General features: G+C 42.2%; 7 protein-coding genes across 9 annotated transcripts in view; 5 read left to right on the top strand and 2 right to left on the bottom strand.

The window, feature by feature from the left end:
• LOC117885570 (olfactory receptor 12-like) overlaps nt 1-6,750 on the bottom strand; it is an 8,214-nt gene extending 1,464 nt beyond the window's left edge. Inside the window, exon 1 of the mRNA XM_034786836.1 lies at nt 6,735-6,750. Coding sequence (XP_034642727.1) covers nt 6,735-6,750 — 16 coding nt within the window. The remainder of the gene's footprint in view (nt 1-6,734) is intronic.
• Nucleotides 6,751-18,889: 12,139 nt separating this feature from the next.
• Nucleotides 18,890-19,822, top strand: LOC117885569 (olfactory receptor 12-like). Its single transcript, XM_034786835.1, has one exon. It carries the CDS (start codon nt 18,950-18,952, stop codon nt 19,820-19,822), a length of 873 nt encoding a protein of 290 aa, XP_034642726.1. The 5' UTR covers nt 18,890-18,949.
• A 5,807-nt stretch (nt 19,823-25,629) lies between these two features.
• On the bottom strand, nt 25,630-27,055 carry LOC117885568 (olfactory receptor 6B1-like). The gene is made up of 2 exons (XM_034786834.1): nt 26,140-27,055; nt 25,630-25,694 (listed from the first exon to the last, which is right to left on the bottom strand). Exons 1-2 carry the CDS (start codon nt 27,053-27,055, stop codon nt 25,630-25,632), a joined length of 981 nt encoding a protein of 326 aa, XP_034642725.1.
• A 13,823-nt stretch (nt 27,056-40,878) lies between these two features.
• LOC117885567 (olfactory receptor 11A1-like) lies at nt 40,879-47,019 on the top strand. Its single transcript, XM_034786833.1, has 3 exons — nt 40,879-40,989; nt 42,492-43,460; nt 46,882-47,019. Exons 1-3 carry the CDS (start codon nt 40,879-40,881, stop codon nt 47,017-47,019), a joined length of 1,218 nt encoding a protein of 405 aa, XP_034642724.1.
• Nucleotides 47,020-52,772: 5,753 nt separating this feature from the next.
• LOC117885566 (olfactory receptor 6N1-like) lies at nt 52,773-53,771 on the top strand. The gene has a single exon (XM_034786832.1). It carries the CDS (start codon nt 52,773-52,775, stop codon nt 53,769-53,771), a length of 999 nt encoding a protein of 332 aa, XP_034642723.1.
• Nucleotides 53,772-60,836: 7,065 nt separating this feature from the next.
• Nucleotides 60,837-62,924, top strand: LOC117885892 (olfactory receptor 10A7-like). 3 transcript variants are annotated; one of them, XM_034787421.1, is made up of 2 exons: nt 60,837-60,847; nt 60,897-61,839. In XM_034787421.1, exons 1-2 carry the CDS (start codon nt 60,837-60,839, stop codon nt 61,837-61,839), a joined length of 954 nt encoding a protein of 317 aa, XP_034643312.1. The 3 variants fall into 3 exon arrangements, with proteins under 3 accessions (XP_034643312.1, XP_034643313.1, XP_034643311.1); XM_034787422.1 differs by lacking the exon at nt 60,837-60,847 and adding an exon at nt 62,909-62,924 and having other exon boundaries at nt 60,868-61,793; XM_034787420.1 differs by lacking the exon at nt 60,837-60,847 and having other exon boundaries at nt 60,868-61,839.
• Nucleotides 62,925-70,562: 7,638 nt separating this feature from the next.
• LOC117885565 (olfactory receptor 10A7-like) overlaps nt 70,563-71,486 on the top strand; it is a 996-nt gene continuing 72 nt past the window's right edge. The window contains exon 1 of the mRNA XM_034786831.1: nt 70,563-71,486. This exon is cut by the window's right edge and continues 72 nt beyond it. Within this exon, the coding sequence (XP_034642722.1) occupies nt 70,563-71,486 (924 nt within the window).

Genomic DNA, 71,486 nt, shown 5'->3' with positions numbered 1-71,486 from the left:
AAGAGAGCAAGATGAGCATCTAATATGACCTCCTGCCCAGTAACTTCTATCTGAACTAGAGCATATCTCTGCCCAGGCCACAGGAATTACTCAAAAGGATGTGTCAATGGATGTATCAGATTGCTTCTCATCAACTCCAACACATGCACCCCATCCAAATACCAGCATTAACAATTAACCTGTAAATGCAGTCATCAGATCAGTCCTGCTGGGTGATTTCTTTGAATGTCATTGAGTTTCTAGCAAGCAGTCTGGTTGTCCTTCTAAAAGATCTGCTCTAGCTTAAACAGATGTGGGAGTCACTGGGTGGGGTTCTCTGCTGTGTGCTACCCAGGAGTTCAGATTAAATTATCGTAAAAGTCTCTTCTGGCCTTAAAATCTATGAATTGATGGAACAAAACAATTTTTTCCTGTAAAATAGGTGCAATTTAAAAGCTGCAATACTGGAATTTCAAGGCTGCCATACTGGTTTAATGATTCCTCTAGACTAGGGTTCAAAAAAGAGCCTAAATGCAACATTAGATTGGCTCCTGTTATTTGTACTGGCCCCCTGCATGGGGTGAATTTCACCTGTATAGAATTACAAATCTTAAATTGCTCACTAAGAGCTACTTTAAAAGAATGTTATGAAGATTGCATTGATGTAGGATTTTGCAGCAGATCCTGCCTCTGCAAAATCCTACCTCAATGCCTCAAAGTGATGCAGCAGTGACCCTGGATTCTCTGACAGCGAGGATAGTGGAGAGTATTCTTCAGTAGGTTCAACCATGCTATTAAGGTGTCAGACTACCAACCCAGGGCGAGGAGAGCTGTCCTCCTACTTGAGGTTGGGTGCTAGCTAAGTTGAGGAGGTAAACGCGCCACTGACAACATAGCCAGTGGGTGGATGAAGAAGTGGCTAAAACAATATGAATAAATGGGCCCCAGCTCCTTGTTCACTCCTTGATCTGTTATACAACAGTGGTGGGGAGTTCAGTCGATGAGAGGCTGTTAAGAATCTCAGGGTCCAGAAAAAGGACTGCCCTCTCAGCATGCACCTATAACTGCAGGACACTGATAAGAGACAATTTGATCAACCATCTAATGGAGGAGAAGGCAAGGACAGTCTACAACATCTTTGGTCTCTGCAAAACATGATGAAGAAAGGAGTGGAGAGACGAAAGTACCATCATGTTGGGAAAAGGAGAAAGCGCGAGAACTGTTGGAGGAATTGGCTTCATCATTAACAAGGAATGGTCTTCAAAAATCATCTCATGCAAGTTCAAGTCATCACACATCAGGGTGCTACACCTCCAGCTGAACAAGAAATGCACCCTCAAGATTATTCAGATCTATGCTCCCACAAGCACAAGTGAAGATGATGATATGGAAGAATTCTATCAGGAGCTTGAGGAAACCCTTGCTCAAAAATCCACATATACGATCGCAATGGGAGATTTGAATGTCAAAGTTGGAAGAGGGAAAGAAGGTGAAAAGTTCATTGGAAGGTATGGCATCGGTGAACAGAATCCACAAGGAGAGCGACTGGAAACTCTGGTGGAGATGAAAGAAATGTTCATTGGTAACACCTGGTTTAAGAAGAAGGCCAAGAGGAGGTGGACATGGATCATGCCCAATGCAAAGAACAAAAATTAGATTGACTATATTCTAATTAATAAGTGGAGCATTGTACAACACATCTCAGTAGTACCGTCATTAAACACCAGTAGTGACCATTGCTTGCTCAGAGTAAGGCTCAACTTCAATGAAAAGGTGGAAAAGAAAGCGCTACAGATGGCATATCAGAGACAGCGGCCAAAAATATTTGACAAGGCAATCTTGAAAGTGAACATTTCCAAGGAAGACTGGAGTCTTATAGATAACTGCAATGATCAATTGAGGTAATGAGTAATATTAGCCAAGAAAGAAAGACTGAAAAGAGCAAAGGGAAGAATCTCAGAGGAAATGCAGTACTTGCTAAAGAGGCAAAATGATGGTGCAAGCTTGAGTACTCCCTCCTTTGCAAGTTGATAAGAAGAAGACTAAAGGAGGACTTCAAGAAGTACCAAAATGAAAGGCTCTTAAAGACAGCTGAAGATCACAGACGCCTCAAAAAATGCAAAAGGGAATTGACACTGTATGGGTCAACAATAATGGCACTGAAGAACAGGGACGGAAAACCAGTAATTGACAGAACAGGAATGGAAGCGGTCTGCAAAGATTTCTACACCGAATTGTTTGCGTCTCAGATAAATGTCCGAGTACCAACACTTCAACAGACCAATGAGCATGTACCTCCCAGTCCTTGTCAGTGAAGTTCAACATGCAGTTCACCAAACGAAGGAAGGAAAATCCCCAGGTAAAGATAGACTGACAATCAAAATGATAAGAGCTGGAGGCCAAGACCTCTGGGAAACCCTTGCTCAGAGGTTTAGCCATTACTTGGAAATGCAGAAGATGCCATCTAGCTGGAAGGAGTCCAACACCATTCTGCTTTACAAGAAGGGTGATCGTGAAGATCTAAAGAACTATTGTCCAGTATGCCTGCTCTCTCATGTCTACAATCTGCTCACCAAAATAATAAACCGACTCTCGCAGAGTCTGGACGAGCAGCAGCCGAGACAGCAGGCAGGCTTTTGAAAGAATTTCAGAACAATGGACCATATTTTGACTATAAACTAACTATTGGAATGCTCAAGGGAATGCCAATTATCTTTACGTATTTCCTTCATTGACTATGAAAAAGCATTCGACAGCATAGAGATCGATGCAGTGTTGAAAGCAATTGCAGAGCAGGGCATCGACACAAACTATATCAAACTATTAAGGGAAGCAAATTCTGACTGCATTACAGATATAACTTTATTTGATACCCCGCTTTGCATCTAAGTTAAGAAAAGTGTGAAACAAGGAGCCATGGTTTCAGCGAAACTCTTCACAGCCTGCCTCGAAATGGTAATGAGGCAATGTAGCAATGTACCCTGCTCCTGGGACAAAAGGAGTGAAAGCAGCTGAGGAAGGCTGGCTGAGTAGTTGGCCATAGGTGTGGCTAGGTAAATCAGGACATAGCTGGCCCTGATAAGAGGGCTGTGAGTAGGGAGCCGAGTGAGTCTCACTCCAGCCCTGGAGTGAGAAGGACCTAGCTGCCTGGGAAAGACAGGGTACCTTCGACAGAGCAGTGCTGGGGAAGGGACAGGCTGAGCTGGGGAGCTTGGGCCTGGCTACCTCACAGGCTGAGGCCTGGCAGAAAGGCCTAAGGAGGTACTGGGGCTCCAGGGAAAGGCAGCAGGTCCAAATCCCTAGCCAATGATGAGTGGCCATTGCAGACTGCAGTTTGCCCCTGAGTAAAGGGGCTAGATGAAGACTGGCAGTAGACACTGAGAGAAGGTGGGTATAGAGAAGGGTTGGGGTTCCCCTGAGGAGGTGAGACCCAGAGTGTGGGGGCACTGCTGTGTGGTAGCACCCCAAGGTAAGGGACACCGGGGTCTGGGAGAGACACGGGACCAGAGGTGCTGGAGACAATAGGGTTGGTAACCAAGGGAAAGAAACTGGCCAGCAGGAGGCACTCCAAAGCTGGAAAGGGCTAATTCCCAGACTGACCAGCAGGAGGCGGCGCAGCGGTGAGTGCGCGCCATTACAAGCAGATGAATTGAAAGGGTGGAATTAACATCAACGGAGAGCAGTTAAACCATCTCAGATTCATGGACGATATTGGGTGGATCGCAGAAAATACTATCAAACTACAGGAAATGCTGCAAGAACTCAACAAAAAAAGCAGCCAAGTCGGACTGAAAATTAACCGCTCCAAAATGAAATTTATGTGGTCAGATACCTTGCCAAAAGTCCAAATAACAAACAAGGGAGAACAAATAGAAGAAGTTGAGCAATATGTCTATTTGGGCCAAGAAATTAGCAGGCACCATGATCAGGAAGGTGAACTCTCCCGAGAAAGAAAGCAGGTTGTTGCGCTTTCAATTCTATCAAGGATGTCCTCCAAGGAAAAATCAACAAGGCAACATGTGCCAGCCTTTTCAACTCAACAGTACTGCCAGCAATGTTGTACAGCAGCCAAATATGGGTGCTGACGAAGATAGAGGAGGGGCAACTGTCTGTCATACAGAGAGCGATGGAAAGAAGAATTCTGGGAATTTCCATCCGTGACTGAGTCCCCAGTGAAGTGATCAGACAGCAAAGTGTAGTGCAGGTCATCGTTGTTGAGATCAGGCATAATAAAATGTGATGGCCTGGGCATATAACAAGGCTCACTTACAATCGATGGACTGCAGCTGTCACTGAGTGGTAGCCATAGGAACTGAAACGACCACTCAGCCAACCTCCAAAGAGATGGGAAGATTTTATCATGAAAAGACATGGCCGCACATGGAGAAGGAAGGCCAGGATACAAGAAGAATGGAAGATGTGTTGTGATCAGCGCAATATATATAAGGGCTGAAAGACCGATTGATCAAGGTGATGAAGATTGCAAGTCAAGCACTCAGAAGTTAGAAAATGCTAGAGTTAAAGTTGCCCATGGAACCTTAATTCAGCCTTCTTGTATGTATCCATTATTAGACACTTTTAATTACACAATCACCTACTATTTTTTCCACCAGACCCCCGCCTCATTCAGTGCAGAGGTGGAATGGTGCTCTGGGGAATGAATCATGGCTGTGTACTGAAGGAAGCTCTAGTTTGCAGGATCCCTGCCTCATTTATTGCAGAAGGTGGAAGGTGTTTAGCAATTGAGGCAGGGAACTACAGCAAGAGAAAGGATGGTCTAAGGCAGTTGCGGCAGTTGAATGTTGCCCTGGCGAACTACATTCAACCCCAGCATGTCATTTAAAACAGACTTTTCACAGATGGTCACTAACTGTGTGTTCCACATGTTCTGGGGGCCTTACCTGAGACCCTGGGATCTAATCTGCAGAAGTGCAGAGCAATCACAGCTGCAACTGAAGTCAATGGGTCCTGGGCTCAGCACTTTGAAAAATCAGGTTCTAGGCATCTCAAATTGGGCAGCCAACATTTTGACTGAATCTCCCTGTGCCTCAGTTCCACATCTGTAAAATAGAGAATATAATACCTGTTAAAATAAACGGGCTGCCACACATATCCTAACTGTGAGCTCTGCTGTTAAAAACAAGCAAGCGTTCATAAGCTATCACAATAACCTCTAGCAACATATGTGGATAGGAAAAGGTGCAAAAAAGAGACTGAAAGACTGAATTAGCCCAAACGAAAAGACCTGCTGACATAATTCATGGACTGTGTTGAAATCATGCCTGGTAAACAAGAATATTGTGAGACTGAAAATCAAGGAGCCAGAATTGGTGTGCCGGTAATTAGGACTAACTGGTGGACAAAAGAAGGAGGGGATGGGCTGTTTCACTCATCACTCCCTTTTGGGGCCCTTAAAGAAAGAGACTTTGGGGAGAACTATTGGCTATTGGCGTGAGCTTCACCATAATGACTGCCACCCCCACCATCTCCTGGAACTTGGGCCTGCATCATCCTGACTCTGAGTAATGTCCTGATGAGACCGCGCAAGAGAGAGGGACCCAATGACGTCACCACTTCTACCACAGCTGGCTGAATCCCAACCATCACCTAGAGTTTGTCTCTCTCTCTTCTCCCCTCGCCCCTGTGTATCCTTTTCCTTCCCCACCTTATTTTTTCCCCATCTCTCTTATTTTGCCTTCTATTTAATAAGAGTCTGGCTTAGCTGCCCAAGACTACATGTTCTCCAACACTGCTGTAAGCCTGTGACTGGAAAGGCAACTAAAAGTGATCTCCTAAACAGCCTGATGCTGGCACGAGCTTGTCAGGTCTCAGAGTGGCTGATAAGACCATGTGCTGTGCCTGTTTTTTTCCAGCAGTGAGGTTGCAAGTGAGAGTCAACACCAGAGACAGAAACTGCATTTTCTATCTTTGCTGCTCTTTCCCCTCCCCTGTTGTGTGTGCTTGTCTTGTTTTGTCTTGTAGGAGATGGGATCAGACTTTAACAACAACAGCTCCAGCCCACCTCAAGTAACTTCTTTTCCTTTCCCCCCTAAAGGATAGTTATTAGCATATAAAGACTGTCATACAGGGTTTTTTTCCTTTTAAAGACTCTCCAACTAAAGGGAAGGGAACAAGGGATGTTGTTCAAAGGAAAACCTTACTTAATACCCTAAATTTCAAATGCTTTAACTGTTTTTCCTTTCCCCCACCCACATCTTTAATCCAGGGTTAAAAGGATTTTAATGGCAGGTTTGCCATGGCACTAAGCAGATCGAGGTTTCTATGTACCAAACCCCAAACCTTGTTTAAAGGTGTTTAATATTGGACAGTGGCTGTGTTATGTTAACACATGTGGCTCCTATATTCCATCTAAGTTAACACAACCTCCCCTCTGGTCTCAGGTGCTCTGAAAACAAATTCATGAATGTTTGTGAAGCACTCAGACAGTACAGGGATAGATACCAGAGAAAAGCCCATGAAGAAATTAATAAATTATTTCTTCAGAGCGAGGTTTGACTAGTGTGCAGTAAATGAGGACGGGGCCCCACACTGAACAATATGCATAAAACAAAATATCAAATAGCTGGTCATTAAGGTACTAAAACAAGGTTGTTAGCATCTATGTAGACCAGTACTACAGGGGCATGGGATGCTTTCCCAGGGAGTTTCAAAGGTATTTGCTGATTGCAGAGGAACAACGAGACCCAGGAATCTTGGGTTCCAGGTGCTGGAGGGGAGAGTTCTCTACAGGCTACAGACTTTTATACTCATACCCCCGAAGCCTGAGCTTCCTGCCCCATCCCCTCCAGCCTGTCCTTGTGACGTGTTTCTCTCGTCTGCCCCCACAGCTCCTTGTCCCAGTCCCAGCCTCCTCACCTTACCAGTCTCAGTCTCCTCCCTTCTGACTTCTCATCCCAGTCTCCATGCCCAGCAATCCTAGTCTGACACTTCCAGATTCCCTGTCCTAGTCCCAGTCTCACCTACCATTCCCTGTCCCAGTCTCCTTGCCCAGCCCAGCCCAGTCCCCCTCCCCCCGCTTTTTACCTGATCCATTTCTCGCTCCCACCCTGGCTTCCACCCCCCCCCACCACCATGACATTCCCCTTCCCTGCTGGTTCCTAGTCCAATCTACCTTCCCAGGCTCCTCATCCAATATCCATGTCCCCCTCTTTCTCCTGCCCACTTTGCACAGCTAGTGTCAATTCTGCCTCTTCACCCAGGGTCCTCATCAGATTTGTCTCCCATCCTCCCTCACCTCCTTCACCCCATCCCACTGGTTATCAGTCCCAGTCTTCTTGCTCCATAAGTCCCAGTATCCCCTGCAGCTCCTCATCTGATCTCAGTCTCCCCCTTGACAACTGACACCCAGGCCCAACCCCACTTCCTTCTCTGGCACCCAGTCCTAGTCTCCTTGCCAACAAGTCACAGTCTGCCCCCAGCTCCCAGTCCCAATCTTCTTGCCCAGCCTCCACTTCACCCTAGTACCCAGTTTCCCTCTCCCCACTCCACCTCCATCTTCCAGGCTCTGCCTTTCCCCCAGGGTCCTTCTCCCAATCTACTCCCTCTGCCCCCACCCATGCCTGCCTCTTCTCTCCACTGCATTTGAATCAGGCAGCATCTTCCTCTATGCTGCCTTCAAGGTCATTAAGAGCACAGGAGAGACAGACCTCTTCTCTCAGTTCAGGTGCCCGGACCCTGGACCTGGTGCAGCCCACAGCAGCCCAGAGCTACCATTGCAGGGAAAAGTCCCACTCAGTCCTGCACTGGAGCATGCTCAGTGTGGAAGGAACCTTCAGGGAATTTAGCTTCTAACACTAAGTCTCTATGTGGATGTGTGAACTGCTGATTATCAAAGTTATAACTTGGACATATTTGGGCAGATTTTTACGGGCTGGCAAAAGACACATCTCTGACACAAAGGCCACCTCCTCTGTCAAATTTCAAGTCCCAGCTCCAAAGCTAGAGGTGCTAGAGCTTCTCAAAGATAAGGCCACAATATTTTTAATGCAGACAAAACCATGTATGTTTCCCTTGTCTGTACCATTTTAGCAGAAATTTTCTAAAAAGAAATCAGCCTGAGGCAGACACCTGGCCTGGAATATTTCCGCCCAAATAATTTGCATTTTGTCACGTTATAAAGGAACCAAACACAGGTCTTACAATGGGAAGTGTTGGGCAACCCTCATAGTACATAGCACTATCAAGCTCACCTATCATAACAGTTTTGCATTGCCAAGGTAACATTTGCATGGGATTCTGGTCCATAACCAGGGCTGCTCCACATTACAACAACTCACATAAATCATAATCATAACAACTTGTTACGAGTTAAAAGCTACATGTGGGATTTTTTTTCCTAATGAGAATCAGTGGGAGTTGGGTATCTAAATCCCTTAGCCCTCTTTGAAAATCCCAGTCTACATTAGATTAGGAGGGGTCATAACATTCTTTCAGATCTGGGTTATAATGGGCACTCTTACACTTACCTGACTCAGAGTAGGCCAACTGACTTCAGACAGAATCATCATGTAGTAAGGCTGGGATTTTTAACGGACTGAATCCCCATAACCCAATGAACTTGGTTGGGAGTCTAAAGGCTAAATTTTAAAAGGTACTTAGATATCTAAACTTACAGATAGCTACCTAATGGAATTTTCCAAAGCACCTAAGGCCAGATTTTTAGGCACCTAAATAAGCTCTAATAAAAATAAACACAAACAAAATACAGGTTTAGTGACATTTCATGTTGTGTCAGGACACACTTGACCCACCAAAATCATAAAGCATAGGAGTTAGAAGTTGAGGGGGAAAGTCCCCTGCATTCCTTGCCAACTTTTCATTGCCTATAATGCTGTCAATAACACAACCAAACTCTCCATAAGGCTTTCATTGCCATCTGCAACACATACCTGGAAGCAAACCATACGATATTCAACTTGCACGCCAGTGCAGAAACCTTAATAGCAACCTCATACACTTTTGTATCAACAGATCTGCACATCTGACTGTCACACAGCCCAAGCACTTGGGGAGTTAATCTGCTTTAAACATGGCTGAGGGCGTTGGGTGGTCAAAATTTCCCTCCAAACTCAAGGGCCGGGACTATGATCAGTTAGAGCTCCATCACTAGCCTGAAAAGTCACATTTACCTCTAACCTTCTCACCGACTGTAGTAGAGAGCACAGGATCTGGTGCAAGACCTGAGGACTCAACCACAGTCAGCAAAGCCAGGCCATCCTAGGAATAAAAATCAAGCCCTGTCATAAAGCAGATGCTTGCTTATAACTTTACTGTCTGGTATATGAAATTAGAAAAGGTATGGCTAGCATTGCTAAAACACAGGCACTCATCAGAAATACTAGATACTGGGTATCCATGTAAACACATGCCAGAAGGCTAGCACAGATCCACCCGAACATAAAGTTCTCAAGTAACAGCACAAACACAATCCTTAAAACACACTGATCCCAAGTGAAATAAGGATGGGATAACAGAATAACAAATGGAGAAGTTTTGTTCAAACAAACAGGTACAGGGTGTAGGGTTGGTAACCAACTACATCAGAAGTGTTAATATGTAAGTTGTTTGTATCAATGTATACAAGAGAAATCATAGGACACCCACTGCTGACTGAATTGGTACCATTGCTGCCGGCATAGATGTCTTAGTGTACCTGTAGCAACAGAGTCAGGGCACTAGGAATGTGCTTCATCGACAATAAACCTTCGCCACTGAATTGTGTCCGTGGTCTTTACGGGTAGTACTGTCGAGGCTGGCTGAACCAACTATCTGAGCAGGGCTGGGCCAGCATAAGGAGAGAACACACGTACATGCCAATTGACACCGCCGACCTCTGAACAATGAGCCCTGGCTTCATAGATGAGTATTTCTGCTTGCTTCTAGAACCTATGGGACTTCCTCCCTAGTTGCCGCATTAGGTTCAGAACTTCAGGTGGGAAAACAACCCCCTGTTGGCAAGATGTTTTCTAGTATTTTGTTTTGGGATTACAATAATCCCAAAGATTGAAATACTGGGATCTCATGCACTGATTATGTTTTTCATTTTCCATAAAGACATTGAGTACTTTCCTCAAATGAACACACCTAATGAAACCATGCATATTCCCTGTTCTGCAACTCTTATTCTCCCTGAGTAGTGCGTACTGATCATAGAATCATATAATCATAGAAGATTAGGGAGGGAAGAGACCTCAGGAGGTCATCTAGTCCAACCCCCGGCTCAAAGCAGGACCAACACCAACTAAATCATCCCAGCCAGGGCTTGAAAACCTCTAAGGATGGAGATTCCATCACCTCCCTATGTAACCCATTCCAGTGCTTCCCCACCCTCCTAGTGAAATAGTTGTGATGGGCTGGATCACAGAAACCCCCTTGGGAACTGCCAACTGATGTGTCAAGACTACTTCTGCCCCTGCTTTCCCTCTGCCAGCTTGGGACTCCAGCACCTTGTCTTGTTGAGCCAGACACGCCAGTCTGCTCCAACACAAACCCAGAGTTTGAACCACGTGCCCAAAGCTGCAGACTTAACTGAAAACAGCTTACAGAAGTGTTCCTGTCTTTAACACTCAGATGGCCAACTCCCAATGGGGTCCAAACCCCAAATAAATCTATTTTACCCTGTATAAAGCTTATATGGGTAAACTCATAAATTGTTCTCCCTCTATAACACAATAGAGAGATATGCACAGCTTCCCCCCCCCCGTATTAATGCATACTCTGGGTTAATTAATAAGTAAAAAGTGATGCTTACATCCCTTCTCCTACGGACAGTCCCAGACCCTCCAGACTTGTCCTTGAGGGCTCATAGCAGGCGCTGCTCCAGCATGAGGAATTCCTGGGCACCCACAAGGCCTAGGTCCGTAAGTGAGACTGTTCATCTAAAGCAATTCTCATAGCCGTTTTTTATCATCATCTCTTTCTAAGGAGGGCGTATACATCCACAAACAGGATCTGGCAAGAAACACTTTCTATTTCCACACTTAACACTTTCAGGCCCTCCTTATCTCTTTACTTGTTTATCCAGTCAAGTGGTTTCGAGCCGGTCAAAGCCAGTTCACTACAAGCTCACCCCGAACCATTCTGTAACAACAGGCCAAGGTAACTTACGGTCAGCCCCAACAACATGCCCTGAATAAATCTAACACATTGTAATACTTAATTCATGGGAATCTATTACATTAGTATAAATATCTTTCTATCCAATACTGCTACATCTGCACTATCGGTCATATTTCTAAAAGTATGTTGTTGCCTAGTAGGATTTTCATAAGCAATTACATGCCTTATTCCCATTGTTTTCAATGGATGTTAGGTGTCTAGGTGTTTTTGAAAACTTCACTAGGTGGATAAATACCTTTAAAAATGTGTCCCTAAGGGATTGTGCCACTTTAAATATATTGAATTCCAAAATTATATAAATGGATGCATCCATGCATCCACAAATATATACATTATATTCATGATTGCATCATAAGAAGGGGTCATAGTCATCCTATGATCAATCAATAAACCTAGGTCTTTCCCCTACTCTTTTGCTTCCAACTGATATGTCTGCAGTTTATAGGAAAATTTCTTCTTGTTCTTTCATCCCCATTTCTATTACTCTGGTTTTCAAGGTCATCCAATCTTTTTGTATGATATTCCGGTCTTCCTCTGTACTGGCAATACCTCCCAACTTTGTGTCATACATAAATTTTATTAGCACACTTCCACTTTTTGTGCCAAGGTCATAATGAATGTTGTAAATAAGATTGGCCCCATAACTGATCCCTGAGGAATTCCACTAGTAACCTCCCTCCAGCCTGACAGCTCACCTTTCAGTATGACCCGTTGTAGTCTCCCTTTTAACCAGTTTCTTACCCACCTTTCAATTCTCGTATTAATCACCATCTTTCCCCCACTAGACATGTCCTCCCAATTTAACAACTGCTCTTTGAGTACAGTCTTTCAACCAGCTGTGCACCCACTTTAACCCTAGCCACCCCTGTATTCACATCCTACACAATACTGCAATAATATTTGTACCTTGTGAGGTATCATTCAAAAACTGATAACACTGGTCAATAATAATTGATTAATAATGTGTTCCAGTATCTTTCCAGGTACCAAAGTTATCTGTAATTCATCACATCTTCTTTGCTTTCCTTTTCAAAGATGGGTACCATGTTTGCCTTTCCCCAGTCCAATAAACAAATCATATATGTTAATTCTCAGACTGATGGAGTATGGAATAATTGAGGCTAAAATCCCAATCTGCCACCTTTTTATAAATCAGTGGGATCACACGTGGCTGGAGAGATTCTGTAATTGTCCAATTTAGCTGAGTAGATGGGCTTTGTATTACAACTACAAGGAAAATTTGGTTAAATTGGCTGCCAGACTAGAAAAGATGCCTTCCAAAAGAACAGCTCCAATTGTATTAGGACTTAGTTTAACTTGGATTACAAGGGCCTAATCTGTTTACAGTGAAGTCAAAGGCAGCTTTGGCATCAAAATCAATATATCTAGGATGAGATTTTCAATAGAACTTTAGTGAATTAAGGACCCAAATATTACAAAAAGTCAATGAAAGTTGGGTGGATCATTTTAAAAATTACTGACAAAATACTTTTCTATCTCTTGACATGGTATCATTTGAACACTAGCAATATATTAATGAATTTCTCTTCCCAACACCCTCTGAGCTCAGGAAATAATATTATCTTCAATTTTAGGAAGGGGAGCTGAGAGGCAGAAATATCAAAGCTGAGAGTTTTCACGAGAGCTTAAGGCATAGGCCTCATATTTTTATTTATATTTAAGATCAATTTAGGGTAGTTAGGAATTCAGGATTAACAGTATTGTTTCAGAATGGTGCGTTCTTGACTTGGAATCTATGAATCTAGGAGGCTACTGGGATTTTTGAAAGCATCTAGGAGATTTTGGTGCTTAGTGCTTTTGATAATTGCACTAGGCACAGAAATACCTTTAAAAATCTGGCCTGAGGTGATGAAATCCTATGGAAATTAACTGGCAGATGAGTGCTCAATTCTCTTTGGCTGCTTTGGAAGTCCCAGCCCAAGTGACTGGGCCAAGGCCGCACTGGGTGTCTGGAAAATGAGCATTGATCTGCTAACTCTCAGACCCAGGGTCTTTTCCCCTTATCCATCCTCCCTCTTTTCATCGAGCCTTTCATTGCATCGTCTTCATTTGATTCTCCTTATCTCATCCCTTTCCACAAGGATTTAATAGCCATGGCACCAGTGAGAGAGGGGAATGACACAGCAGTCATGGAATTCATCCTGCTGGGGTTTGGAAATGGTCCGGGGTGACAGATGGTCCCCTTTTTGGTGTTTCTGGTGATTTACATGGTAACCATGCTGGTAAACACAATCCTGGTCCACATCATCAGAGCCAAAGCCTCCACACCCCCATGTACTTCTTCCTAAAGAATCTGTCCCTCATAGATGTCTGTAACTCCTCCACCATTGCCCCCAAAGCGATGGTAAGCTTCCTATCAAAAAGCAAAGCCATTTGCTTCAATGGATGCTCCACCCAATTCTTGTTTTTCAGTCTCTTCATCACCACCGAAGGGTTCCTCCTGTCAGCGATGGCATACTATCGATACACTGCCATCTGCAACGCACTCCTGTATCCCATCACCATGTCCAAGTGGTAGACTCAATGAGCTCAATCTATTTAGCTTAATATAAAGATTAGGTTAAGGGGTGACTTGATTGCAGTCTATAAGAACCCACATGTGGAACAAATATTTAATAATGGGTTCTTCAATCTAGCAGAGAATGGTATAACATGTTTCAATGGCTGGAAGTTCAAGTTAGGCAAATTCAGAAAGGCAATAAGGCATAATTTTTTTAATTGTTGACTGTAATTAACTGTTGGAACAACTTAACCAGGATCATGGTGGATTCTCTACTACTGATAATTTTAAATCAAGGTTGGATGTTTTTTTTGTAAAATATCTGCCTTAGGAATTATTTTGGGGAAGTTCCCTGGCCTATGCTACACAGGAGGTCAGAGTAAATGATTGTCACAATGGTCCCTTCTGGCCTTGGAATCTAAGACATAATGGGCCTGATTCTGATCTTGTGGCTTGATGCAAAGCCCACTGAAGTCAATGGGATGCTTTCTATTGTTTCCAAAGGGCATCGGATCAGGCTGTCTCTTCCACTGGTGTAAATGCAGAGTAAATCCAGAGAGAGAGAATTTTCTCTGCTAAGTACACTCTTTCTATGACTTAATCATTTGGATTTGTTGTTTTCCCTCCGGTCTGATTATACACACAAGAGTCTTGTGCCTCCTCTGGAGATATTAACAGAAGTCAAACACATCAGCAGTGCTTCATGTCAACGGTTGACCAGTATTACATCATCGTTCGTCACTGTGGCCCTACCTCTCAAATGCTGGGTGGAACCACTTCTTAGCAACATGCCTCAGGTGGCTCGTGACCGGGATTCATCACCGAATTTGGTCTGCTGATTGGATCATTAGCTTCCCTGGCTTGGGCTGTGTACTGATGGGGAGTGCGACGTGAATGCTGATCCATGCCCCCCGGTGGAACCACTAGAAGATGTGCTCTCAATCAGAGGAGACAGAGCAAACCTTGCTTTGTGCTCCTGCTGAGTTAGTTTGGCCAAGATCTCAAGTTTATGTCTGCGGTAGATGGAGCCATGGAGCCTACAATACAACAAAATCCTCTCTGCTGAGTGTTCAGTGTGGTGCCTTCAAACAGTGCTTATGAGATTTGCTTTAACAATGCGATTAACAAGCACCAGTTCCCCAGATACTGGACAGTCTGGTGACTTTACCTGGACTCCAAACTATAACATAAGGTATTTAAAGGTATATTTTCTTACTGATTTCCTGCTTACTCTTTCTAATTCTGTCTGTATGCTCTCAAATATAATAGATTCTAGGTCAACACTCCCAGAGTTCCTTAGCACAAAGTCTGAATTATACCTTATTTTAGGCTAGCATCAAAAAACCTTTTTCTCCATTTCTTCATTTAAATATTACCAGGCTTAGTACTGAAGTCAATTGAAGAACTCACCACAGTAAGCACTATGCCTGAAGGAAAGTGCTTGAAGAATAGAGGGGACAATGGCTAAATGTTTAGCAAACAACTAGTTCCTCCCTTCCACACCTCAAAATAACTTAGAATATAAGAATGGCCATACTGGGTCAGACCAAAGATCCATCTACTCCAGTATCCCATCTTCTGACAATGGCCAGTGCCAGGTGCCCCAGAGGGAATGAACAGAATAGGTAATCATCAAGTGATCCTGTCGCCCATTCCCAGCTTCTGGCAAACAGAGGTTCGGGACAGCATTCCTGCCCATCCTGGCTAATAGCCTTTGATGGACCTATGCTCCATGAACTTATCTAGTTATTTTCAGGGCCGCCCAGAGGGGAGGGCAAGTGGGGCAATTTTCCCCAGGTCCCGGGCCCCGCAGGGGCCCCCACGAGAATAGGACAGGGCCTATTTTTACTCACCCAGAGGCATTCCGGGTCTTCGGCGGCACTTCAGCAGTGGGTCCTTCAGTGCCACCAAACACACCTGGAGCGAGTGAAGGACCCACTGCTGAAGACCTGGAGCACCGCTGGGTGAGTCAAAATTAAAAAGGTCCCCGAAATTCCTTTGCCCCGAGCCCCCTGAATCCTCTGGGTGGCCCTGGTTATTTTTGAACCCTGTTATAGCCTTGGCTTTCACAACATTCTCTGGCAAAGAGTTCCACAGACTGACTATGTGTTGTGTTAAAAAATACTTCCTTTTATTTGTTTTAAACCTTCTGCCTATTAATTTCATTTGGTGATCCCTAATTCTTGTGTATGAGAAGGAGTAAATAACTCTTCCTTATTTATTTTCTCCAACTTCCCTAACTTGCTCTGGAAAGAAAGAAAGAAAGAAAGAAAGAAAGAAAGAAAGAAAGAAAGAAAGAAAGAAAGAAAGAAAGAAAGAACCTACCCCTGGAAACTCATAAAGAACATGAGGACAATTATTGTTAGGAATAAGCTTATTGATTTCAGTGAGACTGCTGTCAGAAAATCATAGAAATGTAGGGGAGGAAGGGACCTTGAGACGTCATCTAGTCCAGCCCCCCATGCTGATGCAGGATTAAGTATGCCTAGACCATCCCTGAGACTTGTTTCTGGCAAGTTATTCACAGGCATAAGTGTTTGTTTGTGGTATCAAGATCTTAATAGGCACATTTCAACCAGCAATCTAATCCACAGATAGATAGATACTTTTAAAAAAGTTTCAGGTGTGGCATATCCCCGTACCATCTGTTGGGGATTTGTGATTTGTTTTAAAATGCTTTCTGCCCCCTGCTGCAGAGTCAAGCAGTAACACAGATGGCAAGGAAAACTGACTGGAGAAGGGTGGATACACGGATTTCTGCTGTGTAAAATATGCAGTCATCTCTCTGAATAACACTGAATAATATTTGCTCTCTATCTTCTTTTACTAAAAGTGATCTTAGGTGAGAATTGTGAGAATAGCAGACAAAAGAAATTTCAGAGAGAAATTTGATGTTTCAGATGTTGCAGTCCATGGAAGAACAATATCTTAAAAAAACTGTATGAAATCTTCCACACGGAAAATCTATCTACCTATTTCCATCCACATCCATCTATCTATTTATGTCTATCTGTTTCCATACACACCCATAATCTATCTATCTATCTATCTATCTATCTATCTATCCATCAACCCTGAGGCCTGAAGCATTAGGAAGATGGGAGCTTGTGGCCGAAATGGGGGAAGAGCAGTCCAAAGCAGGTTAAGATATAAGGATGTGCAAGAACTCCATTGCTAAGGGAGTTCTCTGCCACAATCTATGGTAGGGCAAAGGGAATTGACTGAATGGCTACACTCTGCATTTTCATTTCCATTTTAGTTGCATGACAGTTTGGAACATTTTAGTTAAAGTGCAGTTATGGTTTGGGGCTGCGAGGGTGTAAATTGCAATTGACCTTATTAGGTGATGCACGGACAAGCCATGGACATTGAATGTACCTCACAAAGGTTCCCGTCAGTACAGTGGGGATAAGGGGCTTGGGCAGAGAAACAAGAGGGAGGAAAAGGGGGAAAAGGTGGCTGCTTGCTGCTGGGAGAGGCTCTTAGGGGTCAGGCCTCTCTCAAGAGCCCTACGTACCACTAATCTCTCCCCACGAGCTGAGCTGAGACAGCCGGACGGTGCAGAACAGCGGCAGTCGCAGGAGGTTGGTGGCGACCTGTGAAACAGAGCAACTGCTTGTCCAAGGCAATGGATGGCTCAGAGGCCATGGACAGCAGTGATGCTACACCCCCAGCACCTTTGAGGGGACACAGGGCAGCAGAGCTAAGCAGCTTGGACTGAAGCCATGGAGAAAACAGCATCCAGCTCAAGGGACACTAGTGCAGACCTCCCTTCACAGTAAGGAAAACTGAAATCACTCCAGGTGGGTTAGAGCAGCCCATGGAGCACTGGCCAGCTAGAATCCTTGGACTTCTCCAACCCAGGGCAACTAATGGTGATGGGCCAGCTGGGAATTGGCCAGAACTCATCAGCCACTTGCACCGGTTGGACTGAGGTTACTTGTAAGATACCCTGGGGGAATCTCACATAATAGAACTTCTCAGTGTATTAATAGCTGGTTTTCTCAAATTCATTCATGTCTTCCTCCCATCTACACCTCCCAAATAAAGTTCCCTTGGTTGTATATCCTGGACTCAGTGTTTGCCAGTGGGGAAGAATTGCCCACCAAGGGTTCCCATGGTGGTGTATGTATTTTCCCAGGTTTCTGGGTGAAAGCTGGAGCCAGTGCATGTGAAGTCTTTAAGAAAACCCATAGAAAAATTGAACCTGGTCCTTTTGGCTCCTGACACCATCTGGCAGAGGGGGTCACATGGCAAATGGTTTAATTGGTTTTGCTTGGCAGGTTTAAGACAAAATATGGAACATTTCAAAATCAAAAAATGTATATTTTAAAAAACATGTGTTGTGGGTTGTTTAAGCTGTTATTTTCCAACCAGCTCTGCCCCACATGCAAAGATTAGAAAATTGGAAATACTTCGTAAAGGGTCCAGCCACATCTTGAGAGAATTATCTGGACATCTGTAGTTTGTTGACCTAGATTCCAGTGACCAGAGCCCAACTGCCCTCTCTCTGATGGAGGAGACTCACATCTAGGGTGATGAACCATGAATACGTGTACTTGCAAGGTTATTTATAGAACAGCTGAATATTAACAATCTATTGTTATCAAGGAGGCTACACTGGGAGGAAGGTACTACCCAATGTGAGTAAGACTCAGACACTTGACACATAATCCAGCTAAAAGTTGAAGTAACTTGGAGTTAAAAGCAAACAAGTCCTTACATCCTTACTCAGACTTTGCTCTGTCAGTACTCAAGCAAAACTCCCACTGAGTGTCCCAGAGGAAGGATATTGTGTACAGATGTTAAAGCTGTCAACTAGAACCACTGCAGTCTCTCAGGAGCAGAAATGCTGATTACATAAAACATATATATATTGATTTGTAGATGGAAAGGAATAGAATCATCTGTGTAAAAGAGCCTATTTTACTACCCTTTTATAAACGAATGGCATTGCTCATGGGGGATTTTGCCCATGTCTTCCTCAGCCAAGAAGACTTTTTAATTGATTAATTTGGGATTCAAAGTAAAATCTTAAAAAAAAAATAAAGAAAAAGAAAAACCCCGAGGCCAAATTTTTAAAGGTATTTAGGCACCTAGTGTGATTTTCCAAAGCATCTAGGTGACTAACCCCCATTGATTTCAAGAGATCTTAGGAGAAACTTCAACATATCTTTTATATTTGACTCTTTTTTAACTTTTATCTTGTTCTATTTTCTAAAGGAAATGTCAGCGACTGAGCCAGTAAGAGAGGGGAACCACACAGCAGAGACAGAATTCATCCTGTTGGGGTTTGGAAGAGGTCTGTGGATGGAGATGTTCCCCTTTGTGATGTTCCTGGTGATTTACATAATAACCATGCTGGGAAACACCATCCTGGTCCTCATCATTGGAACTGATTCTCAGCTTCACACCCCCATGTACTTCTTCCTCATGAACTTGTCGCTCTTAGATCTCAGCAACTCCTCCTCCATTGCCCCCAGAGCCATGGTGAGCTTCCTATCAGGGAGCAAAGCCATTTCCTACAATGGATGTGCCACCCAATTCTTCTTTGTCACTTTCTTCCTCACCACTGAAGGGTTCATCCTGGCAGCAATGGCATACGATCGATACGCCGCCATCCGCAACCCGCTCCGGTATCCCATCACCATGTCCAAGTGGGTTTGTATTTGGCTGGTGGTGGGATCCTATATCTGCGGCTGTGTGAACTCCATGGTGCAAACTGGCTTCACCTTTACGCTACACTTTTGTGGGTCTAATGAGATGGATCATTTCTTCTGTGACGGCCCTCCCCTAATTAGTCTGTCCTGCAGTGACACGTTTGTCAATAACATTGTGATGTTTACCTTATGTGGCCTCATTATAGTGAGCACTGCACTGATTACGCTGGTCTCCTATGTTTATATCATCTCCACCGTCCTCAGGATTCATTCTGCTGAGGGCAGACACAGAGCCTTCTCCACCTGCACTTCCCACCTGGTGGTTGTGACTTTATTTTATGTGTCCACTGCTTTGATGTATGCCCAGCCCACTAGGCTAGCTTTTCTGTATCCAAGGAAAGTAGTGTCCGTCTTTTATACCCTTTTTGCTCCCATGTTGAATCCTTTCATCTACAGCCTCAGGAACAAGGATGTGAAAGATGCTTTGAGAAGGACTATAAGCAAGAAATGTTTGAAAAAATGAGCATTGTCTTTGAACATACAGATGAAACCAATTGGGTCAAAGTATAGTGCAATACAACAACACATTTTGAGCAAATGTTTATTTTTTATTGGGATTAGTTTGGGGGCAAGTATAAAAAAATCTTTGGGATCCACAGTATCTATCTATCTATCTATCTATCTATCTATCTATCTATCTATCTATCTATCTATCTATCCTTTTTTCTGTGTGTCTATCTATTGCTCTTTCTGCTTCCCTCTCCACTTACCTGACTAGTTGACCTGTGGAACTCATTGCTACTGGATATTATTTAGATATATGTCATTTGGATATATTTTCAGAATTTTAAAATGGCTTTGATATGTATAGGGCTTCATGCTTTGGGATATTAGTCAGCTACTGCCTGTCTGAGTTAGGAATAAATTTTCTCCATGATTTATCATTCAATTCACCCATCTTTGAAACAGCTGATACTGGCCACCATTGGCGACAGGATTCTTCTGCATAGCAATTCCTTTGTTTCTATAATGTTCCAGAACACTGAACATACAACATATTTAAGACAATAAAGTATCTCTCTATATATTTGCATGTTTACATATACTAACAATAGGAATGACCTCCATCCAAATTGTTAGGTGATGTAAATTTGCTTAGCTAATCTGATCTCTGTGTAGCTACACCAGCTCAAGGCCTGGCCCTTGAGTTATCACTGATGCCTAGATGGGGTAGCTGTTTGGTGATGATGATCAATGTGTGAACTGGCAAGGAAACTGACAGAGCCCATGTTAACCTGGGTCACCTATATATAGTACTCCTATGTCATGTCTGAAACACAGCTCAATAAAGCAAGTGGTTTTGATTGAAATCTCACCCATATTTGTGTAAACCAGGAGCATTCACTGATCCAGGTGTAAATCCACTAGTAGCCACATGCAAATCCTCTCAGTCACTCTGATGTAAATTAGGAGTCACTCCACTGAAGTAAATGCATTTACACTGTCCTAAAGTGTGTGTAAATTGATGGATAATCAGGCCCATTTGCTCTACATTCTACGATGCAATAAACTTAGTAAAATAAACAACTAATAACATTTCCCTTTTTGATTTGGTTGTGAAATGAAAACCACACTTTGAGCCCAGTGCTGCAGCACTCTTTGAGGATAACATCACCTTGACTTCAGGAGAGATTTTGGTGCATTATGTCTTGCCAGATCGAATTTACTATGCAGATTTACCATGGAAATCCCAGGTTATTGATCTGCAATTCTAATTTATTGAATTTAGAATGTATCATCTGAAAAATAAATCTAAATATAGAGATGAATTGTCTGTTTTCAGTAAGTGAATTCCTACCTTTACTGCTGCTTGGCAGGGTTGGCTGATGGGTGGGATTCACATCCTACCAGGAGTTAATCTCCAGGGGCCATTGCACTATGACCTCTATTAGTCTCTCCATTAATGAACTAGTAGAATGTGCATTGGCTTCGCTTGACATCCCCATCCATGTCTTGCTTCCTGCCTCCTGCCTCCTGCCTCCTGCCTCCTTCTAGGTCTACTCTATTGCAGTGGCAGAGGGGATGTGGAGCTGGGACTCTGGGGATGAGGAAGGAGATTGGGAAGTCAGGAGTTTCTGTGTTGGTAGCCCCAGGGAGACGTAGTTTGAGAAGAGCAACCAGCTGCATGTGGAACAGGGTCTGGACATCTGCAGAGGAACTGGATCAATAGGTCTGAGAATGTGGAGGACTTGTCCCTGTTATACCAGACACAGTGCCAGCAGGAATTTTCAAAGGAGCCAATGGGATTTAAGTGCCCATTTCCCATTTAAATGGGCACCTAGCCCCCTTGGGTAACTTAGAAAATCCCAGTCCTAGCCTCTGCCATTTAAGTTAGTGGAAACCATCTTTGGTTGTGAGTAAAGCTGGTTAGGACTTTTCAATGCAAATATTTATTCAACAGGAAATGTTATTTCTGCAAAATCTAATTTTTATATCAGAAAATTTAGATTTTGCTGATTTTTTTCCTTCTGATTTTCTCTTGGGAAAATCAGATCAAGCTATTTTGGTTTGTCAAGTCAAACCGAAACTTTTCATTTCAAGACAGCTAAACATTCACCCGTGTCCATCTATGCTGCCATGGTGCATCCTGGGAATTGTAGTCCAGGTGCCTCATGCCTATTTTCTCCCCTACAGGCTGTTTTTTCCTGGCTACAAAACATATCATCCATTGCTGTCTGGCTGAACCAACATGGTTCCTCTCCTGCCACACACAGGAATGTGTTGGTGGGTGTTAGTATATAGGCCTGTTTGTTAGCCTGAGATAGAATTTTGGGTTTGACTTTTAATAGACTCATAGACTCATAGACTTTAAGGTCAGAAGGGACCATTATGATCATCTGGTCTGACCCCCTGCATGCTGCAGGCCACAAGACCCTTCCCTGGACTCTGCCATTGAAGTCCCCAATCCTGTGTTTTAGTGATTTCAATCGGCAGAGACCCTCCTGCTAGTGATCCCTGCCCCATGCTGCGGAGGAAGGCGAAAAACCTCCAGAGGCTCAGCCAATCTACCCTGGAGGAAAATTCCTTCCCGACCCCAAATATGGCGATCAGTAAGACCCCGAGCATGTAGGCAAGAGTCTCTAGCCTGACCCTTGTTGGCTATTATACTATTTACGTACCATTGCTTGGTTTTCCTTGGCTACTATGTTTTACCATTAAACCATTCCCTCCATAAACTTATCTAACTTAATCTTAAAACCAGACAGGTCCGTTGCTCCCACCATTTCCCTCGGAAGGCCGTTCCAATATTTCACCCCTCTGACGGTCAGAAACCTTCGTCTAATTTCAAGCCTGAACTTCCCCACGGCCAGTTTATATCCATTCGTTCTCGTGTCCACATTAGTACTAAGCTGGAATAATTCCTCTCCCTCCCTTGTATTTATCCCTCTGATATATTTAAAGATAGCAATCATATCCCCCCTAAGCCTTCGCTTTGTCAGACTAAACAACCCAAGCTCCTCTAGTCTCTTTTCATACGACAGGTTTTCCATTCCTCTGATCATCCTAGTCGCCCTTCTCTGCACCCGTTCCAGTTTGAGTTCATCTTTTTTAAACATGGGAGACCAGAACTGCACACAGTACTCCAAGTGAGGTCTCACCAGCGCCTTATTCAACGGAAGCAGGACCTCCTTATCCCTACTAGATATACCTCGCCTAATACATCCCAAGACCGCATTGGCTTTTTTCACCGCCACGTCACATTGTCGACTCATAGTCATCCTGCGGTCTACAAGGACCCCGAGGTCCTTCTCCTCTTCCATTACTTCTAACCAACGCGTCCCCATCTTGTAACTAAAATTGTTATTAGTCATCCCCAAGTGCATCACCTTACACTTTTCACTATTAAATTTCATCCTATTTTACTCTTATATCCTTACTAATATGTGTGAAGAAAAAACAAAGACACTGTGTGTTGCTTCTGCTCAGCCAGATGGGTTTCTTACTATAATGAGAAGAGATAAGAGATAGAGTTTATAGTGTTAAGGGGTATGGTGGGAGTATAATATACAAGCATACACTGTAAGGTTGCCCGGCTCCTTTCTCAAGCCAGGGTCAATCAACCAGTTAGGAGGGCAAGCGGGATGGGGGGAGTCATAAGAAACATTAAAATCCAAAGAAAAGCCTGGTCTTGGCCAGTACACAACCTCATTCCTTGCCCCTCCCATGGGGTACAAAAGAGGTGGTACCAAGACCACAAATTCATGACCCTCCAAAATGGAACTTGACCATAAATTGTAAGGGGTGGGACTGTGGGCGTGCACTGCAGGAATATTTGGGCCTGCTAAGAAGGAGGAGGTGGAAATAGGGAACAGGGACACTGGTAAAGGCTCTGCAGCATCAGAGCTATGGATATGCTTGCTTGAAACTAACCAAATAAACATCCCATTGCCTGCACTTCGGACCTCTGGTCTTCTGCTTTCTGTCTGCATGACAAGAAGTAAGGGAGGGGGTGAAGGGAAATCCCTCTAACAGTGGGGCTCTCAAACCAGTGTGACTTGGAGATAACATCCCATTGAGAGATACAGGGCAGTTCTCCCTCTCCGAACTATTCACTCAGGTTCTCTGTAGATGCAGAAAGACGGCACCGTGTCTGGTATACCAGGGACACAGTCCCCATTCTCAGACCTATTTTTCCAGTTTCTCTGCAGAGGCTGCAGCACTGGTTACAATGAGGTTATTTTTCTAAGCATTTCCAGCACAAGGGGCTAGGAAATAAAAACAAAAAACAAACAAACATAAAGCTGATATTCTGATGTAATCACATGACTCCAGGAGTTTGGACCCTTGGCATAGGCCTACGGTGCCTATGTGTTTATCCAGTCCTGAATAAAATGCACACAGTCATAGATTCTTAGATCTCAAAGTCATTGTGATCAGCTAGTTTGACCGCCTTTTTAACACAGGCCTTAGAATTTCCCCAAAATAATGGACACTCAAGGACAAAGAGAATTAAGATTAAAAAAAATGTTTTCCCAGAAGTCTGAATTTCATCACATTTCTATACTCAAATGTACAATCCTCTTTTTTTTTTCCCCACAGAGACCAAACTCCTCAACATCTTACAGCTTAGTAGCACAATTAATGCTACCAATCTGTGCTGGATTCAAGAAAATAACCATAAAGATGCAAAGCTCTTCATACCAATCCTCTGAGCTTGGGGTTCCCCAAAGTTTTCATGGGGGGGGGGGGGAACCAGTTTCTAAGAAAGAGATCTTTAGTCATGAGTACCTCTGCTGTAATCACTCGGTCTGGTTCACAAACCTTCTTTAAGGGTCCAGGGTGACACAAAAATAGTTATAAAAAAAGGATTAAAATAAACTTATCCACACATCTAATCACACAGAAATTTACATATGGGGAACATAAAAATAGCCTTATAGACTCCACAGGCAGAAGGGATCATCATGATCACTTAGTCTGACCTTGTATACATTATGGGCCACAGACCCTCACCCATCCACTCTTGTAGCAGGCCGAGAGCATCTGGCTGAGCTACAGAAGTCCTCAAATCTTGATTTAAAGACTTCAAGTTACAGAGGATTCACCACTTACATTAGTCCAAACCAGACCTATGCCCAGTGCTACAAAGGTAAGTGAAAATCCCCCATGGTCTCTGCCAATCTGACCCAGGGGAAATTCTTTCCCATCCCCAAATATGGCAATCAGTTAGACCATGAGCATGTGGGTAAGAATCACCAGCCAAAGGGGCTGTGTAGTAGCTGGGAAGGAGTAAGACAAAATGTAGCTGCACATGGTGCATAGAAGAGATTGTGTGTGTGTGTATTGAGATTTGCTGGAGAAAAAGTCTTCTGTAGTAGGAATAGTGTTGATTAGCGGGAGTGCTAGGTGGACCACAGGATCAAAGAACCACTTTCCTTAACAATAAAGTCTAACTGTGTCAGTGGTCTATTTACCTATACTACTTCCATGATATTTTTTTCCATGTACTCCATCTTTACAACATCTATGAACCCTAACTGTTCAGCCATTAGACCTGGTCAAAATTATTCATGCTAGCCATTTTCGTATCAGACAATGTGGTATTCTTACAACTGAAATTTTCAATGTAAAATATCAATGGCTGGCTTTTTTAAATTGCCTTCTGGAATGAAATCCATGCTGACCGGAAAGGTACACAGCTCCTAACTCAATTTTTATTCAGCTGTTATTCAAGACGGCTATAGTGGAATTTGCATAAGTACAAAATAACGAATGTCCCCAAGACTTGGCCCACAGAAAATGGAAATGATCTTTTAGCTTCCTTAGGGCTCATGAAGAATCATTGCCCTTGTGGGTCATTCCAGTGCTCTCTCCTGCCTTGTACCAGGAGAGTGCTCTCCTACCCATTCTCTTGGGGGAACTGACTGAACAGTCTGTGTCCCAATTTCCCAACCTCTCCAGATGATAGACACCAGAGACTGATGGGAATTGGAACACCAGGTTTAACACCTTTTGATTTCTGGGATCTTCCAATCCTTATTGAAATTTCCCCCCTCAGCCATGTCTTTTCCCTGGTCTTGCTAGTGTTCCCTGTGGGTAGAGAACAGAGTTTGGATATAGAGAACAGAAAGGAGATTATTTATTGATGCTCCTGAAGAGAGACATCTGGTTCTCTCAGTCTTTTCAGCTCTCAGCTTGTATCAATAAAAAGGGTCTCTAAACATTCTGGCCTTACATGCCATAAGCAGCATGCTGCTCATGGTCCACCAGCATGAAACTTTATGACCCTTTGGAGGGCTGTGTCTGTCACAGAGGCCTGGTGGACAGCACTCACACCACAGAAAGCTTTCCTTAGTGCCCCCTTCACTTCTTGGTTCCTCAGGCAGTAGATGAAGGGGTTAAGCATGGGGGTGACAATAGTGTACACGACCGACACCACCTTGTTCAAGTCAAAAGGGTGGATCTTCTTGGGCCGGGCGTACATGAAGAGGGAGGTTGAGAAGAAGATGATGACCACAGTGAGGTGGGAGGCGCAGGTGGAGAAGGCTTTCTTCCTCCCCTGGACAGTGGGGAGGTGCAGGATGGTGGCAATGATGCACAGGTAGGAGACAATGGTCACAGAGAGCGGGACCATCAGGATGATCAAGGCTAGCACAAAGTCCACCGTCTCCGCTAGTGACATGTCGGTGCAGGCCAGGTTCAGCACCGGGGAGATGTCGCAGAAGAAATGGTTGATGATCCCCGGGCTGCAAAATGTCAGTTGCGAGATGAAGGACACCTTGACCATGGAGATGGAGAAGCCACTTACCCAGGAGACAGCTGCCAGCTGCAGGCAGAACCGGTGGGTCATGATGGCTGGGTAACGCAGTGGGTTGCAGATGGCCACATAGCGGTCATAGGCCATGGAAGCCAGCAGGACACACTCAGTGCATAAGAGGGAGCTGAAGAAGTAGAGTTGGGTCATGCATCCCACAAAGGAGATGCTCTTGTTATCCACCAGGAAATTCACCAGCAGTTTGGGGATGGTGACTGAGATGTACCAGGCTTCCAGGAAGGAGAGGTGACTGAGGAAGAAATACATGGGCTTATGGAGGTGATGGTTTGTCTGGATCAAGGCAATGATGACCATATTCTCCAGGAGGGTCAGCACATAGGCCACCAGGAATATCACAAAGAGCATTATCTGTAGCTCCAAGATTGTCGGGAATCCCAGCAGAATGAACTCCTGGACACTGGTGTTGTTCTCCTGCTCCATGGGGCCCTTGACAGTCTGCAGAGTCAGAAATAGACAGAAATAAGTGGTTGAAGTCACAGATGCCTGTTTTCTTGAGATCTTTCACTTCAGCACTTTACTTTGATATTCCTCATTATTAGACCCATACTCTAGTTTTTGAACGCCTCACCATTGTGGGAACTATGGCCCAGATTCTCAGACGGTGACTGCCGGTGCTACACCAATTTGCCCCAATAGAAGATCTCACTCAATATTACTCTAACAACTCAACCATCCTTAACTCAAAGCTATATAGGGGGAGATTTTAAAATGCACTTAAGGGATTTAGGAGGGCAAGTCCTATTGAAAATCAGTTCAACTTCTATCGAAGATTCTTGTATGGCCACCTTCACTGTAGTATGTGAGCACTTGCACGTAGTTACCCTCACAACACCCACATGAGGTTGGGCCGATCTATTATGCCCATTTTACAGATGGAGAATGGACAGATGACCAGATTTTCAAAGTTAGTTGAGATGCCTACAGATGCAGATAGGCTTCTAGCGGAATTTACAAAAGAACCTAAGTTATTTAGGCACAGACAGTTGGTGGCAGAGCAGGAATGGATCCCAGGGTTTCTCAAGTCCACAACTAGCCCCATAACTACTGGACCATCCCTCCTCTCATATGTGCTTTGGCACATTTGAAAATCTTTCCCATTGTCTTTAAGAGGGCACAAAGTCCCTGCAGGGAATTGCAGAATGCACAATGGAAGAGGAGATCTCTTGTTTACCAGTGGAAAGGGTTTGTGCACCCTGGAGCTATTTGCACACATTCCTGCATTTTCAATTACCTGCTACCAGTCAGAACAAAGGCCTGGACATTGTTATAGGAAAGTCCAGTGAAGACCTGTGTTCAATCTGCAGCAGTGGGTCAGAAAAAGGATCAGATATGTTAGGATGCATCAGGATATCAGTAGGAATCTGCCTACTTAAAGGCAATGAAGAAAAAAAATCAGATCTCAATTACAATGTGGCAGATCAAGAATAATGCTAACAACTTTCACCACAGAGGGAAAAGGAATGGATACACTTTATGTGTAAGGTAATAAGAGGTCTGTTACTGGATTAAGAATCAAGCTTCCTGGGGTCTATTCTTAGTCCTGCCACTGAGTATTGATCAATTCACCTCACTGTTCAGTTCCTCAGTTTCCCCATCTGTCATGTAGTGATAATAAACCTACCTTCATAAAGAGCTTTATAGAATGGAATAATTAATAACAGGATGGGTCATATTTGATGTTAATTCATGTCACAAATGATACTATCTCTCTAATAAGATTCCAGATATGTCACCTGTCTGTGTGTCATTCTGAAGCCTAGAGTGTCTATTGAGTCAGTGTAAAGTGGTGGAAAGAACCCCAAGCATGGAGGAAGGCTCTTTTTGTTCAGAATATCACCAGGTTCAAACATCACTTGGACTTGTGGTTCCCTGCCATCCTATTTTTAAGTTCTCAGCCATTCTGATGTTACAAATTACACCTCTGCAGTGTACAGCTACAGTAAGGCAGGAATACATTCCATGACAAGCGTCCTAGACCGTTGTGATATCATAGGTAAGTCAACCAATTATCACCCTTACTTTACAGCTAATTTGTGAGCAATAATTTCATTGGTTGTATGAGAGAGACTACACAATGGTGGATTACTTGATCTAATTGCCACACTCATTGCACAGCATGGCTTTCAGGGACCAGTATTAAAAAAATATTACTATTATATCAAGAAGAAGAAGATAGTTCACTTTTTGATGTTCACTTTATAGCCTGCTACTATCATATTCAATCTGGGGTCCAGAAAGGTCAATAGAAAGTCATCATCACAAGTGGAAGAAGGAAGGAGGGAAGGACAGAGAGAGACATTGGATTTTTAGCTTTGAGTGCTACTAGTGTTGCATTCAATTCATGGCCAAAACAAAGTTGGTCATATTTACGTCCCAGTTTTGCAAAGACTGAAGCAAGCACTTAACTTTAAACACATGAGTAGCTCCATTACTTTCCACAGAACAACTCATGTGCATAAAATTCACCATGCTATCTTTGCAGGATGAGTATTTGCATGTAAATTTTGAAACTTAGTAGAGGAAAACTCAAATTACAAAAAGGTGAAGCAAAATAATAATAATGGTCAACACTTGATGTTAATTTCAAATCATATCTATCTATTATTATTTAGTGTTACTAGCCATTAATTTCCAATTGTACTAATGTCACATTAATTTAATCTCACAGAAAGTGCAATAGGTTAAAATATAATAATATTTAGATGTGACATGTGATTCATAATGTCACAAACTAGGTGGGGAGGTGTTTAAAAGAAACTAAGGGATTTGGGAGCAGAAGTGTCACTAAAAGTGAATGAGATTTGTGTCCCTAAATATCTTAGATGCTTTTGAATATCTCCCTCGGAACTCATAGAATCATAGAATATGATGGTTGGAAGGGACCTTTGGAGGTCATCTAGTCCAACCCCCTGCTCAAAGCAGGACCAATTCCCAACTAAATCATCCCAGCCATGGCTTTGTCAAGCCGGACCTTAAAAACCTCTAAGGAAGGAGATTCCACCACCTCCCTAGGTAACCCATTCCAGTGCTTCCCCACCCTTCTAATGAAAAAGTTTTTCCTTATATCCAACCTAAACCTCCCCCACTGCAACTTGACACCATTACTCCTTGTTCTGTCATCAGGTACCACTGAGAACAGTCTAGATCCATCCTCTTTGGAACCCCCTTTCAGGTAGTTGAAAGCAGCTATCAAATCCCCCCTGACATAAAATAGAGGGCTATATTCTCATCTTCCTTACACGAACAGAAACAAGAAATAAATATGAGATTTGCAAAGGAACTTAAGTGAAATACATAGACAAAATCCCATTGGTTTCCAATAGGAATTGGGCGTCCTTCTTTAACCTTAAATCCATTGAAATCAGAGGAATCACTTCAGATTTACATAAGAATATCAGAATGACCATACTGGGTCATACCAAAGGTCCATCTAGCCCAGTATCCTGTCTTCTGACAGTGGCCAATGCCAGGTGCCCAGAGGGAATGAACAGAGCAGGTAATCATCAAGTGATCCATCCCCTGTCGCCCATTCCCAGCTTCTGGCAAACAGAGGCTAGGGACCACATCCCTGCCCATCCTGGCTAATAACCATTGATGGACCTATCCTCCATACATTTATCTAGTTCTTTTTTGAACCTTGTTATAGTCTTGGCCTTCACAACATCCTCTGGAAAAAAGTTCCACTGGTTGACTGTGTGTTGTGTGAAGAAATACTTCCTTTTATTTGTTTTAAACCTGCTGCCTATTAATTTCATTCTTGTGTTCTGAGAAGGAGAAAATAACACTTCCTTATTTACTTTCCCTATACCATTCATGATTTTATAGATGTCAATCATATCTCCCCTTAGTCATCTCTTTTCCAAGCTGAAAAGTTCCAATCTTATTAATCTCTCCTCATACGGAAGCCGTTCTATACCCCAATCATTTTTATACTAGTGCAACTGAGATCAGGAAAACGCTCAGCAAATCAAACATATTTAACCTGGGGTTTTCAAAACACTTACGTGAATTAAGTGCCCAGCTCCCGTTGACTTGAAAAGAGAGTACATATATATCCTTTAAGCTGTCTTTGAAAACCCTGGCCTTAAAGACCAAGTTTGTATAGAAGATGAGTCTTTATTTGCATGAATATAACATAAGTGAAGAAATAGTATAGCTAAATAAAGGAAGATAATAATAAATCATGATGCCATTCCTATTCTAGTGACAGCACAGACAATACATTTATGTTGCAGTAATCTGTAGGAAAGAGGTTTTGGGCTGATTTTCTACTAGAAAGTAAGTCCCTCTCTGTATTGTATGATGTGAATTGGGGTTATTTTTATATATATGTGGTTTTATATATTATATCATATTATATGCTAAAGGGTTTATCATAGTCACATTTGTAACAAGAAAGGAAGGAAGGAAGAAAGTTCACCAACAGAAAAATGAATTACTGAAATTTACTTGAAAATAAATATTTTACAGTGTATAGATCTTTAGAGCTCTGACAATCTACTAAATAACATGAATCTGTAACTCTGATGTTCCCAAGAACATATTAAAGTGAGGAAAAGAATACAAATTCACTCACTCATTTGTGAATGTAACCTATAAGCAACCGAGCCAAATCCAGATTTTTTTTTATTCCCTTCTTTTAAGGAAAAATTCTCTTTGAAGTTGATGAGAGTTTTGCCTGAGTAAGATTAAGTAAAATCTAAACAAGAATTTTCAAAAGGTTTTGGCATTCCAATCTATATATCCCCATACACATTTATCTGCCAGTATATATATATATATATATCCATCTCTCTTTGGCTCTATTACGTGTATACTCACTCACTATGTCTCTCTATGTGTATATATACTTGTTTCTCCATTACTCTCGCTACATATATACTCATCTATCTAATATCTCAATTTCTCTGCATATATACTCATCTATCTGATTTCTCCATTCCCTGTATACTCATTTATCTAGTGTCTCTATCTGCATATATACTCATCTATCTAGTCTCTCTGGTATGACCCAGTGTCTCCCCACCTTTACATTAGTGATTTTTGAGGGCATAGAGAACGCAAAACTAAAACTAATCCCTAAGAAAGTTCCCAAACAGAGCGAGAGCAGTGGAAAGTTCCGTTCCCGTCACCTGAGCAGCAGAGATCAGCAGCTGAGGGCTGTTCCTATCTTCCAGTTCATAGAAAAAGCCTTCCCTCTTCATTCTCTTAGTGAGACACAGCCGGACAGATTCTGAACTGCTGCAAGTAGGGACAACTGCAGTGATGCTGATGGGTTTGGACAGTTTCCACCAGGCGGGAAGAAGACGCTCAGAAAACTCTCCTCTACATCCCCTGGTATCTAATCAGAGAAACATCCCCCAGAGCCTCCCATCACTGGTTACACGCCTATGTGTGACTTATTGAAAGGCCTTTGGCTGGGATTTTCCAAGGCAGTGTGGATGGAGCACTGTGCTGAAACTCAGGCAACCTGGGTTCAATTCCCATCTCTACCACTGCCCTGCTCAATGGCTTTAGCCAAGCCACTCCCCACCCATACCTCATTTTCCCCCAACTGTAAAATTGGGATAATGATGCTGGCTCCTTTGTAAAGCATTTTGAGCCCTAGTGGCTGGGACACTAACTTGGGTAAGTCCCTGCTCCAACTCATGCAGTGCAAGGACTTGAACCTGGGTTTCCTACATTCCAGATGAGTGTCCCTCATCACTGTGCTTTTAGCTATTTGGGCCTGGGGAAAAACACATTCCCCATTTTGTAATTTTTTCCAAAAAAGTTTGAATAACCTTATTTTCATATTGATGTGGAGAAAAAACAAATTTAGAAACCTCAACATTTGTCATGATATGGAATTCATTTTCCAGCCAGCCCTAGCCATTAGGTCTCCATGTAGGAGCAGGGATCAGCCCCTGGAGTCAACCTGGAGAACCAGTGCCATAGCTTGCACCCATAGCCAACTCAGCTATCAGCCATGGCCCTTCACAAGCCCCCCCCGCCCCCCACCTTTATGGGTTGTCTAGCCTGCCTCATAGCTATTCTCTCTTGTAACTGGCCTGGCACACTGCTGTACTGCTGTATAAAATAGTACCTGTCACAATGTGAATCAGCATAGCTCTCCTGAAGTCAGTGTAATCACACTGCTCTAAAAGGTGGGATAGCTCACTGGTTTGAGCATTGGCCTGCTAAACCCAGGGTTGTGAGTTCAATCCTTGAGGGGGCCACTTGGGGATCTGGGGCAAAATCAGTACTTGGTCCTGCTAGGGAAGGCAGGGGGCTGGACTCGATGACCTTTCAAGGTCCCTTCCAGTTCTAGCAGATGGGATATCTCCATTAATTATTATTAAAACCAAGGTAAATGAGAGATGTATCATAACTGTAATTTTCAGCTGAGTTTACTTTTATTTTAAGAACATAAGAACGGCTGTACTGGGTCAGACCAAAGGTCCATCTAGCCCAGTATCCTGTCTACTGACAGTGGCCAATGCCAGGTACCCAAGAGGGAGTGAACCTAACAGGTAATGATCAAGTGATCTCTCTCCTTCCCTCCATCTCCATCCTCTGACAAACAGAGGCTAGAGACACCATTCCTTACCCATCCTGGCTAATAGCCATTAACAGACTCAACCTCCATGAATTGATCCAGTTCTCTTTTAAACGCTGTTATAGTCCTAGCCTTCACAACCACCTCAGGTAAGGAGTTCCACAAGTTGACTGTGTGCTGTGTGAAGAAGAACTTCCTCTTATTTGTTTTAAACCTGCTGCCTATTAATTTTATTTGGTGATCCCTAGTTCTTGTATTATGGGAATAAGTAAATAACTTTTCCTTATTTACTTTCTCCACATCACTCATACTTTTATATACCTCTATCATATCCCTCCTAAGTCTCCTCTTTTCCAAGCTGAAAAGTCCTAGCCTCTTTAATCTCTCCTCATATGGGACCTGTTCCAAATCCCTAATCATTTTAGTTGCCCTTCTCTGAGCATTTTCTAATGCCAGATTTTAGATTGAGGGAAAATAAAAATGAAGGAAGGAAGAACAAAGCTGTCCATGAGAGAAAGGACAGTGTGTTTCTCTCACTCTCTATCATATGCTTGCATTGACTGCTTCACAGAATATTCACTGTTGAATGGGAGGCTCCTTAAAAATTTGAAGGTGAAACTATAGACTTAACAGTGAGCAGTTTCATAGCCATACACACTTGAAGGCAACATGTTCTAGTAGATAAGGACTTGGGTACACTCCTGACTCTGCCACTGGCCCGTTGTGTGAGCAGGTCCAGATCATTAGCACTCTCTGGGTTTCCCCTCCCACCCTTCATCTGTCTTGTCTAGTTAGAATGTAAGCTCTTTGAGTCAGGGTTCACCTCTAGCTACATGTCTGTACAGCACTGTGATGTTCCCCTCTGGTGTTATCCGGACTGGTGATCTGCTAGGTCACTCCAATCCTTGACTCTGGGAGCCAGCCTTACCCTACTCTGCTGTGAGAATCCCTACTCCTGGGCTGTTCACACACAGCTTCTCGCATGCAAGCTGCTTCTTGGATTGTGCTACCGAATGCTACTAGCCAATATCTCCAGTCCCAGACACAACCCTAGGAACCTTCGTCTTGCAGTGCCCAGTTTCGCCTGCTGGACGCTGCAAGCTTATATGAATTGGTTAATTTAACAAAGAAATTGATATGTACCAGGCATGTTATCTTAAGGGGAACCTGTGACACACTTCAGACCAAATGCACTGCTTCACAGGGCCGCCCAGAGGGGGGGCAAGTGGGGCAATTAGCCTCGGCCCTGGCCTGGCAGCGGTCCGGGTCTTCAGCGACATTTCGGTGGCGGGGGGTCCTTCAGTTGCTCTGGGTCTTCGGTGACATTTCGGCGGTGGGGGGCCCTTCAGTGCTGCCAAAGACGCAGCGCGACTGAAGGGCCCCCCGCTGCCGAAATGCTGCCGAAGACCTGGACCGCTGCTGGGTGAGTACAAGTGCCACAGCTCCCTCGCTTTGCCCCAGGCCCTCTGAATCGTCTGGGCGGCCCTGCTGCTTCAGGTAGAATAAACAAATAAATGTATTAACTAAAAAGATAGATTTTAAGTGATTATAAGTCAAAACATAACAAGTCGGATTTGGTCAAATGAAATAAAAGCAAGATGCATTCTAAGCTGATCTTAACACTTTCAATGCCCTCACAAACTTAGATGCTTCTCACCCAGGCTGACTGGTTGCCCTTCAGCCAGGCTATAATAAATCTCAAGGCCAGAAGAGATCACCACAGCCAGCCAGTCTGACCCGTGCATGCATAGGCCACGGAATTTCTCCATTCTATTTTTTTTTTTAAATCTAATCTTTCCTTCAAGCCTCCAAGCAATAGTATGTCCATCACCTACCTCCCTGCTACAATCCTCCAAGGTTTAGACACCCTAGTTGCCAGCAAATTGTGTCTTATTTTATGGTTATATTAATCTGATTCACACCAGTTGGGGATATGACCCCACTGACTTCAGCAGAGCCCTGATTATTTCTATCAGCTGAGGATCTGCCAGCACTGGTCTGGCTAGCAAGGTTCACTGGTTTAGGCTGTGGAGCCCAGAGTTAACATGGAGGCTGGGGTTTTCAGAAGAGCTTAAGGGAGGTAAGAAGTCAGGTCCTGCTGAAAGTCAATGTGTGTTCGTTATGTAGCCCCACTGGTGTCTCTGGGAATCTCCCCCAGACACAAACTGTGTCAGGTGAGATTTCTGCCCTGTGGGCAAAGCGTACAGCTATTATTGAGGAATCAGCAAGAGGCCAGCTCAGCACTTGGTGCTATGGTTATGGCTGCATACAGCAGAAACCATGGCTAACAGTGAGGACCAAGCATTGTCCTTCAATAGGACTGCATAAGCCCTTATGACTTGAGCAACTCACTAGTTACCTCTGGGTCAATAGCAGGACATTACATTGTTAAATCAGACCTCTAGAGGTGACTTCATGGGGGCACCACCAGAGCTCATCCTTGGTCAGGCTGAGACCCTCTGCTCCCTGACACATCCAATCCCTGTCTTCCGCTGGGCTGGGGTTTTTCTCATGGGAGGGACGATTCAATCCAATCACTGTCTATATATGCATGTGGAGAGCTCTACATCTATGGGCTACTGCCAACATTCCCACCCCTCCCTGTAGCATAGCCAGGGTAGGGTATTAGCAGCAAAGCTCCATCCATGAGCACAGAGGGTTTTCAGATGGGTTGGGATTGGCAGTACGTTTCAGAGTAACACCCCATTGAGATGAACAGGGCACTTTCCTTCTCTCCAAGTTATAGTTTCAGGCTTTCTGCAGATTCAGGTACTATCGCTGCATTGATTACACTTGGGGCAATTTCCCCTCTCTCAGATCTGTCATGTCACACTCTCTGCAGACTCAGACAGATGTTGCTGCTCTGCTTACAATTCATTCATGTGTTTTAGATGTGTCTTCGCAACCACAAGGCCCTTTGACTGGCAGATGCTCAGAGGAGATACTACCCTTTTTGGAATGTCTGGAAAGCACCTGGTCACTGCAAGCAACCAGAATGGTCAATTTCTTTAATTAGTACAAGAAAAGTAGGTGTTCACCATTCTTTCCACCGCCAAAAGGAAATCCAGTGTATCTTCAACTATGGTGTCATAGCCAGCACCACCATACTGAGATCCAGTTAGTCAGGTAGCCCCCATCGGCATGGGTACATTGGGGTCATTTGTACCAGCTGACTGATTGCTTGGTTCTCCAAATTTCCCATCTGATCTGCCATTCTTTCAAAGCAGAAGCTTATCTCATGCATCTTTCATCTGTTATCCCTCTTGGGTAATGATTCAGAAAATCACTCAGTGGGATTAGCTCAAGAGAACACAAAACTTGCTAGAAAGAAAAAAAATAGAATTGAGAGGTGCAACAAGAGAGAAGATACAGACACTGTGTTTGCCATCTGATTTTCCCTCTGCGTTGGAGCTGCTCCCTGGAGCCGCCTGCTTGCTGAGCAAGCGGGGGTGAGAAGAGGGGCGCTAATGTCAGGGTGTGCCCCTCCCCCTGCTCCTGCCTCCCCTCCTGTATGGAGCGGGGAGGGGGGGACATGACAGTGGTCAGGACAGAGGGAGCTTGTGGGCAGCAGCTGCTGTTTCAACTTGCTGATCTACTTAAAAAGGCAATGTATTTAGAGTGCGGTCAGTGTCCTTAAAGGGGCAATGTGCATCTCTCTCTCACACACACAGTGTGTGTCTCTGGCTCTGTCTGCCATGCTCTCTCCCCTCCCTCCATTTGTGATGCCTTGTAGAGTGTGAGGCTACATTAACAGCAATGTGTTAACCCTTGAGGCAGGGCCGGCTTTAGGCCGATTCACTCGATTCCCAGGAATCGAGCCTTGCGCTTAAGAGGGCCCCGCGCCTTAGGTGCCCTTTAAATTTTTTTATTGTTTTTTTTTTTTTCAGCGGCCCCGCTCCCCATGGCCCCGCTCTCCCGGCCAGAGCTCCGGCTGGAGCGCGGCAAGCCCCGCGGCCCTGGCCGGAGTGCAGCAAGTCCTGCCCCGCAGCCCTGCTCTCCCGGCTGGAGATCCGGGCCCTTTAAATAGCCCCCAGAGCCCTGGGATAGTGGGGGGATCCGGGAGCTATTTAAAGGTCCTGGGCTCCAGCTGCCTCTGCCACCCAGGTCCTTTCAATAGCCGCCGGAGCCCCACCACTTCCCCAGGGCTCCCGCGGCTATTTAAAGGGCAAGGGCGGTAGAAGCAGCTGGAGCCTGAGTCCTTTANCACCCCCTGCCTGCAGCCACCCCCTGCCATACCCCATGCCCGCACCAGTTATGCACCCCCTGTCATACCCGCAGAAGACCCGCCCCCCCCGCCCTGCCCACGGCCAGCCCCTGCCCTGCACCCCCTGCCCTGCCTGCAGCCAGCCTTGCATCCCCTGCCCACAGCCAGCCTCTGCTGCACCCCCTGCCCTGTCTCCAGCAACCCCTGACTCACCCCCCTGTGGCCCTGCCTGAAGCCAGCCAGCCCCCCACACACCCCTGCCAGCACCAGCCCCGCACCCTCTGCCCTGCCCGCACCCCAGTCCCGCACTCCCTACCCTGCCTGCAGCCAGCCCCACACCCCCTGCCCTGTCTCCAGCCAACCCCTGCTGCATCCCCCTGACTGAAGCCAGCCAGTCCCGCACTCCTCTGTCTCCAGCCCTGTAAACCACTGCCGCACCCCCCTGTGGCCCTGCCTGAAGCCAGCCCACCCCACACCCCCCTGTCTCCAGCCAGCCCCGCACCCCTTCCCCTGCCTGCAGCCAGACCCTGCCTCCAGTCAGCCCCTGCCCTGCCTCCAGCCACCCCCATGTCCACTAGTGCCCTGCAGTTCCCAGGGCAGTAACCCTGCATACCTGCTTCAATGAGGGGGGCAGGGAGCAGCTGGGACCCACACATGTGCACACATGTGAAACGGCGGTCATTAATATCCGATCAACAGCATATATGATGCAATGTACATAATATATAATTTTATTATTTATATTGTCATGGGAAGTAAATAATACATGGAAGAAGTGAAAGGCTTTTTTTTTTTTACATTTTTTTTTTTTAGTCATCCCTGCTGGGGCCCGCCGAAAATGTTCGAATTGGGCTCTGCACTTCCTAAAGCCGGCCCTGCCTTGAGGGCTCAGCTGAGTGCTAGTTCATCCACCCTCTGACTTCACCACCACAACCAAGCTTCACAATCATCATTGCTGTGTGCAGTATTAAATTGTTTGTTTAAAACTTCTATTGTGTATGTGTGTGTGTGTATATATATATATAGTCTTTTGTCTGGTGAAAACAATTTCCCTGGAACCTAACCCACTGCTATTTACATTAATTCTTATGGGGAAATTGGATTCACTTAACATCATTTCGCTTAAAGTCGCATTTTTCAGGCTCTGAGGTGTAAGAGTTATGGAACACATGTTTGCTGGAAACTAACCCCAATAAACATCACATTGTCTACACTTCAGACTTCTGGTCTTCTGCTTTCTGTCTGCATGATAAGAACCACAGTAGAGGGTGAAGGGAAAGCCCTCTAACACTGACTAACTGTAAAAAGTAATTGTAAATGGTAAATCATTTAATAGAGGTATGTCTAGTGGGGTCTTGCGGGTGTCTGCGCTTGGTGCTGCCAAAAAAACATGATGATAATGGCATGGTGATAGTGGCAAATAATAATGACATCAGTTATTCAGGCTGATTTAGATTGCTTGATGAATTGGATTCATTTGAACATGTGTTTCAATACAGCCCCATTCATAGATTCATAGAAGATGAGGGTTGGAAGAGACCTCAGGAGGTCATCTAGTCCAACCTCCTGCTCAAAGCAGAATTTTGCATGTCAATATGGCTTGATAAAATTATATATGCTGAGTTTCATGCCATTTTAAATTTAGAGATTTTAGCTGAGATTTTCAAAAGTGCCTTGGTGATATGGATACTCAAATCCCATTAAATCTAATAGGAATTGGAGGCCCATTCTCCTAGGCAGCTTGGAAAACCTCAACCTTTAAGTATCAAAGGTTTGCATTGTACTTTTAGGATTGCTGCTTTAATATATGTTAGTAGAGACCTGGTCCTAAATATTCCAACCACCCTTGTGGCTTGCACATCCGGAATTGAACAGGGGGTTTTGAGGGCTAAATATATGAACCAGTACAGAATGAGATAAAAAGACAAACCTTTGTAAGTGTTGGCTGTAAAAGTCATATCCCCTATGGATCAGCATGGGGCTTGGGGGTTAGGGACAGAGGCTGGTAACATACACTCATGAGTGGGTCATACCAACACTTATACATATGAGTAACTTTTCTCAGGTACATAGTGTATTGAAAGTGTTTGTAAGCTTGAGTCCATAGGCTATAAAGAATCTCTGCAGAGATAAATATAGAAGATGATGATGATGATGAGAATTTAAGAGCACCTTGACATTTAAATTGAGATCCACAAATTCACTACATGAGCTCTAAAAGTGTTTGTGATTTTGGTCAGTCTGAGTTTCCACCTTCCTATGACTGAATAAAGCCACAAATACTGAGTTTCCTGGGGGTTTAAATGTACAGATTTTAGCTGGGATTTTTAGAGACACCCACTGTATGTTCGTATCTCCCGGGAAACTTTGAAAATATGAGCCTTTAAATAACTCGATAATGCCAAAAGTTTGTGGAAGTAATGCTGTGCACACTTCATAGAGCCTGGGACATGGAGTCAGAAAACCTGGGTTCCTTTTCTAGTGCTACCACTGACTTCTAGCAATGTCACTTCCCTGCTATGTGCCTCAGTTTCTACTCCCACCTTTAATCCATTTAGATTGTGCTCTCAGCATGGCAGGGTCTATTTCTTACTATGTGCATGCACAGGTCATAGCACAATGGGGCCCTGGTCTCAGTTGAGATCTCTTGGCATTAAACCAATAATAACAGAAATGTAAAAAACAAACTGACATAACAATAATTTGCCTTTGATCGGTGGACATGGGTAGTATGAGAGATTCAAAGCCCTTCAAAGGATGGGATGTCCAATCCCCTTCCTTCTAATGGAAATGAGGCATCTAAATCCCTTGTGCAACTCTGAAAAACTCAACCTGAATGTTGTGAACAGATAACCCTCCCCCCCCCCGCACAAAACTGGGATTGGGTCAGCTGACATGCATTGCTCCCATAATTTCAAAATGTTTCATTTCAATTTTGACCTTTTTTTATTTTTTACTAGAAGTTAAAATAAATTTCAACATGAAATGCAAAAATGCAAATGTGGATGCAAAAATAATTAGAAGATTTCCATTTAGAAAATGTTGAGACAAGGTTTTTGGACAAGCTCAATCATTTTGAATTCCCAACACAAGAAAATGTGTCAAAACTTTCTCTTCTGAAAGAACAGTGTCAGTGCTGATAAACTGGCATTTTCCAGTGGAAAACAAAAGTGTTAAAAAAAGAGTCTTGACCATCTCTATATCTAACAATAAATAAAATGGCTGATTTTTTCAAAAGAACGAAAGGGAGGACGGTGTTCAAATCTCACATGGGAACCCCTGCTGTTGTCATTGCCACCATCAGCTAAAATGTCAAGGGAGGTTTCCCCTTCTTCCACAAAGAATAAATAAGGAATTAGGAGAGATGCTGACATTCAATAGATGGATAGAAGGCAAAATGAATGCAGCTGGGTATCTTATTGAAAGATCTCACCTGAACATAGGCGCCGACTCCATGTGTGCTCCTCCAGCCCCGGAGGAAGCCGGCACCCATCCATCACAATGATGATGATGAGGATGGAAGATAGATGGCAAAACCTATATCCTGGTGTCAATACTAAGAGTGAAGAGTTCACATCAGAGATTTTGGCTGCTAATACCTCCTCCTTAAAGGTAAACCAATTTACAGGTTTATGGAATTTAAGGGCAGAAAGAACCATTATGGTCATCTAGTCTGACCTCCTGCATAATACAAGCAAGATAATTTCAGCCAGTGATTCTTGTATAGAATAATAACTGCTGGTTGAAATTAGGGCATACCTTTAAGAAACATATTCAGTCATGACTTGTATAACTTTAAGTGACAGAGACTATATCACATCCCTTTATAAGTAGTTTTCTATCCACTTTAGGGAAGATAAAAGATTTGATAAATCATCTTGCTGAATCCTTTGTTTCTACTGCAACATTTGCCCCTCTAAGTTGAAAAACACTATAGATTCTGATTCAGGAAGGTACCTAAACATATGCATAACTTTAAGCTTGTGAGCAATCCCATGTAAGTTAATCAGACTGTTCCTGTGCTAAACACTAAGTGCAAGTTGAGTATCTTCTTGAATTGGGGTCATAATGCTTTAGACAGAGAGAAGACATACTCTGTTTTAGACGTTTCCTTCACCAGGGAGTAGCAGATGTATATATAACACACTGGATTGATTTAGAGTCAGTATTAGCCAGAGGGAAAGTAGAAGGAGTTTCAGAGGAATGTCTTTCTCCATTCATTGATTATTAAACATTGGTTTGGAACTGAATTCCATTGAATGTTTGAAGTCAGGATGAAGAAAGAGTCAGAGGTTAGAAAACTGGGTAGAAAAGGAGGAAACTAAATTCAGCCTGGGAAGATACAGCTAATTCAGAGAGGGAAAGCCAATATGAACACGTACTGAATCGGAGGACAAAACCTGGAAAGCTGTAATAATTTGAAAGATATCTATCTATGTTCATTTGCCTCTCTATACTTCACTTCCAACAATTACTCTCTGCTCATTCATTCTTGAGTGTGTGTCACTCTGTCAGTCTACCTATCCATTCTTCTGTCCATCAATCTCAATCTATGTCTGTCTGACTTTCCATTCTTTGATTCAAGCAATCTCTCTCTCTCTCTCTCTCTCTCTCTCTCTCTCATGATCATTGCTGTGCTGTCTGAGTTCCTTATCAAAGGACAAAAAGGTGGACATGCATTTTCAATGTAATAGAGTTACCAATAAAGCCAGTAAAGGTTTTTGTAGAGACACGGAGCCATCATATGATTGCCATTAGGAGAGATCTGAGTGAAAACTCCACAAGAAAAAAGAAAAAAAAGCAGGGAGGGCTCAATTAGGCAGAGGGCAGGGATAGCTCAGGGGTTTGAGCAGCAGCCTCCTCAACCCAGGGTTGTGAGTTCAATCCTTGAGGGGGCCATTTAGGGATCTGGGGCAAAACTCTGCCTGGGGGTTGGTCCTGATTTGGGTAGGGGGTTGACTAGATGAACTTCTGAGGTCCTTTCCAGTCCTCATATTCTATGAGACATAAAAGTTAGAACACATGTAAACAAATTTTGTATAAAACTGATCTCCTTGCAATACTAGTTAGTACTAAGCATACAAAGCACTATAAAGTTTCTTTTCTTCCCCCAGCTTCACTTCCAGCTCCATGCAGAAGATGGAAATCAAACATCTGTCACAAAATTCATCCTGCTAGGATTTGGGGATCTCCCTGAACTACAGATTCTTCTTTTCATGCTGTTCCTAGTGATCTACTTCATGACCATGGCTGGGAACATTCTCATCATTGTTCTAATTGTGGCTGATCAACACCTGCACACCCCCATGTACTTCTTCCTGGGGAACCTGTCCTGCTTGGAGATCTGCTACACCTCCACCATCCTGCCCAGGATGCTGGCCAGTCTCCTGACAGGGGACAGAACCATTTCTGTTAGCGGCTGCATCATGCAATTTAACTGGTTCAGCTCCCTGGCAGCTGTAGAATGTGCTCTCCTAGCAGTGATGTCTTATGATCGGTACTTAGCAATATGTAAACCTCTGCACTATGCAACGCAGATGAATGGCAGCTTGTGCCTCCAGATGGCATCTTTGTCTTGGATTAGTGGCTTCCTGGCTAGCACTGTCACGACATCTTTGTTAGCACAGTTCACTTTCTGCGGACCAAATGAAATTAATCATTTCTTCTGTGATTTCACCCCTTTGATCAAACTCTCCTGCAGTGATACCAGCCGGATGGAACTTGTGACCTTCATACTTTCCTCCATCTTCACCCTTCCCGCATTCCTATTAACTGTGACATCCTACATTTCTATTATCGCCTCTATCCTGAGAATCCCTTCCACCATGGGGAGGCAAAAGGCCTTTTCCACCTGCTCCTCTCACCTCATTGTGGTGACAATTTTCTACGGAACCCTAATGATTGTCTACATGCTACCAGATAGTGCTACAGTGGAAAACCTGAACAAAATGTTCTCTGTCTTCTACACAGTCCTGACTCCCATGGTCAACCCCCTCATCTACAGCCTCAGAAACAAGGAGGTGAACAGAGCCCTGAGGAAAGCTCTTGTGAAATATGTGCCTTTCCCACAAAAATCAGTAAAGGTAAACTCAATTTGCTAAGGTTAGCATGAAATAGAGGTACATAAGAACAGCCATACTGGGTCAGACCCAAGGTCCATCTAACCCAGTATCCTGTCTTCTGACAGTGGCCAATGCCAGGTGCCCCAAAGGGAATGAACAGAACAGGTAATCATTAAATGATCCACCTGTTGTGTTGCCCATTCCCAGCTTCTGTCAAACAGAGGCTAGGGACACCATCCCTGCCCCATCAGAGCTTAGCATACTGTGCCCCATCCCTTAACACCCACCCCTCTGGTAAATTATAGTTCATATGTGTGGTCCTTAGTTATATGTGTTTTTTCCTATGAAAGTAATAAAAAAATCATTTTCTGCAAAAAAATATCATGAAATTTTTAATATTTTTTCAAAGAAAATCACATTTAAAGGATTCTTAAAATGTTTGTTTTCCACTGTTTAGTAAATAAAAAAATAATAGCCATTTCAATATGTTCAACAAAATGAAAAAAAATGGATTGAAAAAATTCTACAAAAACTATTGAAATAAACTTGTTTTTAACCCCTTGAAATGAAAATATTTCCGATTTTTTTTATTTTGTCTTAACACATTTTCTCTAAATGGTGCAAATTCATCAGGCAAGAAAACCTTGTTCTCACTATGTCTTTGGGTCAGGAAATCACTCTTTTCCTTTAACAATTTACCTTGCAGGTCAGTTCTAATACAGTGAAGAATTATCTATCTTTCTATTGATTTTAAGGTCAAACGGGGCCATTATGATCATCTAGTCCTCCTACTATATGGAATATAATTTTTCTCAGTACTTCTTACATTCAGTCTTGCTTTAAAGACTTTAGGTGATGGAAATCCATCAAATCCCTGGATAAGTATTTCCAATTCTTACTTAATCTCATTGTTGAAGATATATTACTTATTTACAGTTTGAATTTCACTAGCCTAAGCGTCCATTCATTGGCTCTTTTGACACATTGTGTGCAAGATTAACCATTCAATCAATGTAGCTATCTGTCTGACAAAGCTGGTTGATTTTTTTCCCAATATGGAAAATTAGCACGAGTAAATTTTGACTTTAAATTTTTTTTAAAGGGCAAAAAAAAAAAAAAAAACTACTGAGAAGTGAAAATATTTCAGCCTTAAAACAAAACTTTTTTTTTCTGATGAAAATTTAATTTTCTGTGAAATATTTAGTTTTAGCCAAAACTCCAATTTTCCATTTTTTTGAAAAGATCTATCTATCTATCTATCTATCAAATAAAATTGTGCAATGCTGATTCAACAGTAATATATAGATTAAAATGTCACTGAAACTTTTGTGGAAAATGGAAACGTTTTAAAGTTGGGGACGGCTTCTCATGGAAAGCTGAATTTTCAAGAAAAGCTGTTTTTCACTGGACAAACATTCTTCTCAAAATTTTTTGATCATCTCCATTTTAGTTCAAGATTTCATGACATAACACTCCCCGGGCCACTGTAATTTTGAATAGGGTGATGGGAAATTAAAATATTTTTTTGTGAGAAGTTGATTTTAAATGAAAATATGATGGTTGTTTCAAGTTTCTGAGGTATTTGAAATTATACAGGAAGTCCTGGGGTGGGGAGGGGGCACAGAAGAAGTGGGACTAGAGTATAAGTGAAGAGATAAAAAGTGTCTGATTGATCTTCTGACACTGAAATTTTACATATCAGTGAAATAAACAAAACAGGAACATAAATAATGCCAATTCCAAAATGTGTGCACTGGTATGTGTAGTTATATAATGATATCTATCTATCTACACATACGTGTGTGTATATGTATAGATAGAAAACAGGTCCTTAAAATATAATGAAATTAAATGTTATGTAGCTATGTTATGTGAATATTTGTATTCATGGATATGTAATATTTTAGCACTAATGATAATAATAATAATAAATATTTAATATTTCTCTTCAAAAATGTCCATCTCTGAAATGAAAATAACCCCTAAAATACGGTCACGGTTTTCAAAAATATTCATTCTCTACAAAAATATCATGACATTTTTTATCATTTTTAAGAGAAAATACCATTTAAAGGGTTATCAAAATGTTTCATTTATATTGTATTTTGTAAATGACAAAAGTTCAACAGTCATTCAATATTGTTTAAAAAACATTGAGAAGAAAATTATGTTAAAAAACTCTAGAAAAAAACTATTGAAATAAACTCTTTTAAACCTTTGGAAATGTGCAGATTCTTGCAATTTTGAATTTTTTCCTAAAACATTTTTTTTTCTCTTATTGGTCATAAGTAGGGCCCTACCAAATTCATGATCCATTTTGGTCAATTTAATGGTCACAGGATTTTAAAAATCGTAAATTTCATGATTTCAGCTATTTCAACATGAAATTTCACGGTGTTGTAATTGGAGGGGTCCTGACCCAAAAAGAAGTTTTGGGGTGGTCACAAGGTTATTATAGAGGGGGTTCTGGTACTGCTACCCTTACTTCTGCACTGCTGCTGACAGCAGAGCTACCTTCAGAGCTGGGCAGCTGGAGAGCAGTGGCTGCTGGCTGGGAGCCCAGCTCTGAAGACAGAGCCACCACCAGCACAGAAGTAAGGATGGCATGGTAAGGTATTACCACCGTTACTTCTGTGCTGCTGGTGGTGGTGTGCTACCTTCATATCTGGGTGCCTGGCCAAAAGCTGCTGATCTCTGCCCACTGGGCTCTGAAGGCAGTGCAGAAGTAAGGGTGGCAATACCGCACCCCCCCTAAAATAACCTTGCAACCTATTGCAATTCCCTTTTGGGTCAGGACCCCCAATTTGAGAAAAGCTGGTATCCCCTGTGAAATCTGTATAGTATAGCATAAAAACACACAGAAGACCACATTTCATGGGGGGATACCAGATTTCACAATCCATGTTGCGTTTTTCATGGCCATGAATTTGTTGGGGCCCTAATAAGAACATAAGAATGGCCATACTGGATCAGAACAAAGGTCCATCTAACCCAGTATCCTGTCTTCTGACAGTGGCCAATTGCCAGTTGCCATAGAGGGAATGAACAGAATAGGTAATCAAAATTATGGTCAAACTTAATTGGGGAAAAAAATGTGTCTCAGTATGTCTTTGCATCAGGAAAGCTCTCTTTTCTTCTACTGTAAATTGCCTTGCATAATAGTAATAACACAGTAAAGAATGGTTTCGGAGTAGCAGTCGTGTTAGTCTGTATCCGCAAAAAGAAAAGTCCTATCAATCTATCCCTCTACACATTCAGCTATCAATCTATCGACATATCTAACAGTCTGTTTCTCATCATCATAATCTACTCTAGATTCCTCTCTCTCTCTCTTTAAAATAAAATAAAATATTCCCTCTCCCCTATTCCTTTGTTGTTTCATAGATACAAACCTCTTGTATCTTAGACACATCAATACAACTACATTTTTCTTTCACTATAGTCTTCTAAAATGGACTTGGTATTGAGAGACCAAGGATCCAAATATACCACCATGTATCAGAGACCCCAGTGTAAATCCAAGTCCCCATCAGAACTGGACAAAGACACCTTGCTAACTATCAGTGGTCTGAAAGGATAGTGTATGTTACATCACCACACAACAAATAGGTTGCATTACAAAAGAGGAAGCTTGAGATTCCTTCATTTTTCTTCCTGCCAAGGGGTTTAATAGGCATATAGCATGAGTTACGGATGGTCAAAGTTTGTAAGAGGAGTGTGATGGGGTCACCTGGTTAATATTCATATTTGACTTTGAACACAGGGTATGAAGTTCTGCAGATGTAAATGAAGTAGGAGCAGTCAAACATAGACATTATCTTACTACCCATTACTATTCTTGTTGCTACTACTACATTTACTTGGCCAACTCACAGCAGGAGTTATTTAGTGGTACTCAAAGGGGCAAAAGTTTCTATAGTTTCATAAAGGTTTAGGCCAGAAGGGACCATTAGCTCATCCATTCTGCCCTTCTGTTCATCACAGGCCATTACATTCCACTCACATAATAAGCCCAATGATTTCAGTTAAACTAAAGGTATTTCAGCCCTCAGAAGACTAAGCTGTTGTATGCCACAGGCACAGAACAGGAACATAAGAACTGCCATGCTAGATCAGATCATTGTTCAATCTAGTCCAGTGTCCTGTCTTCTGACAGTGGCCAATGCCAGGTTCTTCAGAGGGAATGAACAGAACAGGGTAATTAGTGAATGATCCATCACCTGTCATCCAGTCCCAGTTCCTGGCAGTTGGAGGTTTAGGGACACCTAAATCACGAGGTTAAGTCCCTGACTGTTTTGGCTAAAAGCTGTTGATAGACCCGTCCTCCATAAACTTATCTAAATCTTTTTTGAACCCAGTTATATTTTGGCCTGACAAGGTCCCCTGACAATGAGTTCCATGGGTTGACTGTATGTTATGTGAAAAAATACTTCCTTTTTTTTTTGTTTTAAATGTCCTGCCTCTTAATTTCATTGGGTGACCCCTTGTTCTTGTGTTATGTGAAGGGGTAAATAGACTTAGGTGCTATGAGTGGTTGAGGTCCCTGCCATGGCAGGGAATTGATCAGCTGGGATGTGACCATTTGATCCTAGCAGGTGATCCACACTCCACACTGAAGAGAAAGCTGAAATCCCATGAGGTCCCTGCAAATCTGACCTGGAGGAAAGACCTTCCCAATTCCAAATGTGGTGACTAGTTAGCTCCAGCCAGGCACCTACAGCAAGCATTCAGACCACGGCTCCAACCCTGAGAATGGAAAGGGTGCAGAGCACCCCTTACACTCCTACACTGGATACAGGAGGATGGTATGGCCCAGAAGAGATCAGGCATAGCCCCTTACCAGAGAAGCACTGGATCAGTCAGAATCGCCCTCTTGGTCTAATCCAGGAGCTGAGCTCATGGTGAGGACACGATTAAGCCACTTACTAATTATACTACTACTGCTTCTGTGACTTATTCCACCACCACCACAACCTGTATCCATGTTACTACTGCTTTTCTTCTTCTAGCTTGCCACCTAAACAGAGTTAGCTCTTCAAGTCCTTCTTCTCCATTCCAGTCTGTCTTGAAGAAGTTCCTCTGAAACTTTGCAGCTAACCAGATCCCTTTGTAGGACATCCATCCATCTAGTTTTGGGTCATCATTCTATTACCCTCCTCTTCTAAGTTCAACAGGCTGTTTCCCATCTGTTCTTCCAATTTTCCTTTCACACGCCCAAATCATCTAAGCCTGAATTCCCTTAGCTTTTCTATAACCCTTCACACTTCCTCTAATTTGTTCGTTTCAAGCATGGCCCATCCTTATAACTCCAAGGATCCTCCTTAACAATTTCATTTCTGCTTTATTCAAGATCTGCTTTGGTCTCTAGTAACTTGTGTCACTACTATTGTTAATTCAACAAGAGTTTTGCCTTTGACTTTAATGGGGCCCAAATTTCTTGCCAACACTCTCCATGTAAGTTGGACAATTGGTCTGCCCTGACTCTTCTTCCGTGTCCCTAGCCCACACCTTCTTTTCTCTTTGGCAGAGCTTTATCAGGCCTCTGTAGCCTGTGATGTGTAAGCTGAGACACATGGAAGCCTATTATTTGCACATACCCTAGCAAGGCAGCTTTGATCATATATCCTAATGCAGAAAAGCTACAGCATGATGTGGCCATAAAAAGGAATACTGCCTTGTTCTGAGGCTGTGATGGACTTTCTGTGACCTCTAACCTCTGGGCCTCTGGGCATTTCTCTAGTGGGAATAAAAAGAATCAACTACACGTGATCAATTTCCATGAGTACCCACTGATTACTTCTTGGGGGTCACTAAACAGTGGCAATGGCTTCGACAGTGTCTGCGTCCTGGTGACATCGGTGTTTCGTGATGCTACCCTAGTCACAATCACTGCAAAGCAATGGTCGGGAGCCCAGCATGACATCACTCACAGCTTAATTCAAACACAAACCAACTCACCAGCTCTCCGAGCCTGAACCAGACTGATCTAAACTGCCCATTTTTTGATAGCTCACAATGTCGGGTGTAGCCAGCTGTGTAAGTTTGGAAGCCTCCACTCTTCATCTGTGATAACTAAGGGCAGTTCTGGTTGCTTGGCAACATCACGGCAGAGCCTCTTTCAGGGTACCTCCCTGGTGAACACCAAAATGTATATAAATGGATGCCTTTTGCCACTTGGAGAATTGTGCTGAGGCAAAGGCAATTTGCTCCAAGCAGGTAAGTTAGAGGGGAATGGATGAAATTAAAACACATATTTGAAATTTTCAAATTTGATTTTGAGGTAATTGGAAAGTGTCTGTTTTCTTTGAATATATATATATATATAATTAGAAAACCTGAAAATAGACTAATTTTCAGGTTTTGGGTGGAAATTTTGGAGGTTTGGTTGCAAAAGTACCCGCCAAAAAGTGCTTTGGGAGATTTTTTTGTTTTTCAATGAACAGTTGAAATTTTCCACAAGGGAAAAATACAACAAAAGCCCTCACCAAACCCAAAACATTTTTTCATCCATCCAGCTTGAAAGGTTTACATTTCTAATGGAATGTCTGAAAAAATTCATCCATGCTTTTAATTGCCAATGGGAAATAAGTATGTAAATCCCCTAGATGGCTTAATAAATTATAGCCAACATGTTTTATCTATTTCTATAGTTTGGGGGCATGTCCTTGTATACGTACATCTGCGTGTTTGCATTTGTAGGTTTTTGCATCCTTGTGTATATATGTGAATAGAATTGTGCTAGTGCATTTGATTGCATTTTTGGTGATTACGATCATATGTTCATATGCTTGTGTGCATCATTGTTTTTATGTTCACATGTATATAAACTGGTCTATTGGATAGGGGAGAAGCAATAGATATGATATAGCTTGATTTTAGTAAGCCGTTTGATGCAGTCCTTCATGACTTTTTTCATAAGCAAACCAGGGAAATGTGATTTAGATTAAATTACTATAAGATGAGTAAAAAACTTGTTGAAAGGCCGTACTCAAAGGGTACGTCCACACAGCAAAAACACTAACCCTGTGTCTGCAAGTCTCAGAGCCCATATCTCTAGACTTGGGCTTGTGGGGATTATGGTATGGCATTAAAAATAGACATGTAGACTACCAGTTTGAAGCCCAGGGAAAAGAATGGATTTCAAAGCCTGACCTCCAGCACAAGCCAGAACATCTACATAGCTATTTTTAGTGTTGTAGGAAGAACCCTACAAGACCAAGTCTGCAAACCCAGGTTCTGAGACTCACTGCTGCTGGGTAGTTTTTGGTGTGTTTTTGTTTTGTTTCATTATTTGCCGTATAGATTTACCCAAAGAGTAGTTATCAATGGTTCTCTGTCGAACTGGAAGGATGTATCTAGTGGGGTCCCAAGGGTTCTGTCCTGGGTCTAGTACTATCAAATATTTTCATTAATGATTTAGATAATGGAGTGGAGTGTATGCTTATAAAATCTGCAGATGACACCAAGCTGGAAGGCTTTGCAAGCACTTTGGAGGACAGGATAAGAATTCAAAATGACCTTGACAAATTGGAGATTTCATCTGAAATCAACAAGATGAAATTCAATAAACACAAATGCAAAGTTAGGAAGAAAAACTCCAGTGGAGAGCAATGAAAATGATCAAAGGTTTTAGCAAACCTGACCTATGAGGAAAGGTTAAAAAAACTGGGCATGTTCACTCTCGAAAAAAGGAGACTGAGGGGGATCTTATAGCAATCTTCAAATATGTTAAGGGCTGTTACAAAGAGGATGGAAATAAAGATATGCTTCAGAAATATGCATTGACGCTAGTTACATTTATAATATGGTTTGACAAATTACAAAACTCTCTATACATCAAGAAAACCCAACCCACCAGTTTGTAACAGCTCCATAACTTGTGGCTTTGTTCTATACTTTTTTCATCTCTGTTTTGGATACTACATTACAAACCAGTTGCTCAAAGAATGGCCACCTGAAAGGCGATTGCCCATCAACTTTGATGACACGTGGCTAGAGGCATCAGCTTGTCCTTTGTCTTTGAGAAACCGGTCTACCCCCTCTTTTTGTCCAGAGGACCCTGTTTACTGCTTATATGTAAACTGAGGTAAACAGTACAGAACATGCTGGGCTAGGTAGTCATCCAATGAAGAGTACAGGAAACACCATCAGAAAAATGTAACAGAACAGCACTGTGTAAATTTTGAATAACACAGATTCTGAGAATGATCTGGAGACAAAATATTCTTCACTGATGAACTCTATGAGCACTTTTATATCATGAATATATTGGAGAATTTTTCTGTCTGTTCTCAGATAATTCAAAAAAAGCAAGTAATAGAAATGCCGAAAAGCTGCAATTCATCAATCCTCTCAAGAAATGCCAGTGGTGGAGAATTGGCCAACAGACCATATAAGAGGGCATTGATTTAAAAAAATGGAAGTTAGAGGGCCAGTGTTACCTCACATTTTATTTAATATCTGCATTAATTATCTGAAAGGGGCATGTTAATGAAATACCCAAAGTATTTCCAAATACCTCTCTGAATGACACACAGGACAGAAGGAAACAGACAGAGCTAGAAGTTAGCAACATGGATAGAAAAATAAATCTATCTATCTATCTATCTATCTAAACACATCACTGTGGTATCACACGGATTAATCAATTAAGGCCCTGATCCTACAAAGATTGCCCATATGCTTAATTTTGCACACTATAATCAGTCCCATTGACTTTAATTTGTTGCACAATTGGGTTCCAAGTGTCATATGGTGAAAAACTAAAAATAAAATGAGTGATTGTAAAGTGATATGGTTGCCGAAAAGTACAGTGTAGAGAAATCAAGGCACCCTTCCATCTGTCCTCTGTTAGGAATGATCACATTGAAATGGCTATAAAAAAAATCTACACTGATGGGCATAAATATAAACAGCAAACATGATGGCAAGAGGAAGTTGTTTCTATATTTCTGAATGCAGAAAGTTGTGCATGGTCTCTCAGCTGAGCAGTGAAATGACTGACCAAAGGTTGGAAACAAAACCAGGTCTTCTGAGTTTCATGCTGCAATACAGCCCACCAACAGTGCATTGGAGAGGTGCCACCCCAGCAATTGATCATGTGGAAAGAGAAATATACAAGCAATATTGTTGAGGAAAATGTTTAGATGCCTCGAGCAGCAGTGATAGCTGGTGCTAAACATCCCAGCTGAGTTTCTTCAAGTAAGACTAGGGCTGGTAATCATCAGAGGGTGCTTTTGAGCAATAATTGAATTGTAATTTTGGCACTGTACTACAAAAGCAAATGTCTCTTCATTATCATTGCAGCGTTCTCTTCCCCCCTCCCCCCATCCCATGGATACTCCCCCTGGCACACATGAAAGCAGAAATCAAACGTCCATCATGGAATTTATCCTCCTGGGATTTGGGAATGTCCCAGAACTGCAGGTTCTTCTCTTCCTGCTGTTTCTAGTGATCTACATTATGACCATGGCCGGGAACATCCTCATTGTTGCACTAGTTGTGGCTGATCAGCACCTTCACACCCCCATGTACTTCTTCTTGGGGAACCTGTCCTGCTTGGAGACCTGCTACACCTCCACCATCCTGCCCAGGCTGCTGGCCAGTCTCCTGACTGGGGACAGAACCATTTCTGTGAGTGGCTGCTTCATGCAGCTTTATTGTTTTGGTGTCTTGGCATGTTCAGAATGCTATCTCCTGGCAGCGATGTCCTACGATCGGTATTTAGCGATATGTAAACCACTGCACTATACAGCCCTCATGAATGATAGGTTCTGCTTCCAGCTAGCAGCTGGGTCTTGGATTAGTGGATTTGTGGCTGCTTCCATAATAGTATCTTGGATATCGATGTTAATGTTCTGCGGTCCCAATGAAATTGACCATTTCCTGTGTGAATTCAACGTAGTGATAAAACTCTCCTGCAGTGACACCCATGGCATGGTACTTGTGGCTTTCCTGCTGTCCTCCTTATTCACACTACCACCATTTCTATTAACCCTGACTTCCTACATTTCTATCATCACCACCATCCTGAGAATCCCATCCACCACTGGTAGGAAAAAGGCATTTTCCACCTGTTCCTCTCACCTCATCGTGGTGACCATTTTCTATGGAACCCTAATCATTGTTTACTTGCTTCCAGACGTCAACACACTTCGAAGCATGACCAAAGTCTTCTCTGTCTTCTACACCATTCTCACACCACTGGTCAACCCCCTCATCTACAGCCTGAGAAACAAAGAGGTAAAGGAGGCCCTGAGGCAAGTTGTCAGGAAACTTGGTTCTTTCACAGCAGTTCAGAGAATTCAAGCTAATGCCTTTAGATCAAAATGAAAATGGAGACCGTGTGATGAAATTCATGTGATCTAAACTCGGAGTCCGATCCTGGAATCTCTGGCTCAAATCAGTCCTTCATGATTATCATCCCATTGAAACAAACCATATGGAATGTGAGTCCTACTGAAATCAATGTGATTTACAGGTATTTGCTGAAAGTGCCATGTGATGTACTGAAAACTGTGTTAAAATCACAATTCGTCTTTCCAAGTTTGGAAGGGATTTACTGGTACTGAGTGCAGGCAAAGGACTCTGTAGGGAAGCCTGCAATCTAGGACTAGGAGTCAATCTGCACAGAGCCAGTCTAGAGCCCGGTGGGGTGAATTATGACTAAGGGAGAAGCCTGCTTTGTCTCTCACTGGTTTGGGAGTTTTGTGAACTATTGTTCTGTATTCTAAGAAATAAAGTCATGTTATGTTTTATGTTTGCATCAAATTTCTCTGTGTTTATGCTGTGAGCATAAAATTCAAGTGCCCATCAGGCTGTGGTTTCTTCTCAGTAGAACTAGTCAGGAATTCCATCCACACACACCCCATGAAAACATTTGGGAAAAAAATCAATTTTCAGCTACATTTTTGATGATTTTTTGTTGTTGAGGTTTTCAACAACAAAAATCAACCACTGTGTTTTTTTTAATTGAAAATAGACATTTCCCAAGGAAAAGTCCATTTTGATGAAATAGCCATTTTTTGCCCAAACTCCTCTCCTCTGCCCTGCTCTCCCATGTTTCTAATGGAAAATCTCCAACCATCTCTACTACTGAGCTAGATTTCTCATTAACTTTCTGGACTGATATTTTTCATACATCATGATCATTCATGGAGGGGTGGATGAGTGGATGGAGTGCTGGTCATTTAGTGAAACATGCAGGTTAAATTCCTGTGACCATGGTGATGCTTCCCAGAGGAACCTGGGGTTGGGAGGCACTTTGCCACCACCTGTCCAGGGAGACTTGTCTGCGCCTGATGTGGATCAGCTCCCTGAAACCATCAGCCTCTGGCCACACAGGCTTGTCCTTCCAAGACTCTGCAGGCCTACACATGTTGATCACAACATATGATCACCAACTTCCCCAACAACAACAATATGGGTGAAACTAGACAATCACTATACTCACAAATGAACTCACACAGAAAACACTTTTCACAAAACGATCACTCCATATCTGACTTCTCATCCTCATCCTCAAAGGAAACCATTCAAAAGACAAGCTTGGGAGCTTAAATTCATCACTCTGTTAGACATCAAAACTCATCAATGCCTCCTGAGCTAGTAGGGCACAGCTGTCAAATTCAGGATCGCTCCCCTCCCAAATCTCAGCCACTTGCTCATTGATCCTTCGGGTAGGCTGATCAGAAAGAAGAATTATTTTAGAAGAGATGCTGACCATGTCAGGGCCTGCCATTGAACACAACATTTCACAAAACAGCAGCACAACACACACAGAGAGCTTCCAGAGTTCAATCATGGCTTAATGGTAAGAAATGTTCCACATTTGCCATGCTGCATGTCAAAAGGTCCATAATTTTGTGGAGTTTTGCTGGTATTATTATTTTTATTTTTTTCAGGTTAGTCAATAACGTTCTAGACTTTATGAACTATGGCTGGGATTTTCAAAGGAGACTAAGGAAGTTAGATGCTCAAATCCCATTGACTTTCAATGACAATACATTAATCTTGTGGTTTTATTGCTTTAGACAGTAAAAAGAGTGTGAAAAAGGAATTTCTTCCAGATTTTCTTATACATTCCCAACTTTACTCCAGTTGGAAAGCAGTAAAAATGGTCATATTTGCCCTTATGTTTCATTTGGTAAATTAGGCTGGAGAACATTCCTTTTTCAGCCAACTAATTGATAAGGCACCAGCATGGAACTCAGAAGGCCCGGTTACATTCCTGGCTCAGGCGCAGACTCCCTGGATGACCTTTGCTGAGTCGCTTAATCTTCTTCATTGTTCAGTGATCATCCATAAGAAGAGAGAGCACGAAACCAAAACATAATATCATATTCTAACACTCCATGTTGGGAAACTGTGTATCAAACACCCATGCTCTGGTTTCCCTGTCTGTATGGGGATAACATAGACTACCCTCAAAGAGGTGCTGCTAGAGTAAACACAATTCATCTCTGTGAAGGTGCTTATGTTACAGTGATGCAGATCACATAAATACCTAGATATATAGAAAGATTATTATTCAATTTTTGTAAATGAAGTGGGTGCTAAGTTTTAAGCATGAGTAGCCTCACTGAAACCAATGAGGTGTAAGATGATACTTAAGTGGGATTAAATGAGCATGTGTTAAACTCCCATTGACTTCCATGTGACTATGCTCAGGTTTCAAATGAAGCACATGCTTAAGTGCTTCACTATAATGAGGTCAAAATTTGGTAGCAAGTCCTTACTTGATATGACGAATACACCAAGGAATAGGGTTGTGATAGATTCTCTATCACTGACAATCTTTCAATCAACATTGGATGTTTTGTTTTGTTTTAATGTATACTCTAGTTCAAACATGAATTACTTTGCGGGAATTCTCTGGTTTGGTTTATACAGAAGCTCAGACTAAATGATTACAACCGACCCTTCTGGCCCTGGAATCCATGGATCTATGACAATTACCTACCTACCCTATCCAAAGCAGACGGATTTATCCAGGGGAGCTCTGCTTTTAATATGACAGGAACAAATTTTTATTAGCTGCAGGGAAGTTCATACAGTTATGCCATGATTCCATGAGCAGTTACTACCCAGTGTAATGTTTCCCACTATAAGTAGTCACAATGAGGTAAATGGCACTAATTGAAACAGGACTGTTTGTGCTCTCCTTTGAGGGTAAGATCTGAAGCCAACAGGTTTCTTTCATTGAATCATGCTCATGGGTTATTCATGCTTAATTTAGTTTCACACTGGTGTAATTTAGGGTATATCTAGATGTGATTCTACCGGCTCATGTAGACGTACCTGTGTTCACGGTCATTGAGATGGTGTGCTAAAAATAGTAGTGCAGCCATAGTAGCACAGGCAGCGGCAAACGGCAGTAGCATGAGCTCATCACTTGGATTTACAAACCCACTCAGACGCTATCAGCGCAGGTGTCTGTACCTCTGCTCCCCGAGCTCCAAGTGTAGATATGGCTTCAAAAGAGAATTTGACTCAGTAGATCTGAATCTCATCGACATGGAAGCTGCTTTGTACCACTTCAGACATATAAAAAGGGCCTAAAAATGGATATAAATGGCATTCACACCCACTACAAGGCTCTGGGACATAGACAGAACCACATGACCACATGAATTGGCATTAATGCAAATGAGAATTTGGTGAGGAAGGGATAGCTCAGTGATTTGAGAATTACCCTGCTAAACCCAGGGATGTGAGTTCAATCCTTGAGGGGGCCACTTAGGAATCTGGGGCAAAATCAGCACTTGGTCCTGCTAATGAAGGCAGGGGGCTGGCCTCAGTGACCTTTCAGGGTCCCTTCCAGTTCTATGAAATAGGTATATCGCTTTATTTATGCTAAGGTCCAGGAACAAGACAAAAGTTTCTATTGAAAAATCTAATGCTGCAGACTTTTGCAACTGAATCAGAGAGAAGCAGTGGGAACACATGGGTATAAAATTCCCTGGTGTGCGGAGCACAGTGGTTTCAGCATAATTACTCCCGAAGGTTTATGTAAGAAGGCTGAAGTAGACCACAGAAATCCGTACTTTCTTCCTGCAGAGAGCTGAGCATAAGGAGCTGGAGGTAGGGGGAACTTATTTTGGATCTGACTAAATTTTGGTTAGCATCCACTTTTGCATGGACTGAAAACATAGCTGAGAGCATGTTGTTTTTGCCCTTGTGACTTGAACAATCTCAGTAGAGAAATCCAGGGCAGATTCTCATTTCTAACAAAGAATTTTCACCTGCTGTGTATCAGCCCTTTAGTACTTCTTTTCCTTGCTTTCCCAAAGAAATGTAAAACTGCAATTAAACAGGTGCCTATCCTCAGATGTTCCTGATGCTAGCCATCCCCAGGGCTCCATATACTAATGCAAAATCTTCCAAAAGATTGGGAAATGATGTAATTAGGCTGCAACTTTTGGGGGGAAGGGCTGACTTTTTATTCAGGATTTATCCGGAGCATAGCGCAATGGAATCCTATTCCATGACTGGGGCTCCTAGGTATTACCTCAATTCAAATAAATAACTTAGGAAAAGATGTCCAATAAGTAATGCAAACCAGAACATATCCCTCTAGTAAATCAGACACAGATAATTCTGTATCCAGCAGAATCTGGCAATTGTGAAGTTAAGTTGAAGGCAAAGGGGAGTTTGTATCAAGTTATCATATTATTTGTCTGGAAAGGATTAGGTAGAATTAACACTAATGAAGTGATTTCTCTCCTTTTATTGAATTACTTTCAATTCCCTTTAATTAAGCAAACAGTGATTTCCAGAGATCTCAGACACTGAATTAGCCCATAACATTTTAATTTTGCCTGATCATATCATAAACACAGAACTTCCTGATTCTGAAATTTTAGTGGTGTTTAGCAACCTGATAGGACTGTCTGCTTTATCAGACATTTATCCAGGGCTCAGTTTTGCAAAGGCACACGTGAATGAGATTCCTCATGTAGCAAAGTTTGCTAGATTGTAGAGGTTGGCTTTAAGTGATCCCTTATAGATGTTGTTTTTTTCCTGAAATCGAAGCTGTCCAGGCTGTGGTCTCTGCAACCTCTGTATTCATGCAGCCTTTACTTGTGTCTTTAGAATGGAGCATCTTGAGAACCAACCAAAGGCATTGGATTGATGGTTGTGGAAGTGAGTGCATGAAATGAACTCTTTGTCTGTCTCTCTATATAGACATGGCCTCCATCTGTGCAGTTTGATCAGTCATATCATTGGGTTTCTGCAGCAATGTATACTCTCATATCTATAGGGTATATTCAGGGGTTGTTCTGTGCTTAGATTAGGGTGACTCATGAAACCCGAAATCCCTTCCTGTTCCTCCACAGACTAGCTGTGTGACCTTGGTGGAGAATCACTTCTTGCTTCCCTGTGCCTTGGTTTTTCCATCTGCAAAACTGGTGTAAATACTGACCTGCCACAGTCAGAGGTTGTGTGACTGGTCCAACCAATGTCAGTTATTCAGAGGTCTTTGGTGCACGGTTGGGGGGTGCTATGTAAATGGTGGAGGACATATTGTGATAGCTTCACATTGAATGGGACCTTGTTCCATAAATTATCACGTTGGTTTCTGTGGAATTGCTCAGGGAACAATTCAAATGCTAATCAGTAAGGGCTCAAAGAACTGGCTAACTCTTGATAATTATTGTTATTAGAAATAAATATAAGAACAATGCCTTCTCTCTTTTTTCATAGCTGTTCTACCATAAAATCATAGTTTTCAAAATTAGGTTTAATCCTAAATCAGGCCAAAAATTCAAAATCTCAAGATTTTATTTTAGTGAAACAAAATATTCTGAAAAAATATCTGAATAAATTAAAATTGTTGTTTTTAATAATATTAAAACATTTCATTTTGACTCTATAAATTTGATTATATTGATGGTTGAAATGATAACCATGAAGCAATATTATTCTACCATATCAATTTTCCATAGACAATTTAGATAAAATCAAAACATTCCACCTAAATATTTAGATTTTATCAAATCATCGTTTTCTTACGGAAAACATTCCTCTGAAAATTTTCAACCAGCTCTGTTTTTTTTAACTTCCTTCTATCTGTCTGCAAACAGTTGTTACATTTCCTCATATCCTATAGTCACATACTCTGGTCTTTGTAAATTTCTTCATACCTTAGATTTTTAATTCCCTTCCCCCATTAAAAAGTATCAGACTTTTTACCTCTTTTTTGTACTCTCTCCAGTTTTTTATTATACTTTTCATAAAATTAAAAAAAAAAAAGAATCAAAATGGGCTCTGGTCCATATATTATGAAACCATAATCTATTCCATATGAATTGGAATTATCAACAGTTATTTAGAAATCAATTTAATTCGGTAATAATAATGTCACTTTGCATTTCCATAGCAACAGTAATCTGAGGATCTCAAAGAGTTCTACAAATATTAATTATTTTAGACTCACAATTCCACTGAGGGATAAATAAAACTAATCATCCCTTTCTATAGCTGGAGAAACTAAGGCACAAAAAAGAGAAGTGGCCTGCCCATCTCCTCTGATTTTTCTGTGTAAAGCCCTCAAGTGCTTTAAAATTCCACCTGGTCATGGTGGACAGAAAGTTAGTTAGAATCTCAATATTATTATTTGGCAATCACTGAACAGGGCAGAAAACTCTGTGCCAGTCAGATGGGACTGTAGGGGGGAAATATGCAGCTTGTGCAAATCAGTAAGGATCCATATACTTCAAAGAAACTTTGGTGATCTACACTATCTTGGGGTCCGTATAGTGTACCGATTAGAACATAGTGTAGTCAATGTGTTCCTGATGAATTTATAACAATAAGAAATTGTGTGTCCTTATTGGAGAAGGGGGAAAGGTGGGATGCTTAAAGGAATTTGAAAGAGGATAAAATTTAAAGAGATTAGTGAAATCTATCCATCTATCCACTGGTCAATTGGGCTACCTATCTATTAATCTATTTCTCTTTATATAGATCTATCTGTGTGTCGTTCTATCCAATTGAGGGGACTTTTACAGGTAGTTCTGATTTTTCAACAGAAACTACACATTTGGGGGATGTTTCTTTTCATTGAGACATTTTCTCTCATTTCGTGACTGCAACTAGAATGAACACATACCAATTAACCCAGATTGGCATCTATGGGAAATTTGCCCTAGGGAGAAGGAGAAGAAGCCCTTATAGTTTTGAGGACGATTTTGAAGAAGTCAAGCACCAAAGTACAGATCATTAACAGTATTTAAGTACCTAACACCCCTAGAAATCAATGCAAGTTATCCTTTGAATTATCATTGATGATCTGGGCCCCAACTCCCATGGAATGTCCATGGGAGTTGAAAGTCTGACTTCTCTGTGTGCCTTTGAGCATTTCTCCTTATTTTCTGCAGTGGGTCATTTCTTCACATGATATCTGGGTATTTATTGTCTCCCACAGATGAATTATGCAGAAGAATCAAGAAGGAGGAACCTCACCACAGTGACTGAATTCATTCTACTAGGATTGTCCAACCACCATAACCTGCAGGTGCCTCTGTTCTCCATCTATCTGTCCATTTATACCATTACACTGATGGGGAACATCCTCATCATCCTCATCACCATGGACCCCGCCCTTCACACCCCCATGTATTTCTTTCTCCGGGTCTTATCCTTCCTGGAGATCTGCTATACCTCAGTCACTGTCCCCAAGATGCTGATGAACTTCCTTTCAGACAACAGGAGCATTTCCTACATGGGCTGTGCTGCCCAAATGTACTTCCTGCTCTTCCTTGGAATCTCTGAGTGCTTCCTTCTGGCTGCCATGGCATATGACCGCTATGTGGCTATATGCAACCCATTGAGATACAGGCTCATCATGAACAGGAGGGTCTGCCTTTCCTTGACAATTCTCTCTTGGTTCTGGGGTAATGTGGTGTCCCTAGTACAGACAGCCTGGGTTTTCACCTTGCCATTTTGTGGGTCCAATCAGATTAACTATTTCTTCTGTGATATTCCCCCATTGATTAAGCTTTCTTGTATTGACATCCCTTTGTATGAAATGCAGTTGTTTACAGCAGCTATACTAGTCATCTTCACTCCATTTTCTCTCATTGTTGTGTCCTACACCTTTATTATCTCCACCATCTTAAAGATGGCATCAGCTGAAGGCAGACACAAAGCCTTCTCCACCTGCTCCTCACACCTCATTGTGGTGACATTGTATTACGGGAGCTGTGGCCTGATCTATTTAAGACCCAAGTCCATTCATTTACTAGACACCAACAAAATGCTGGCTCTGATATACACAACCATCACCCCAACCTTGAATCCCTTTATCTACAGCCTGAGGAACAAGGAGGTGAAAGAGGCTCTGAGGAGATTGCTGGGGGACAGGACGAAGAGAAGAATATTTTCTCACAGAATGTAATTTGGGCACAGCTCTTGTTCTGATACCAGTAACTCAACTGTACAAATCTGGAGTAGTTCCCTTGAAGTCAGTAGCATTCACAGTTACAATTGAACTAGTGTCCAAAAACTGCAGAATGAAACACATGAAAATGTTAATGTTTTGTCAATTTTTTGTTTGAATTTAAATTAGAAATTTTGGCCAAAGAACATCATCAAAGTGTCAGAAATGGTTATCATATTTGTAGCTTCTTGAAACAAAAAGAGAAAATCACAAAAACCCATTTACATTTCACATGGCAATGCATGGATTATTTTCAACTCAGCTCAAAATTGCAATGAAAAATTCTGTTTAAAAATCTTATTTTGGAAAACAATGTTTATGTGCTGTATGCTAACCATTTTGAGAATGATTTTGAATAAAAGTTTATGTAAAATTTTTGAAAATTAATGTAAATAATAGATTATAAAGTACAATACAAAGTTTTGCTAAAAATAAAGAAATTGGGAACATCTGAAGGTACCAAATGATGCTAATTTCAGTTTTTTGTTGTAATTTTTTTCACCATTTCTACTAAACAGAGACTAGAAAACCAAATAAGAAAAGGAGAGTACCTTAGTTCCCAGGTGATATTCACAGAGCCTTCAGAAAAGCATTGGCAATTTCATTGCAAATACAATTTCCCCATCAAGACTTTTCTCAGTGCCACTTTCACATCCTGGTTCTTCAGGGTGTAGCTCAATGGGTTCAGGATGAGGGGTCACTGCATTGTAAACCAGGGACAACACCCTGTATTATCAAGGAAGAAGCTGGAGATGGGCCCAACATAAGTGATGCAGAACAGGAGGAGGATGGTCAGGTGAGATGTGTAGGTGGAAAAAGTTTCAGAGTCCACTTCGTAGAGCATATCTTAGGATGGTGGAGATGATGTACACATAGGACAGGACTATACACAGGAATAGTGTCCAGCCTATGAAGATCCTAATGGCAAACAAGATTATGTTCTGGAGGCAGGTGTAACTCCATTCAAGCAGCTTCCTTGATTTCATTGACTATCCTAAAGGAGAACATATTGTTCAACGTAAATAAGGTTGGTAAAATCTTGACCTTTCTCTGTTTCTGTTCCAGTGGTGCTCAATCAGCAAAGTGTGTGTCCAGGCACTGAAAATAGCAGAAACAGTTATTGCAGTAGGAAGAGAGCCTGAGACATAAGCCCTTGATTCAGAGGCCTGGTATGAGGCTGGAGGCCTGGGCTAAAGCAGTAGTCAAAGCTTTACTGGTAAAGCAAAGACATGCTGTGAGCAAGGGCAGGACCTGCTCACAGAATCTGTCAAGAACAGGGCTGTTATTGTTGGAATACATATTCCTAAGATGTGCTAGGCACAGAGCATTCACACAAACACATCCCAATATCAAGTGGTACTAGAACATTCCAATATAGAGGATAGTACAAAAACATCCCCCAAGGATAACAGGAAAACACTGACCCTGACTAAATGACACTGGCTAAAGATAAGGTCAGGATGATAATAGAGATGTTTTGTTTGAACCAACATGTACAAAGTGATGGGTGATAACTAGCCATGTCAAGGGGCAGTAACTATGCCACAGGGGCAGTATGAAACTTGTTTGTATCGTGGTATAAAGATGTATCTCAGAGGGAGTATCTTTGTCTAGCCTAGGGAGGAACAGAAAGTCCCACCATTCACTGAGCTGGTCCATTGTTATGGTCATGCATGTGTTAGCAGTCCGGTAGAGTCTGCGGGATACTAGTACCGTGCTTCATTGACAATAAAACTGGCTGAGTGCCCTCATCCATGAATGGATCTTGTGGTCATTGGACAGGTTGCTCAAGGTCTGCCATGCCAGCTGTCTGCGCAGGACTAGGGCAACACACAGAGGGAACACACACATGCAGACAAACATCTATCAACATCTAACAACAATTGTGTGAATCAAATATACCAAGGGATACAGGAAGTATCTTTTCTTCCAAAGAACAGGTGTCTTCTAAATGAGATTAAGGAGTCATCCATTGGGACTAGTACACAAGAGATAGTTGCATGCGTTTTTGACCTCAGCTGTGAATTCAAACTGATTTGGTTAAACTAATGTCAACTGCTTGCGGGTGCTTTTATTTTGGTTTAAGCCAGACTTATTTCAGTTTAGCCAAAGGCTTAATTTAAACTTAAATATACAATTTCTAACCTGAAATAAGAGTTTCCACACAGGCTTATGCACCAGTTTTAGGCAAGAAAATGATTGACGTGCAACCAATGCAACTTTCATGTGTTAACAAAGCCATAGTTTGGAGTAATGTTCAGAGTATAAGCATGGAGTATAAGCAAAAGTGTTCACGTTGGCCTACCTCTGTTCCCACCAAACTTAGATTCCTGGTAAAGAAGATAAACAAAGGTGAAACTGAAGCTGTGTGGAAACTGTTTGCCTATAGCTTGTAGTTGTTCTCTTTAATCAATGCCTCTCCCTCCTGAGTCACTAGGGCATAGTAGTCAAACTCAGGATCGCCTACCTCCCAAATCTCATCGATCCTTCAGGTAGGATGAGCAGAAGCAAGAGTTATTTTAAGAGAAATTACACCCAGATCAGAACCCCTCATTGAACTCAACATTTCACATGAGAGCAGCACACACATGCCTAGCGCTTCCAGAATTTGAATCACAGCTGTAACGGAAAGGAATGTTCCATCTTTGCCATGGTGGGTGTCAAATGGTCCATAATTTGACAGAGATTTGCTGGTGATGTTTGTTTTACTTTTCCAATTTAGCTAATAACATTCTACAGTGTATCAATTATGGCTCGGCTTCCAAAGGAGCTTGGGGCATTTAGGTGCTCAAATCCCATTGACTTTCAATGGCAATATGCTAATCACATACTTTTATTGCTTTAAATCATAAAAAGAGTGTGCAGAAGAGATTTTATCCAATATTTTGTCTCCTTTTCTAATTTTTCTCCTGTTGGAAAACAGTTAAAATAGTTATATTCGTCCCTATCTTTCATTTAGTAAGTTATGGTGGAGAACCCTCATATTTCAATCAATTAAAAGGCACGGGAATGGAATTCAGAAGACCTGGTTACATTGCAGGTTCAGCCACAGATTCCCTGGGTGACCTTGGATGCATTAGTTATTCTTCCTCGTTGTTCAGTGGTCATGCATAATAAGAGAAAGCAGCAAACTGACGCATACTCTCCAACTATACCACCTCCTGTTTCAAGCAATATATCATCACAAACATACCTTGTTTTTCACCTATGTCTGGTAATAACATTGACTTCCCTCATAGGGGTGCGGTTAGCATAAAATCTGTTCATTATTGTGAAGGTGCTTATATTACAATGGTCAGGACCACCGAATTACCTAGATATACAGGAGGACTATTACCCAGAGTTGGCAAATTGCGTGTTGAGCTTTAAGCATGAGTAGCCTCAGTGAAGTCAATGACCCTTCAGCTGATGCTTCAGTGGCATATTTTGAGCATGTGTTAAACTCCCATTGACTTTAAAGCGACTACTCACAGGCTTAAAGTGAGACACGTGCTAAAATGCTTTGCTGTAATGAGACCAACGTTTGGTAGGAAGTGTTTGCTTGACAAGGGCACTGACCATTTTGAAAACAATTCTGGATGCTTTGTTTTGTTTTGTTTTAAAATACACTATTTTTCAAAGAGGAATCACTTTGGAAGAATTATCTGGTCCAGGTTATACAGAAGCTCAGACTAAATGATAACAACAGCCCCTGCTGGCCTTGGAATCCAGGAATCTGAGAAAATTACCTACCTGGTGTAATGTTTCCCACTATGTGTAGTCACTATCACGTAAAAGCTTTCCACATAGCTTTTACACTTGAGCCCTCCATTGAAGGCCAGATCTGAAGCCCTGTGAAGCCAACAGGTGTCTCTCACTGGATCACACTCATGGGTTCGCAATACAAGGCCCTAATCTAGATTCACACCTGTGTAATTTAGGCTACATCTGCCCTTGGAGCTACAGGTGTGATTCCCAGCTCATGTACACATATTTGTACTGAGTTGTCATTGAGTTAGCGTTCTAAAAATAGAAGTGTAGCCGCAGTAGCACAGACAGCGGCAAATGGCTATGTGCTACTCACCTCAAGTACAAAGCCACTCAGACCCCAAGGGCACATACTTCATTCAGCTAGACTGTGCTGCCGCCACTCCCCCAGCTTCTAGTGTAGCTGAAGCCTTAGAGTAGAATTCAGCTTAGTTGACCTGAGCCTCATTGACACAGAAGCTGCTTTGTACCATTCTAGCAGTATGAAAAGGGTCGGAAAATGGACATAAATGACATTGACATCCACCCCAAGGCTCTGTTACATTCACAGAGCCACATGAAGTCTCTATAATGTGAATGAGAATTAACTCCAGGAACACTCAAGCAAAAAAAAGACAAAAGTTTCCACTGAAAATCCTTATGCTGCAGACTTTTTCCTCCCAATTAAAGAGACACAGTGGGAATACATGGGTGTAAATCCCCCGGTGTGTTGGGCACAGTGGCTGCAGCATAATTACACCCCAAAGGTCATATAAGGGGACTGAAATAGACCATAGATATCAGCACATTCATTCTGCAGAGAGCTGAGCAGAGAAACCCGGAGGTAGGAGGAAATTATTTTGGATCTAGCTACATTCTGGTTGGCGTTCACTATTGTATGGACTGAAAACATATCTGAGGGCATGTTACTTTTGCTCCCTTGACTTGAACTGTCTCTGTATAGAAACCTGGGGGAGATTCTCAAGTGGCGTCATTTCAAAGAAAGAAATTTCACCTGCTGGGGATTGGTCCCTTTAGTATTTATTTTTCTTGCTTTCCTAAAGAAATTTAAAACTGCAATTAAATAGATGCCCATCTTTGGAAGTTCTTGACATTAGCCATCCCCAGGGCTCTGTATAGTAATGTAAAATCTTCCAACAGGGATACAGATTGGGAAATGATGTAATTAGACTGCAAGTTCTTTGGGGCAAGGGCTGTCTTTTTTAGTTCAGGGTTTGTCAAGAGTATAACATAATGGAGTCCTGATCCATGCTCGGGGCTCCTAGGCATTAATGCGTTTCAAATAAATATAAATAAATAAATAAATAAAACATGTCCCACAAGCAATGCAAACCAGAACATACAACTCAAGAAAATGAGACAGAGATAGTTCTGTAGGCAGAATGTGGCAATTGCAAAGAGATATACCAGTACCTGATAATTAACTTAAAGCAACTAGGAGTTTGTATTATGTTTTATTACTTTATTTGTAGAAAGAGAGTGTGTAGAATTAACACTAATGGTGAAGTATTTTTTTCTCCTTGTATTTAGTTTATTTTTTTCAGTTCCCTGTTTCACTAAGCCAACAGTGATTTCTGGAGATTTTGGACACTGAATTAGGTCATTGCCAATTACATTTTAATTTTGACTGATCATATCATAAACATCGAACTTCCTAATTCTTTAACTTTTGAGGTGTTTAGCAACTTGATTGGATTGTCTGCTTTCTCATACATTTATCCAGGAATCATTTTTTGCAAATGCACACATGAATGAGACTCCTCATGTGGCAGTTTGCTAGATCATAGCCTTTGGCTTTATATGACATCTGATAGATGTTCTATTCCCGAAATCCAGGCTGTGGTCTCTACAGTCTCTGTACTCATGCAGCCTTTGCAGGTGTCTTAAAAACAGAGTCTCTTGAGAACCAGCAAATGGGACTGGATTGATGGTTGTGGAGGTGGGTGCATGATATGAACAGTTTGTCTGTCTCTCTCTATAGACATGGCCCCCATCTATGTAGTTTGACCAGTCATATCATTGGGTTTCTGCAGAGTTGTATAATCTCATATTTATAGGGTATATTCAGGGGCAATTCTGTGCTTAAACCAGGGAAACTTATGAGACCAGAATCTCTTCCTGCCCCTGCCACAAACTAATTGTGTGACCTTAGAAGAGAATCACTTCTTGCTTCTCTGTGTCTCAGTCTCTCCATCTGCAAAAGTCCAACCTACCTCAGCCTGAAATTGTGAGGCTGACATAACTGATGTTAGTTGTTCAGAGGTCCTCTGCTGGAAGGTGCTATATAAATGGTAGGGGACATATAGTGACACCTTCACATTGAACGGGATCTTGTTTTGTAAATAGTCACATTGGTATCTGTGAAACTGTTCATGGAACAAGTCAAAATCTAATCAGTAAGGACTCAAATTACTGCCTAGTTATTTATCATTATTATAATTACAAATAAGAATAGGAACAATGCCTCATACATTTCTCAGAGGTGGTCAAAATATGGAATTTCTGTCCCAGATGATCATACAGTTCAAAATTTGGTTTAATCCCAGATCAGACCAAAAAGTCAAAATCTCAGGGCTTTTTTGTGAAACAAAATATTCGGAAATATTGCATTTCTATAAGGTGAATATGTTGGGGGGGGAGGGGCATTAAACAAAGTTTAACATTTCATGTTGACTTTATTGTTTTGATTATATTATTGTTTAAATAATACACCTGAAACAAAACATTTCAACCTGATCAATTTCCCATAGACAATTAAGACAAAATGAGAACATGAAAGCTAAATATTTAGATTTTCTTTAATCGGCATTTTCTTACGAAAAAAATTCCTCTGAAAATTTTTAACCAACTCTGCTTTTTTTTAGTTTCCCTCTCCTTCTCTATACACAGTTGTCACATTTCCTTAAAATCCTGCAGTCGCATACTGCAGGTCTTTGGAAATTTCTTCATAGTTTAGATCTTTTAATTCCCTTCCCAAACAAAAAAGAATTAGACTTTTTACCTCTCTTTTGTACTCTCTCAGGTTTTCTATTAGCCTTTTCTGTAACCCCCCACCCCAAAAACAAAAATAAAAATGGGCTTTGGTGCATATATTATTAAACCATAATCAATTCTATTTGAATTTGAATGGTCAACAGTTATTTGGGAACATCTTTGATTCAATTATAAGAATATCACTTTGAATTTTCATAGGAACAGTCATCTCAGAAACTCAAAGTGTACTATAAACATTAACGAAATTAGCCCCACAACTGTGCTGAGGGATAAGTAAAAGTCATCATCCCTTTTTATAGGTGGAGACACAAAGGCAAAAAGAAGTAAAGCAGCATGCCCATGTTCGCTGACATTTTAGTATAAAGCCCTTAGGTGCATTAGAATTCCACCTGTCATGTTGAAAGGAAAGTTTGTTTTTTTGCAGGATCTCAGCATTATTCTTTCGCATTCACCAAGAAGAGGGAAAATACTCATTGTGAAAATCAGTGTAGCTCCATCTACTTCAAAGTAGTTTTGCTGATCTGTGTCCCCTGCGAGTCTATGCAGTGTTCCAATTAGAACATAGTGTAGTCAATCCATTTCTTAGTATTACTAACAATCAATCACTGTGCATGCTTAATGTAGCAGGAAAGAAGATGGGACGGTTAAAGAAATTTGAAAGAGGATAAAATTGAAACAGTTTAGTGAAATGTATCCATCTACCCATTAGTCTATTGGTCAATCTACCTATTGGCTTATGTGTTTTTCTATTGGTCTCCCTGTGTGTCTGTCTGATTTTCTATTAGTCTGTCTGTGAGTCTGTCTGTCTGAAAGACACATTCCAGGAAGTCCTGATTTTTTACACAGAAACAATGAACTTTGTGGGGGTGATACTTTCCCTTGAGACATTTTCTCTCATTTTCTGGCCACATCTAGAATACAGAAATGCCAGCCAACACAGACTGGGATTTTGGAAGGAGCCTAAAGGAGATTTGCACTTGGTGAAGTGAAGGAAGAATTTGCCGCAGTGACTTTGGGGGAACATTTTCAAAGGTATTAGGGACTCCCCTCAGCCTCCCTTGGCTCTTGTCACGCAGACAGAAAGCAGAAGGCCAGAGTCCAAAGTGCAGGCAATGCGATGTTTACTGGGGTTACCAAGCAAGCATAATCCACAGCTCTGTACACCTGTAGAGCTTTATTTTATCTTTTTTCCCACCTCCTCCTTCTAAGCAGGCTTAATTATGCCTCTAGTGTACAACCCTGGTCCCACCCCTTACAATTTATGGTCATGTTCTGTTTTGGAGGGTCGTGAGTCTGGAGGTTTCAGTACCACCTCTTTTTTATCCCATGGGAGGGGTAGAGAGTGAGGTTGTGTTTCAGCCAGGGTCACCATTTCTTTGGCTTTTGGTGTTTCTTATACCTCCGCCCATCCACCTCACCCCTTCCCACCGGTTGTTTGACCTTGTCTTGGGAAAGGAATTCTACATATGTATATCAACCGCCCACCATGCCCAGCAACACTTTAATTCTCTTCCTTATCTTTTCTTATCGGGCTGTAATTCCAACTGGCTAGGCAGAAGCAAGATATGGTGTCCTTGTTCTTTGCTCACACATGATAGTAAGACATAAACAATTGTGTTTTAAAGACCTCAAAATTCAAATGGCCAAACAAAACCCAAAAGTCTATCTCAGGCAAATATACAGAACTTAATGCTGCATTACCATCACCAACAAAATGCACATGGGGCAGTAAAACACCCAGGTACAGATCCTTAAAGGTATTTAGGTGCCTAACTCCCATAGAAATCAAAGGGAGTGAACCACTGAAATATCTTTGAGGACAAGACCCCCTACTCTCATAGAATGTCCATTGGAGAATGTGTGCCTTTGACTATTTCTCCTTATTTCCTGCAGTAGGTCACTTCTTCACATGATAGCTAGGTATTTATTGTCTCCCACAGATGAAATATGCAAAGGAATCAAGAATGGGGAACCTCACCACAGTGACTGAATTCATTCTACTGGGATTGTCCAACCACCATGAGCTGCAGGTGCCTCTGTTCTCCATCTATCTGTTAATTTACTTGATTACCCTGATGGGGAACATCCTCATCATCCTCATCACCATAGACACAGCCCTTCAAACCCCTATGTATTTCTTTCTCAGAGTCTTATCCTTCCTGGAGATCTGCTACACCTCGGTCACCATCCCTAAGATGCTGGTGAACTTCCTCTCAGACAACAGGAGCATTTCCTATGTGGGTTGTGCTGCACAAATGTATTTCCTGCTCTTCCTTGGAATCTCTGAGTGCTTCCTTCTGGCTGCAATGGCGTATGACCGCTATGTGGCCATATGCAACCCACTGAGGTACAGACTCATCATGAACAGGAGGGTCTGCCTTTCATTAGTAGTTCTCTCTTGGTTCAGTGGTAACGTGGTATCCCTAGTACAGACAACCTGGGTTTTCAACTTGCCATTTTGTGGGTCCAATCAGATTAACTATTTCTTCTGTGACATTCCCCCATTGCTTAAGCTTTCTTGCACTGACACCTCTTCATATGAAATGCAGTTGTTTACAGCTACTATACTGGTCAACTTCACTCCATTCTCTCTCATCCTTGTGTCCTACATTGTTATTATCTCCACCATTTTAAAGATGGCTTCGGCTGATGGCAGACACAAAGCTTTCTCCACCTGCTCCTCACACCTCATTGTGGTGATATTGTATTATGGGAGCAGTGGCCTGATCTATTTAAGACCCAAGTCCACTAACTCACTGGACAGCAACAAAGTGCTGGCTCTGATGTATACAACCATCACCCCCATCTTGAACCCTATAGTCTACAGCCTGAGGAACAATGAGGTGAAAGGTGCTGTGTGGAGA

Source organism: Trachemys scripta, chromosome 12 (assembly GCF_013100865.1).
Source record: "Trachemys scripta elegans isolate TJP31775 chromosome 12, CAS_Tse_1.0, whole genome shotgun sequence".
Taxonomy (NCBI): Eukaryota; Metazoa; Chordata; order Testudines; family Emydidae; genus Trachemys; species Trachemys scripta.
Note: the sequence above shows the minus strand (reverse complement) of the source record. Positions and strands in the feature narration are given on the sequence as shown.

Coding starts and splice junctions, on each gene's coding strand:
- LOC117885569 (XM_034786835.1), top strand. CDS start 18,950: ATGGAGATGTTCCCCTTTGTGATGTTCCTGGTGATTTACATAATAACC.
- LOC117885568 (XM_034786834.1), bottom strand. CDS start 27,055: ATGGAGCAGGAGAACAACACCAGTGTCCAGGAGTTCATTCTGCTGGGA. Junction 25,695..26,139: donor GGCACTAAGGAAAGCTTTCT/GTGGTGTGAGTG, acceptor TGGGTAGGAGAG/CACTCTCCTGGTACAAGGCA.
- LOC117885567 (XM_034786833.1), top strand. CDS start 40,879: ATGATGATGATGAGGATGGAAGATAGATGGCAAAACCTATATCCTGGT. Junction 40,990..42,491: donor CTAATACCTCCTCCTTAAAG/GTAAACCAATTT, acceptor TTCTTCCCCCAG/CTTCACTTCCAGCTCCATGC. Junction 43,461..46,881: donor TCCCACAAAAATCAGTAAAG/GTAAACTCAATT, acceptor CTTTCACTATAG/TCTTCTAAAATGGACTTGGT.
- LOC117885566 (XM_034786832.1), top strand. CDS start 52,773: ATGGATACTCCCCCTGGCACACATGAAAGCAGAAATCAAACGTCCATC.
- LOC117885892 (XM_034787420.1), top strand. CDS start 60,868: ATGAATTATGCAGAAGAATCAAGAAGGAGGAACCTCACCACAGTGACT.